Raw genomic sequence first — 72,089 nt, forward strand, 5'->3', positions numbered from 1 at the left:
GTTGTAGAACGGATGAGCCATCCACTTCTACAAGACTCTTTTCTTATGATGCATGAGATCTGAGACATGCAAGTGTCACGGTCCTCACATAAATGTAAATCTTATATTATTGAGAAAATATTTTCAACAGGTAGAGTTACAAAATCTTATATAGAAGAGAAACTCTCAACGAAAAATTAAAAAAAAATATCATGATCTTAGAAAATGAGTCATAAATTTTACATCGATTATATATTAGAATGATACTGAGCATATAAATTTACACCACCTAACTTATGAGACATTTTGATACCAACAGATCAAAATAAATAATACTTTACAGGAGTTGATGTGAATCATGACAATTGATATCAGAGCGAAAAGTACTAACGATATACCACTGAAACCTAAACCTGGTAATTCGTGTTAACGTGTCAAACACAATTAGATACGAAATACATTAAGACTAAATCCGAACACGACACGTTTAATATTCGTATTTTAAATTTAAAATACATACACGTATACGTTCAATACACGTGTAACACGATATGACACGATTAACACGTTTATTAAACGTGTCAATATACGACACGACACGATTAATAACATAATTAACACATTTAACACGATTAAATAAAAATATTTATAATTAAATATAATTTTATTATTTAAATTTAAAATCTATAATTATAAAAATAATTATAACAAAACAAAAATAATAATAATATCAAATAATCACCAAAAGTTAAAAATTACGATTGAGCATGTATAATTTTACCCTTTATAAAATTTAAAAAAAAAAACTTATTAAAATAATTATTTGAAATTATTTATATAAGGTTAAATTAATTTTTAACTATTAATTTTTAATAGGTTAATAAATGTGTCACATATATACATTTAAACATGATAACACAATTAAGTAAACTTATTTAAACGTGTTTTAAACGTCTTTGTTGTGTCTGACACGTTAAGACACGAAAATTTTCTTGTCTTAACGTGTCAGACACGATTAGATACGAAACAAGTTAAGATGAAATCTAAAACTTGTTTAATCTATATCTCCTCATGTCGTGTTAACGTATCATGTTCAAAATTACCAAATCTACTGAAACCCCACGATCCTCGTATTTTTAGTGACACTAAACATATAAAAATTCACACCACCGCAACCTGTTCATACCACCATCAATCTATGGATCCCAACAAAATGATAAAATACAACTTCAGTTACGTAAACCCCTTTTCTCTAGCATTATCCTTCAAAGGTCATTTTCTCACCACCTTACTTGTATGGATGCATACAGCTGGAGAGCAACAAGAGATGCAATCGCCACGTATATTCCTCAGTGAAGCAATCCATCATGAAACAAATAATTCATAATTGGTACTTCTTTACATCAGATAATAAGAGAGCTACTAGGACCATGAGATCATGGATGCATGATATTATTCTTAGATGCCCACCTTGGGTTTTCAGCTAACCTGCCAATGTCCTGATAAAGCACATTGCATGTGGTAAAATGCTTGGAAAAGGCGGTGAGTAACCAAGCATTGAACATGAATCTTAAACAAACAGCCATAAAGGAAAACATAGAAAAAAAACTTGAGAAATATTAACTGATCTTCTGCATGTTCTTTCATCCAAATTAAAGTATATATAGGAGCAAAACATGCTGAACTGAAGCATGACTTAACCTGCTCAAGTACACTAACTACAGGTACAGATAAGCTTTCTTTTCACTGCATACAGTGGACACATGCACTGCTCCAAGTACTATGAAATATAAATTAATACTAAATGTAGAAATTAAAAATAATATAAACAGAAAGGTTTTGTAAGCAATTTGCCAAAGGATCTTCAATGCAAGTCTCAACTCCAAGACTCCTCCTTGGAACAAGCTTTGAAGACTCCCAACCTTGATCTCAAATACTCAAACCTCTGCCTGGTAAGACCCTTTGTCATTATGTCTGATAGTTGGTGTTCAGAAGTGCAGTATTCAACATGGATTTCACCTGTTTTCTCAACTTCCCTGATGGCATGATACTTCACATTTATGTGCTTACTTTTGCAATGATAGTTGTTGATTTGTTGTCAACATGAATGGTAGTAGCTTTAGTTTGAACGAATTGCAGGCCCGGTAGAATTTTTCTAAGCCATATGAGTTGGTTAGTAGTTGCTGCAGCTACAACATACGCTGCCTTAGCTGATGATTGAGCCACTACCTCTTGTTTCTTGGTTAGAGTTATCAATACTTCCTGCCCAGTCAAATTCTAAGTAACTAACAATCTTGATAGTGTTCTGATGCTCATATATGAGACCATAATCCATTGTACGCTTCAAGTATCTTAACACTGTCTTTGCAGCTGTGAAATGAAGTTAGGAAGGACACTGCATAAAAATAGAAAGCAGCTGACAGTGAACATGATATTTGGTCTGGTAGCACAAAGATACAATAAGCTTCCAATTAAGCTTCTGTACATTGCTGGTTCTGCCATGTCTGCTTTATCATGCACTGAAAATTTTTCATTTGAGGTTCCTACTGGTTTGTAGTGGACCATTTTGAAAGAATTTCCAACACATATTAAACTCCAGACTCAAGCTGTCTGGCTTCCAATCCCTGATAGTAATTCATCTCCCCAAGATCAGACATATCAAATTCTTGCTTCATTGAAGTTTTAGAACCAACTAATTAATTTCATATTTCTCCCAACTGTTAAATATTCAGCACATATCAAACTCTAGCATGGACTATTGATAGGGAAATTAAACCAACTTTATGATATTCCTCTCTCAAGTGTTGAGCTACAGCATGCAATGCCATAATCCCCCAAGGACAAATCAAGCCTGACCAGTCTGTCACCAGTAATCTCCACATGAACACTTACCATCATTAAAATGATGAAATCTGTTTGAATCCCGTAGTATAATTAGCCTACCAACAATCTTTGATATATACTTGAAGGCCATGTGGCAGTCACCACAAACCCGAAGGTTTTTCATTATCATAATAGGTAATGCAGAATTGCGTGTGAGAACAAAAGCGACTGCAAGTTTTTCACTATGGTAGCTCAGGAGTTCCTCTTTACTCTCTGGTTCCAAGTCATACAATGCAAATCTTGACTGTGGCACATATCCAGCATCCCTCATCTTTCTGTTAAGTTCCTTGAGTTTTGCATAGATCATATCATTATCAGGGTGTGATTTATCACCTGCCACAAATACATGGACACCATCTTTCATTGTAACCCAACTACAACCAGCTTCTTTCTTTGCTACAGCCCTTCTCAGTGCCACCCTAGCCTCTGCTACACCTTCCCACTTTCCCCCAGAAGCATACATGTTAGCAAGAAGCACATAGTTCACACCATTTTGAGGTTCCAAGTCAAAGAGCATCTCAGCAGCCTTCCTACCCAACTCTGTCTTGTCACCATTTGCTCGGCAGCAAGCCCCTAAGACTGTCCTCCAAATAAGAACATTAGGCTTCATTGGCATGGTATTGATAAAATCTTCTATCTTATCAAGTTCACCAGCCCGCCCAAGGAGATCCACCATACATGAAAAGTGCTCCATCTTGGGAGCCAACCCATACATATTTGTCATAGAGTTAAAATGGGTAAATCCTTCATCAACCAATCCCACATGGCTACAAGCTGATAAGACCCCAACAAAGGTTACATGATCTGGTAATAGACCATCTAGCTTCATATGTGTAAAGAGCTTGAGAGCTTTTTCTCCATGCCCATGACGTGCATAGCCTGATATCATTGAATTCCAAGAGTAGACATTCCTTATTGGCATCATACTAAAAAATCTTGAAGCATAATCTATCCTTCCACATTTGGAGTACATATCAACAATTGCACTTCCAACTACAACATCAGAGTTTAAACAAGCTCTTACCGCACAAGCATGAACTTCCATGCCACGCTCCAATGTTGCAACTGAAGCACAGGCACTCAGAACAGTGGCAAAGGTGAAACCATCCAATTTCTGACCCCTCTGCATCATAAACCAGACTAAATTCACAGCTTTGTGCAAGCGCTCATTATGTATATAACCAGAAATCATGGAATTCCAACTAACTTCGTCTCTTCTCTCAGACATCCTGGAAAAAATCTTCTCACATTCATCCATCTCTCCACATTTTCCATAACAAGCCAAAAGTGCATTCTCAATGGAACTGTCATTTGCAAGATGGTATTTAATTATTAGAGTGTGTATTTGACGGCTCAATTCACTAAGTGAAAGAGACGATACTGCCGCAAGAATGTTAATAAAGGTTATTCTGTTAGGATCCCACCCAGTACGCATCATGTCCAAAAAGTATTTAACTGCTTCCAAAACCGAAGACTCCGAATCAGCTAATGCTCCAATCACAGAATTCCAAGAAACTTGATCATGGTCCAGCATCAAGGAGAAAATGTTCTTGCATTCAGAAAGACATCCAATAGTGGCATATAATGCTAGAAGAGCATTTGACACCGAAACATCCACATCAAGTCCCAATTTCATACCTTCACCATGTATTTGTAGTCCAAGCATGCTCCAGCCCAAGCTTGCACAGGAACTCAAAGCACTTATTACAGTGTAATTCGAAGGCATTAATCCAGTTCTTCTCATTGCACAGAAGCTTGTGACAGCATCTTCAAAACACTCATTCTGGTCAAGACCAGAAATCATGGAATTCCAAGAGACCAAATCTTTATTAAGCATAAGTCTAAAAACAGAAGTAGAAGCAACAATATCACCACATTTAGCATACATGTTAATAAGCCCATTTCCAATTGCAACCACCGCATCATTTAAGCCCCTACGAATCAAATATCCATGAACCTCTCTACCTTTTCTTCTCCCTTGTTCTAATGCAGAAAATTCAGCAAAAGAACTTAACAGAATAACGTAAGAATCAAAATTTATATCAACCAAGTTTGTCATCTCCATAAAAACTTCAGCTGCATCTTCACCAAATTTCTGCCTTACCAATCCAACCATCAAACCGTTCATAGAGACTGCATTTCTCTGACTCATCTGCCCAAAAATCTTCATAGCATAGTTAGATAAACCTAACCTTGCAAACCCACTTACTAAAGCACTACCCACATAAAGATCTGAAAGAAACCCAGATTTTGTAATCCTACTAAGCATTTGCTGGAGCAAACACAAACCAAAATCCATGGAAGAACAAGCAGCAGTTATCAAACTCCCAAATGTATATTCATTAGGCTCAAAACTGAACCCTATACCCTCTTTTTGCATCCTTGAGAACAGCTGATAGGTAGACACTGCATCCCCACTTTGTGAATAAACTGATATAATAGAGTTCCAAGATATTGAGTTTTTAACCTGTAACTCATCAAAAACGCGACGAGCATCAGCAATGCTCCCCAAACAACTCCCGTACATTGACATAAGCACATTACAAACAACAACATCAAACGAATATCGAGATTTTGCAATCAACCCGTGAATTTGCAAACCAAATTGAAGCCCGCAGGACCCAAGCTCCTGACAAGCTCGAAGAACGCTACCAAAGGCATAATGAGTTGGCCAAAAACTTGTACAAAGCATCTCTTTAAAAGCCTCACAGGCCTCATTGGGCATCCCATTTTGGTTATATCCTGAAATCAAGCAAGCCCACGTAACCGAATTCCTCTCAGGCATTTCATCGAACAATTTTCGTGCAGACGTTAAATCACCAGCTCTTACATATACATTGATGAGGGAGTTGGACAAAAACAAATCTCCATCAAACCCATGCTTGAAAACCTGCAAATGAAACTCTTTTGCATCGGTTAAGCTAAGAGAACCGCGGTACCGGGTAACCAAAGATTCGTATAGCTCGAAATTTGAGGCTGAAAAGGGCAGGGAGGAGGGCTGAGATTGAGATGATTTGTAGAGGTTAAGCAAGTGTTCCAATGGGATTGGAGAAGGAAGAGATGGGTTGATGTGGGAATTGAGGTTTTGGGGTTTGCCGAGAAGTTGGTTGCTGGGCTTTGGGGTAAAAAGTGAAGTAAAAGCAAGGGTTGAGTAGTAGGTAGCAGGCCTGCGCCTGTAACTGTGAGTGGATGGCAAGAGAGACCGGAGCATGGCGAAGTCGACAGTTGGCCTTTCTGCTTCTGCATCATGCTTTATGGCGCGCCTTTGTAAACATTCAAAATTATCGGCGTTTTTAATTATTTGTAACCATACATATATCCGGACGGTGCAAGCGGAGAACGGCGAGGAGAGGATTGGTTCGGCTCTTAACTTATATTAGTGAGAAATTCTTATATCAATTGTTCTTTAAGTACACTTTCAACTTTTAACTCAAAAATTATACTTAATAAATAAAAAAAAAAAACCTCTTATTTATAAATTCAAAATTTATTTGTTTTTTTTTTATATCATATGTGCAATGCTTATTTATTTACTTTCATGTGACAATTTTTTGTAATATTTTTTTATTTATTTTGTGATCATCTATAACATTAAATAAAAGTAACGTAGAAAGCTCCAAGAGAATGTCACGTGACACTTTTATGGAGCTTTTCAATCCATTTGCATTTTTTTCTTTTAAGAAAATTGTAAACTTTTCAATGTTACGGTTATATGCATGTTATGGTAACCAGATACATTAAATAGCTCAACAGGTCAGATGCATGAGTATAATTTGATTTAATCTCTTAATTTGATTATAAATATTTAAATTTAAATTAAATTAAAATTAAGATTTAATTTTAGATTATTCATTTAAATTAAATCCTTAACATTGTCTTTATTTTGTAAATTTTATTTAAATAAGTGATTATTAAGTTATAAATATATCTCCACTTCATTTATAAATACACACTCGAATAAGAGTTCTTACATTTTTAATATTTTTTGAGTTTTAAAACAGTCACATTGTAATTAATTTATAATAATCATTTATTTCTCAAACACATTGTCATAATTAACAAATCTTGTTATACTAATACTAATAACACATACTATAATAGGCATTAGATACCAAAAATAAGTAGTAAAAGTTTCTACTTATTTTCAACTTTAAAAAATGATCTCACAGCATCGTGAAGTTCTATTTCCAATATCACATAGCAATAGATAAAAAAAATGTGATTTTTTTTAAAAAAATTTCCTTTTCATTTCCTCTTCAATTCTAAATAATTTTAGAAAAAAAATGTATAAAAATGGGTTGAGAAGAGGGCAACTCCATAAATCAATTTCTTTTCATTTTTTCAAAAAAAATTAAAAATAAATGAAAATGAAAACAAAAGATATATAAGTTAAAGGGATGATTTTTTTTAGCCCTTAGATATAAAGTGTTTTCAAAAATAGCCTTCTTTTTAATTTTAACTATTTATAGTCAAGAGAAAAGATTTTAGACAAAATTATCCTTAAACAAAATAACCTAAAAGTTAATTATTCGAATTAAAGGATTTTGGATAATATTTTTTTGCTCAAATCCATTTTATCTCAATTTGAAGTTGAATAATTTTCTAATACATTTTCATTTTCATTTCAAATTCTTTTTTGATTTTAAACTTTATCTCTATCGTGGAGGTGTTTAATATCAAGAGTTTATATCTTAATGAAATACAAAAATAGAAAACAAGTTACACGTTATGTTTAAAAATGTTGTTATTATATATCATGTTTAAAAAAATATTGTTACAGTTGAAAAAAAGTTATTTCACACCAAGAGTTTATATTGTAGTAAAATACAAAAAAGCAAGTTACAAACCATGTTTAATAAATGTTGTTGTTACATATCATATTCAAAAAAAATATTATGCACTTCAATAGAATATGCTACATACTTCAACAGAATATATTACACATCAAAAGTTCAGCATCATATGTTACATGTTAAGATCAAAGTTTCAGCTCCAGATACATATAAAAGTCAAAGTTTTAGCACCAAATGCTACACGTCAAAACCAAAGTTTTAGCACCAGATGCTACACACCAAGACCAAAGCTTTAGCATAAGATATTTCATGCCAAAACTTCATTTTTCCTACATTTTCCTACTGATGTTACACACGCCAAGGCCTGAATTATTTTGTTACACGCCAAGGCATGTTATACTAAATTTGAATCATTGAAAAACTCAAAAACCAATAAACACAAAAAATTGTTGTTACTTACCATACCATGTTTTTTTGGTCTCGATGATGAGATGGCAAGAGTTAAACAGAGAGAATTTTGTGAATATAAATTAATAAACTAATAATATGTTGTTACATTTCATAACATATTATTTGGTTTGTAGATCGACGACGATATGGTGAATTGACGAGAAATTGACACAATAAAATTAAAAAGAGCTAGATGACGGGAGAAAAAAATGAAGAGCAAAACAGATTGAGATGAATGGCAAGAGAAGAATTAAAAATATTTAATTTATCTAAAATGATTTTAAAAATATTTTTGCTATCCCATAGCTACAATTAAGTAAAAACAGTTAACTTTCTATTGATAGTTATTTTTTAAATGAATTTATAAAAAGGTTATTTTTTACAATTTTTTCTAAATTAAAAGTGTTGAAGAAACGTGAGATTACATTAAGGCTTAATAATGTGAGAAAAGAGAAAAAGTTACTAAGCTGATGGCACTACAACCATATTTTCCCGCGTTTTATTTCTTTTAGTTTTGGATGAATGGAATGCTTTCATTGAACAAACACTAATCCTGCTACACGTGTTTACAGACGCAACATTTACAGTCGTTTATAGACAGACCACAAGAGGCCCTACAGCCGTTTACAAACAGAATACCGGAAACACAAAACACAGGAATACCATCAGTTCCTGAGAACAGAACAGCAAATGAAGAAACAGGGTCAAGATATAACATGGTTGCTCGCTGATCCTCCAACTGCCAAAATTACAACTCTTACTATGGGTTTTCTGGAACGTTGAACCACTGAAAACTCTGCCACTAGCTACAGTTCCAATGCCTTCAAGATGTTAGCTCTAGTTTCAGAACAACTTGATCGAATTCTGCTGCATTTGCAAAGAAATTTGAGGCAAGTGATTACCCACCAAGGTCTGATTGACATCTCAACCTGTTTGTCCTCCATAGCTAGAAGAGTTTCTTATCAACTCAATGGATCATCTAGAGGTATCCAATTCGAAGTCTTACCCCCAAAAGCAGCAACATTGGCGCTCCATTCCCAAGCAATTAGATATTTTCTCAGTTGAAGAGATTGTAATGCAAGATAGATATGCATGGTATCCATATGAAGGTAGGTCGTGACAATTTTAAACAGAATTTATCAGGTTTTTTCATTACCAAAGCCTTGACTTTGCCGTGAACTTTTCACCTGCTTTACAAACTTTTAATGAGAATGATCTTTGACAGCTTGAGCAGCATCCCGTATCATCCAGCCTCATAATGACTGCAACTTGACCCAGAGCTCTGAGGCACTGGTTTGGTTGAGACGACAAGCCACCTATGTATTTCATGTGGAAGCTGCAGTAGCATTGTTTCTCTGCCAATCAAATTTCCATGGCCTGGGTTTTCAATGGTGGCCAACATTGCAGGCCAATGGAAATTCTACAAGAATAATGAAGGATGATTTTTCTGCCTCTCTAAGATACTGTACAGTACCATTCATAATCTTTACAAGCTTCTGACTGATGTATAGGCCTAGACCTTCCCTCGAGACACCATGGCTATGGTGAAACATCTCCTGAATTAAATCTTCTGGGATACCTGGTGCTGGATGAGTGATCCTGCGATTTAAACACTCAAAGTCATCAGCCTTATTTTCATTCTTTATCTAATTGAGGAGATATAGAAACATGACATATAATTGCTCCATTGACTCCTGTAGCTTGTGAAAGCCAACAATAATGTTTGAATATTCACCTTGAGAAAAGTCGAAAATAATTTGAAACTGTTCTTTCTTCATATCCTAAGTATGATAAATGCATCCTGAATACGATTAATAGCAAGATGGAAAAGCAAGACCATTCAATGTAGGAACAAAGGCAAGCAAGAGAAGAAACCTCATCAGAGAACCCAAGTAATAAATTCAATATTTAGAGATCTAAAAAATAAGACAACAATTTTAACTGAAAAGAACTACTGGCAAAAACCTAATGCAAATTTTGGTGAAAATGATATAACAGTATATATCCCACCAAATTTTAGAAAATGCGCTCAGCAGTCAGCAGTTTTAGACTCACTCCACAAGTGGGTATTTGTCACCCATACATTATGCAGCAATGATGGAATGTAAGAATGGCCATTCTAATATCCAGTACACATTGAATAAATATACCAATGAAGACTACCAATGTCTCTTAGCCATCATAGATACAATGAGAATTGGTGTGCTCACCACCTAATAAACAGCATATGCTTCACAAATTTTGAAAGGAATATCTTAAGAAACCAACAAAAAAAAGGACAGAAATAGGATTAACATTTTCATTTACCAGTTAAATACAATTTTTACGCAATTTAGGAATATCCTCTGTCAATTTTGAGTCAGAGACACGCTTATGCTACGACCTGTACTAAATTTACTACTATTCTACTATTCTAGCCTCCAACCCAACCGCCCCCCCCCCCCCCCCCCCCCCCCCCCCCCGGGGCCCAATCAACTTTCTTTTCCTTTTTTTTTTCCTGCACAAAAAAGGGGGTCTCAGAAATGAGGTGGTTGAATCTTTTCTACCTTTTTAATAAAAAAGACTGGCCAGACTGCATCTACTGCGAATATAATAAAGCATACAGGAAATGGATTTTTACCAAAATTCAAGATGAACAATGTGTATCTTCTTTCCAATTCGTTCTTTCCGAGGAATTACCCTGAATGCAACTGATGATTCCTCAAATGCAGGAGTGAAGAGGAGTGCATTTGACAAAAAATTTGAAAGGACTTGCTGAAGCCTCAAATTGTCTCCATACAAGTGCATAGATGACACTTCAGCAGGTAAATCTTGGATGACCTCAACTTGGCGCTCCTGGCTCGATATCATTACTTGTTTTAGGACAGCTTCCAAGGCTTCACCCAGGTTAAACTCTGCAGAATTCATTTCCATGTAGCTGCAAATAGAAGTCACATGGTGTCAATGTTAGTTAAAAAAATAAAGAAAAAGGGGGTTAAAATCTTCTAGCCCTGAAAGATTAATTGTACATAAAAACTAAATTTATGTTCATTTGAAATCAACAAGATCAACAATGCTAATTAGGATACAGGTAACAGGCATATTTAAGCAATTGTACCATTCCTCAATACTTTCAATGTCTGTATCATCAACAATCTTCGTTAATTGTTCCTGACACATTACACTTGTCCTCAGGAGCTGCCTCTGCTCTCCACTTAAATCAGAAGCCCCCATCAGATCCTGCATTAACACGATCCCCTTCAAAGGCTTTCTGACCTCCTGACGGATGTATGCCAATTTATTGAGGCTACTGGCTGCTGCCTGTTCAGACATCCTCTGCACCTGCAAAGCATATTGAAGCTCAGGGCTAGCTACGTGCAAAAAGCATAAAGTACCAGTGATCCTTCCCTCAGCATCAGTCCTTCTGTTTGCAGAAAGTAATACTTCAATAAATTTACCCTGCCGCTCAAAGAACCCAAACAATAATTTATCTGCACTTTCGCCAGCAGTTATCCCATTGAATAATATCCTGAGTTTGGTTAAGGTGTCATGATCCTTCACCCGACATCCAAAATTGTCCACTGTAAAAACCTCTCCAAGAAGCATCCTATCAATGGCTTCTTCCCTCTTCATACCAGACAACTTTTGCATTGCATCATTCCACTCCAAGCATCGGCCAAGCTCATCAATCATAAAAATTGGGGGAATAAGTGCACATGGGCTCCTCACAATTCCAACATAATCACCTTGGATACTGGTATATTTGTTCATGACTATCTTCTGGCCAGTGAGATCTTGCCCAACAAAGCAAACTCCAACAACATTTTCCTTTAAATCTCGACTACAACATGCATTGACAACCAAGATGATAGGGCCATTATTTTCCTGACACCCAAAAGTCCTAAGCTTGATTTCAACACTACGTTCTTCTATACCTGCCATTTTGTCATCAACATGCAGAGCCAGTTTAAATTGACAAAACATCAAAATAGTGCAAAGCAAAGATGTGAGAAGAAAAGGAACTCAAAAAGCAAGTAAAATTATTTAGCACAATCTATATCTTACAAAGGCAATGATCAATTACATGGCTATGAGAAAATGAATAAGATTTATAAATATTAGTCCAGTTCTATGACAGGCTATCACTGAGGGATCAAATAGAATGACACATGCAAACCATATTTCATCAATTAGGTGACTGAACAATTTGCACTCTCTTCTTTTTCAAGGAAGATGCATGGTTTTCGGTTTATTTGCATCAGCCAGGGAAGAGGTCAGAAAGCAGTGCCAAACAATTCAACCTGCTAAGCAGCATGATAGCACTAAGTAGACAACCAATGCTGAACAATCCATAAAACTGTGATCCCAATAGTCGGTCAATATACCTACAATATGCCTCCTGTAAATAACACCTATGCACTCCAAATACAATTGTACTGCTGCCCAACAAACATCTAAAAAATGGATGCAAATGTAAGTGACACAGTTTAAGCATAGGTATATATGGAAGAAACAAAATATCCAGATGTTGAAATACGCTAGTCAGTTAACATGTATATATTTTCTACGTAAAAAGATTAAAAAATATTATCTAATTAGAAACAAGTTCAAAAGATAAATCTCATTATCACCTTCTAAGGCCAATGATAGCATGTTCTTGACAATATCAATTGAATCATCCTCCACAAGATCAGCAAATGGCCTGCCAATGGCTTGCTCAACAGTCAGGCCAGTTAGTTCCGCTGCTTTAGAGTTCCATCCATTTACATTACCAGAAGAATCAACAGCGAAGATCGGGACAGCAGCTGTCTCAATCAGGCGGACCATTTCATTAGTGACAATACGCAGTTCATCCACCCTCTGAATCCTGTCATCAACAGATGGTACATTCACAATCATTTTGGAATCATCAGCAACTTCATCTTGCAAGGATCCTCTCAATATCAGCTGTAAGGAATGAATTGCATCCATTTCTACATCCTCCCAAGGCAGGCTCCGCCACTTGACTACCTCCAGAAAAGCCTTGAATGAAGATCTTGGATGCATCTTTCTTCCATCATCCCTCTCACCAGGATCATGCTTTGCACCACCCCACTTAATTTCTTTAGCTGTATGGGACCGAAACCAAAACAAGAAATCTTTTGCAGTTATCCTAACTGCAGCCATCCCACAAGCTGCCTCCCCAAGAACTGAAGCACCTGGATAGCCAGCTTCCATTAGGCTATCACTACTTAAGCCTGTACTGCCACTATGGTACTCAAGAAGCCACTCAGCTATATCTCTAATCTGTGCCTCTGTAGGGGTAACTCCAAGCAACCATAATTTTTGTCTGTAGTAAAGTGCAGCACCGTCACACTTAACAAGATCCATGACATTCGGAGATTGAGTAACAATTCCTACTGGAGAATCTCTCAGCAGCATGTCGCAAAGCACAGTCTGAGTTCGCAGAATATGCTTCTCCCTCAATTGGGCAGCTAACTCCACTTCCTTGTTAATTTGCACTCCAAATACTTGAATTAGAAATTCACAAGCATATCTCAGCGGAAATGGAACAAACCTGGGGCTAGTGTGATGGCAAACCACTAAGCCCCATAATTTTCTTCCTTTCTCCTGTTCACTGTTCATCTCATCATCATCCTCATTGATAGTTACTGACATCACAAGAGACGCAATTGATCCCATATTTGCCATATACTGTGCATGACACCCATGAGGAGATCTTAACGTGGATCCACAAAGACTTAAAGGTTGAGCCAATCTCTTATCTTGAATCACCTTAACTGGTTGGGAAAAACAATCACATATCATTCTAACTTTGTTTCTCATGAAAAGGAATCTTGAGGCTTGTGGTATGTCAGTAGCTGGGTAATGCAGGCCTAGATAAGGTTCCAAGTTAGGACTACGGCTTTCGGCAACAACTTCTCCATGTTCATCTTCATGAAATTTATAAACCATAACCCTATCATAACCTGTCAACTCACTAACCTCCTTAACTAAAACATCACATAACAGAGATATGTTCCCACTTGGCAAGGACTGCAATCTTGAGATGGCTTTCGCTGCCAGCTTATAGGACTTCAATGCCCCAGCAGCTGTTACTGGCACATCAGCTGGGTTCACTGGTTCCAGATCTATAACTAACCCTGCATCAATCCTATGCAAAATAGCATAAAAGGGCTTACCTGACATTTTACAATGAACCAATATCGGATTCAGAAGATTAACTTCCCCAAAATTAGCAGCTTTCTGCAAGGCTGACGCACCTGGAGAGCGAAAAATTGTTCTAACATCAGTTCCAAAAGTCAGAGACTCTTGTTGCTCCATGCTTGGAACAGCATGAGGTGCCAAGTCCAACATTTCTGGAGCATTATCGCTATAAGCAAGAACCGTGAAGTTTTGCTCATCAACAGCAATCAAGCAACCAAAAGACTGAATTAGACTTCCTCTTTGCATCTTTTGAAGGTAAGCTGACACAGTAGAAGAGGGAACATTACTGGTTGAACTAGAAATGTTGACGTCAATAGACGTGGAGTAATCAAAAAGCCTATTGGATTCTTCAAAGTCCACATGTAGCTTGGCATCAATTGGGGTCTGTGCAACCATACGAGCACTTTGTTTTGATCTAGCAGAACTACTCCTAGAACAGTTAGTCTTGTTTGTCGACTTGGATGACATTTTCTCAAACACCCTTGTCCTCTGTCTTCTTCTTCTTCTTCTTCAACCCATGCAAACGTAAGATTTCAAAATCACAAAAGTTTAAAGCTTTGCATGGAATCTGTTAATCTTTCGCACTACCAGGACAAAACCTGAGACTTTACCAACATAATCCATAATCAGATTAAAAATCCCATATCAAATAAAGCTTATTTATTATCAGCCAGAATCCATTGGACCCAGGAATCATGACCAAAGTAAAAATGGCATTGAAACCATACAAAAGTTAACAGCTTTTTTTAGATAATTCAGATGATTCCATTCTCAACCCAAAAAAAAAAAGCCACCAATGGAATCAAAAAGCTCACCAGAAAATGGATTCCACTACCTTTAAACATATCTATATAGCAGATTCCCCGTAATTCGCCCTCCAAAATCCTGAATAAAACAAACAATCCGAAATCAATCTATTACTTAAAACTCTTTTGTACGGCTGAAAACTCCTTCAAATAAACTCTTGTTTGACAAAATCCAAATCTCAAAAAGAAAACCCAAATTTGACAAACTAATAAAATCAGGAAGCTATATGTGAATTGCAGAGGGATTGTGTGGTGGGGATTGGGTTGGGAAGTATTATTGCAGGTAAAGGGAGAGGTGTTACAAGGAAAGGCTGCTGCTTGACTTCTTAATGTAGTGGGTTCCTGAGATAAATTACAGAACAAATACAGTCCTATATACAGACCCCTCGACTCGATGGGCTCCAGGAGAGAGAGTGTGTGTGTGTGTGTGTGTGTGTGTGTGCGCGCGTGTTGGCTGCTTGTTTGAGAATCGGGATTCTCGATGGATACGTTGTGGTGGGATTCGGCTACTTGATAACGCGGGTTCCATATTTTTGGGTTTAGAGTTAGGATTAGTGTATTCATTCTTTGCGTTATGATCTTAATATATATTTACTATTTAAATTGTAAGCACCTACAAATTTATCTGATTGTCACCTGCTCATTTAGTTTATGCATAACAATGATAAATATTATTATCCATATAACTTAGATTATTGTCCACAATAAATAAACTTAGATTTATATCATTATTATTGTTATTATTCATTTAAAAATAATTATTATAAAAATTAAAGCTTTTGTTATTGAGTACTCAAAGATACTTGAAACCCGTAATATTTTTTATTAAATATAATTAACTCTTAATATGATAGAAATTTCTTAATATGCTAAATTTTCTAAAGAAAAATATCTTAAATCACTTGTTAGTAACAATCATAAAATAAAAGTAAAACTTAATTCTCACAAAAAAAAAAACAGTCTTAGTTGTTGTTTGAAATAAATAATGATCAAAATTTTTTTTTCATAATTTAAGGAAAGAAGAATTGAAAATATTTTTTAAAACTAAAAAATTTATGTACTTATCATTAAATTAGATATTGAAATACAGTAATGATTAAATTCTTTTTAATTAATGATAATTAAAGATTTGACCTACAAAGTTAAGTAAGATTGCCAAGCAAAGCACACTCCCCCTAAACTATTCCTCCCTTAGTTTTAGATGTTGTCATCCAAGAATCTATGGGATCCAAAAGTTTATAAGTAAATGAAATAACAAAAAAACACACACATATTTGGTTAACATGTGGCATTTTTTTATTATTTGTTAGTACCAAAAGCATTTCTAATATAAACAAAATGTACATGGAACCGCAGGACTGCATGCAAGGCAGTTTCCTAGTTATCATGAAAGTTACAAAACGCAGCATTTAATGAGCAATAAAGTAAGAGCATAGCACAAAAAAGCAATAACAAAGTTTGGGTGTTCACATGATATTGTTGTGGCGATTCCATTCTGAACCAAAAAGGGGATTCCTCTCAACCATATCTGCTTTGGATTCTTCTTCTCTCCACAAGTTTTTTGCATCCTCAAAATTAACTTTGGAACTTAGTTTAGCAGCGACCTTCACAAAGTTGTTAGTGCTCAAATTATTTCAACTTGTTACGAGAGAAAGAAGAATTGGAAGGAGAAAGAAATAGATAAATCCAGTGACGAATTTACGATTTTATATGAAAATTGATTAAAGGGTAATCATTTAAGATCTGATTAATGATTCAATTCAAAAAATAAAAATAAAAATTGAGAAGTGACGACAGTCACCGGCTTCAATCTACCTCTAACTGAATGGATGGAGTGAGCGTTTGAGAGATGTAATCAACAGTAAGAGAATGACAACTTAGGCTAGTATTAATTGGGCAAATTTGATGTTAAGGAAATCCGATGATATGTTTTATCACAATGAAGAAAATCACTAAATTTATCAAAATAAATCCACAAATTCATCAACATCAAATTTCATAAACTCATAATAATATTTATAAATAATTAATAAACTCATGTTGTAACTAAGAGTGAACATAATTCAAGTGGACGGTTTTTAAGTTGGGATCACACACCAATTGAATCACGAATCAATTCATATTTTCATAAAATCGATCATAGAACCAACTTTGTGATTCAATGTGATTGAGGATTGACTCTAGATTTGATAAATTTATTTAAAATTATATATAATTAAATAATAATATTTTATTTTCATAAATATGAATTACAATAAAAATGTGTACTAAACTTATAAATTCTACAAGATAATTCATACATTGCGTATCATAATTCATTTATTGTTAAATTTTATTACTTTTAAAGTTTTAACATTTTGTTTAATGTTGTAGGTAACTTTATTTATTTATATTATGAAAAATAACTTAAAAGAACAAATAAAGATAATTGTAAGAATAAGAGAAGAAAAAAAGTATTTAAGAGGAGAAAAGAGATCTTATTGAAGTGTGTGTTTACAAATGAATTGAGGGGGCTTATTTATAGGCAAATAACTCCTTTATCTTAATAGAATTTACAAGATGAAGATAATACTTAGAGATTAGATAGATTAAATCATAATCCAATATAATTTACATCAAATATAAATATAGATAGAATAAATAGATATTCACAAAAATATTCATAATAATTTATATATTATCTGTTTATTTTTTGTAGTTATTAACATTTGGGGTAAGTGACTCAGCTTGATGAAAGACAATTTTTTTTCAAGTTTTATATTAATTTGCTTTCTAGAAAAAATATCTTACAATTTGTAAATATTTAGTTGATTTTGTATATAATTTTTAAATGATCATTAATTTAGACCATAGGCATGTCAAGTTATAAAATCATCTCAAAATTAATTCAAATTCATTGAAACCAAAATCATTTCTCATCTCATAGTTTCAATCCAAATGTTGGAACAACGTCATAATAGGAATTACGATATCAACTCTATAATGGTTTTGAGAAAATATTTTCTTCCATAAAAGTTTAAATGACGACAACTTCATTTGTAAGATGTTTTATTTTTCTTTTATTTTTGTTATTCATGTTTTAAAATAAATCATCCAAGTATAAAATAATTTGATTAAATTGTGACACCAACTAGTTTAATATAATTCAAAATCTAAAAAGTCAGTTACAAACTTGAAAAAAATTAGATTTGAGCAATTATCACAAAAATGAAAATGACCCAAATTTAAAAAGAACGTAAATCAAAATACAAAAATACCCAAATTTCAATATCCAAATCTCAAATCGGTGATCTGATCCTGGATGGAATGATCATCCAAGTGGGAGTTGGAAACTGTGTTAGAAAAGGAACATGCAGTGGGGGCTACATCTCAAAGCGCACGTGGGAAGATGGTACGTGTCTCTATCACTACTCACCTACTAAGCATCGTCATATCTAAAGTTGTCAATATGAACAGACGAAGCCTAAACCCTCGTACATAGAGAAAATATGAGTTAGATCGGGTCAATTTATTTTTATACGAGCAATCAAAACTCCTGCTCAATCCATTTTTTACTAGCTGATGGGTCAAGTTGGGTTAATTCATTTTTTTTTAAATAGAAAAATTCATTTTTACAATTGTATTTAAAAAATTCTCTACCAATAAAATTATTTCATGATTTAATTTACAAATTGAATAATAAAAAATATTAAAAATAAATAAATTACATCAAATATAAATAAATAAATAAATTACATCAAATATAAATAAAGTTTCAATTTTTAACACAAACTATTATTCCATAAATATAAGTATATAATCAAATAAATAAAAACTTTAAGACTCATTTATCTCTCCCTCAATTCTCATCTTCAGGCAAAACATTTGAATCTTATTTAGATAATAATGATATCTCAAAGTTTGAATTATTATCAATTTATCATTTAATATTCATTGTTATAAAAGAAAAAAAGAGTGAGTTTCAATCTTAACAAAAATTATTAATTCAATAAGTAAAGATTAAAAATATTGAAATATATAAAAATAAGTAATACCAATGGAAACTAAATTATTAATTTTATATAGCTAAATAGATAAAATTATTAAATTAACATAAATTATTAAAATATTTTATTTTTCTTCTAATTCGCAGGGCTAGAAGAAATTCATTAATTTATTTGTTAATTAACATAAATTAACAAATAAATTACACCAAATATAAATAAATAAATAAATTACATCAAATATAAATAAAGTTTCAATCTTTAACACAAACTGTCATTTCATAAACATAAGTATATAATCAAATAAATAGAAACTTTAAGACTCATTTATGTCGTCCTCAATTCTCATCTGCAGGCAAAACATTTGAATCTTATTTGGACAGTAATGATATATCAAAATCTGAATCATTATCAATTTATGATTTAATATTCATTGTTATAAAAGAAAAAAAGAGTGAGTTTCAATCTTAACTAAAATTATTAATTCAATAAGTAAAGATTAAAAATATTGAAATATATAAAAATAAGTAATACTAGTGGTAACTAAATTATTAATTTTATATAGCTAAATATAAAAAATTATTAAAATATTTTATTTTTCATCTAACCCAAGGCTAGCCCTCTTCAACTTGAGACAACCCAGTGATCAGATGGATTGGCCTATTTAAGCCTCGATTTTAATATAGGCTTAAATTTTCATACCTAAATCACTCCACTTCCAATAAAAAATGACTGACTCAATTGGTCATATCCATTTTGACAAGTCTAATCGTATACTTTAGTCGTTAGTATCAAGGAAGCAAATGGATACGTGTCTCCCGTTTCAAGCAATTGTGTGTCCCCTCTAAGGATGAGAGTGGTGAGCCTTAGACTCTAAACTAGTTCACTTGTTTGGTTCCACACTCTTCATCATTGAAAAGTGAAAAAGTCAAAAGACTTATCCAGCCACTATACTCTTTAATTTTGTTCAATTTAATCTTTGTACTCAAAATCGAAGCAATTTAATCTCTTGACTTTGAGAATTATGTCAATTTAATCTCTCCCCTTAATAGCATCTAATTTTGCAGTTAAAGGATGACGTTAGTAATGACGTGTCACATTCTGATGAGGTGACATTGAGATGATGACATGGCATGTCATGTGGCACTGAGTGATGACGTGGCAATGCCATATGACACTATACGATGATGTGGCAGATCAAAAAAATTTTCAAAAAAAAAATTCTGTCACGTCATAGGGACTACATTGAACAAAAACATATAGTACATGAACTAAATTAAACAAAATTGAGATGTTGAGTGATTAAATTGAAAAAAATATTTGAAAAATACAAAATATTTAAGTAGATTATTGATAAGTTTATTAATAAGCTAAATATTTAAGTGTAAAAGATTTATGGTATTTAAAAAATATATATATATATATATAATATTTTCTTGATTATTTGATTATAGGATATGTAAATTAATTTATCTTTTTTATAAAATTAAGTTTGAATTCTCCTTCTATAAAAAAATTTTGAAAATATTTTATTTCTAAAGTCAAATTTAGATGAATAACTTGCATTACGTTAAAATAAAATAATGTAGAATGACTAAATATGTTGATTTAGTTACAACTTTCACAATTTACAAATACACATTTTTTTGAAATTATTTAACTCTTACCCAATTTACCTTTTATTTAAATTTACTCAAAATTTCTTATAAAATGATTTTATTTAAATTCAAATACCACAATCAAATTCTGCTAAATTTAAATTATTAATTTGGATTGATAAAAAATTTATTAATAAAATAAAATTATACAAATATTTACAATTAAATTTAACTTTATAAACTATAAATACAGTCTTTAACTTAGGAAATTTTAACTTAAAAATTATAACTTAAAATATTAAGCAAAATAAAAACATAAAAAATAAATAAAAAATTAGAAGGGGGAGCTCAGATTCTATGGTTGTAATAAGAGGTTTGTTATATCCAAATTAAGCAAGTCAGAATAAAGAATTATTTTTATAATCATCGCTAACTCCATATCTCTATTCTTCATTTTTTTTTAAAACAAAAAACTAAATCAACATATTTGCTAATTTGACTTTAGCTCAAGTTAAAAACAAAGTTAAATAAATTTCAAACTTTTATACTATTCTAAATAGAAGAAAAAAGAATTCATTTAGTCATTTTATATTATTTTATTTTAATGTAATACAAGTTATTCATGTAAATTTGACTTTAGGTATGAAATTTTTTCAAAATTTTTTTTATAGAAGGAGAATTCAAACTTAATTTTTTTAAAAAGATAAATTAATTTACATATTCTAAAATCAAATAATCAAGTAAGAAAAAAAAAATATATATATATATATATATATATATATTTTTAGCACCATAAATCTTTTACACTTATATATTTGACTTATTAATAAGCATATTAATAATCTAGTTAAATATTTATATTTTTTAAATTTTTTTAATTTAGTCCCTCGATATCTTAATTTTGTTCAATTTAGTCTCTTATTATATATTTTTGTTCAATTTAATCTTTATGATGTGGTAAATTTTTTTAAAAAAAATTTTTTGATCTCCCACGTGGCACTGACATGTCAACATGTTAGTGCCACGTTATCATATAGTGCCACGTGGCATTGCTATGTCAGCACTGTCATGTTATTATTTCAACACTACGTTATAAAATATGATACGTCAGCACTGATGTCACCCTTTAACGACAAAATTAGATACTGTTAGGGGGAGGGAGTATATTGATGCAATTCTCAAAATCAAGAGACTAAATTACTTCGATTTTGAGTACAGGGATTGAATTAAATAAAATTGACAAGTATAAGGACTGGATAGATCTTTTGACCAAAGTGAAAACTACACCTTTTGCCCAACTAATCTCAACAAAATAGGTGACAATTCATTCATGGTAAAATAAAAATTCGGTAAATATTAAGTTTAATTTTCAGCTTAAGACGAATGTGATCACAACTTTTTTTAAATGAATAACATCAAAATGTTTTGAAAAGGTATAATGTCTTAAAAAGATTTTGCATTATAAAATAAATCTTTATTTTTTTTACATTTAATCAAATTTATTTATTTTCATTTTGATGAGTCTTTATGATTAGCAATTGACAAATTGTCATTTGTCAAAACATCACTAGCAGGGGCAGAGTTAGTTAGCTTTTGTTGGGGAGCCAAAAATGAAGAGGAATAATATATAAAATATAAATAATTAAATATGATATATAAGATTAATAATCTTTTCTTATATAATTAGTATTGTTTAAAGATTAAATACTCAAAGATAATTTCTTTTTAATTAAATATAAAACATAAAGCATATTAAAAAATATCTTATATAATCAAGATTAATAAAAATGATATATTGGTGAAATTTTAAGCAACAATAATAATGCAACGCTACAAAGCATATTTGAGAATTATATAATAATTTTTTAATTTTTAAAAACTTAAATCATTAAGAACACATAAAAAGAAAAGAAAAACATGACAAGTAGAATATAGAATTATATAACAAAAAAGGAAAAAGAAGAATATAGTTGATGATTTATAAAAATTTGAAAAGAAAATTTATAAATATTTAAAACACATGATCAAATAGAATAGAATTGAAAAAAATAAATAATAATAATATAAATAGAAAAAGAAAGATAAAAAAAACTTTACTTTATTGTAATTTCACAATAAAAAGACAAAAGAAAAGAGAAAGAGAAAAAGAAAGAGATGGAAAGGAGTGTAAAGAAACCTAAAAGGAAAAAATTTAAGAGTTAGGGTAAAGTTAAATGGATTTACAAAGTCATTTTATTATTTTTTATTTGTATTAATAATTTAATAAAAACTTTTTTTAGGAGCCCATTAAAAATATATATAACATATTGTATTAATAATTTAATAAAAAATTATTTTAAGGGTTCATTGAAAAATATATGTAATTTATAAAAATTTTTACAATTTTTTAAGGGGTTGTGAAGGGACGCTCCGCCCTTTATCACTAGTTATTTTTAATATCATATGGTCGGTGAAAGTATCACATAACCACGTCAACATGTCTATCAACATGTCACGTTTTTATCCATTATGTCATGTTAAAATGTCACATCAATAATATATAATATAAAATAATAAATGACATTTCAACTAATAACCATTAGTCAACAGTTAATCATATGAGTTTATTTGATTGAAAATAAAGATATAAAAATTTATTTAAACTTTTTTTAAAAATATTTGTGAGTTTTTTTGGCATAATACTCAAATAAGTTTCTAAACTATTCAAGAATATTTAAATAAGTTCTTATTCTTTTATTGCATTCAATTAAACTCTTATACTTTTATTTTGGGTTAAATAAATCTTTATGACTAATGATTGATTAATTGCCCTTAATAAAATTGACACTTGTCATTTTATATCTACGTGACACTAACATAATATTAATATGGTATTAATAGATATTGTATATCTCTATAAGATAACATTTTTGAAGAAAGAGTAATTGCTTGTGACACTACTCGCAACATGTGGATGTGTGTAAAAAATATTTTAGTATCTAATTGATTGGGATAAATTTTGGATTGGGGGTATTTTTTGGATTCAAACTAATTTTTTTTAGGATATTTGCACCATGGTAACTCAAGAGCAGAGTTTTAGTTGGTTTGGAGCTTAGGAAGGAGAGAGTGTTACTTTGGTGAAAAAAATGGTTTATAGAATGACTTATAAATAAGCTTAATATATAGTTCCAACGCCGGCACCTAGAAAGAGGATCGTTCGTGTGGTTTTCATTTTCCTTTTCACTATTTATGTTTGTGCATTATTTTTATTAATCCAATTCACTTCTCTCAGATACTTCCGTATTGTTATTGATTCAACATTTCAATTGGTTTCATAGTACGATGCAATGAACGAATTAGAAGTAATTAATAAGGTGAACAATAAATTATTACAATTATTTGGGCGTTTTTCTTCCATTGTACAGTCCCTTAATAGATGGAACAAAAACTTACACATTGCTTGCTCTTCCTCTTTCTCCTTTTTCCTATCAAGTTTTAAATGTTCAAGAAAATAGGGAAAAATGGTTGCTCGCATTTTACTGTCTACATGAATCAATTTCTTTTCTATTATATTTCTTATCCTACAACACCAAATGTTCACCATAACCAATAAAAAGTCTGCAAGTTGTAGCCAAAATGACTCCACAAACAAATTTTAGTTTGCTTACTGGTTTCTAGGTACTGGTTACTGAATTGATGGCCATGGACAGTAGGAACAAAGAGCTTTCACTTGAGCAAGTTATTCTTTGGCAGTAAATTTAAATACAACGGGAAAAGGGACTATACTATCTTAATGCAGCTTTACATACTGACGCTCTAAGATATCATTCATGCAATAACATTAAGTTGCCAAAGAAAGAAGAGACTAGAAAGGAAGGAAAGAATGGGTAGCCATGAGCAGACTTTGATGCACCAATAAAATGTATCTGGCTCAGATGTCCAAACTGAAACACAATGTTCATCTCTCGACAAATAAGTAGATTCTGAAAGAATGACCAGGTGTGCTACTGGCAAAGTACCAACTCAGTTGATTTCCAATGACATAATAGTGAAAGAAGTCCACGGATGAAACAATAAGTGTTAAAAGAAGGTGAAATGAGAAGGAAAGGGCATGAAGCTCCATCCAATCCCAATAGATATTGTTGATATAGTTATAACATTTCGCTGTCCCATTTCAGTGCCTGACATTGTCAATCTCCCTAATTAGTCAACATCTATCTGTAAATAAATTCAGCATTATACCATATATAAACTTATTTTTGTTAAATTTTCACTTTGGCTTTACTTGGTAGGGTGGAAAAATGGGAAGAAGGAAAGGTGGATGGAAAAGTAAAAAGAAAATGATTTTCAGTAGTGCCTGGTAAGAGAGAAAAGTGAGGGGAAAGAAAATAGAAGAGATTATGATTTTCCATCCTTATTCACAAAAGAAAATCATTCCAAATTGAAAAGATGGGAGAAGAGCAAATGGGAAAAGTATGAGTCAAAGTGTAGCATATTTACAAGATTGTTCATCATTTTTTTAGATTTTACCTTTTCATCTCAACTTACAAAGGGTAAAAGGTAAAATAATATAATTTTTAACTTCTCTATCTTTCCTACCAAGCATTACAATGGATAGAAAAACATGTTTTCTATTTTTTCACTTTTGTCCTCCAGTTTTTCATGTTTTCATTATTTCTATCCACCGTACCAAGCAAAACCTTAATGTTTAAGTATTGAAATAGATTCAAGACTTTTACCTAACACAACATGCCCTCAGCTCCAAATAGGTTCACATAGAACAGAATAAAAGTGCTGAATAATCTGAATTCTAAAAGCACAAAATAAGCTCCAACAGATAGACCACCAATTGTTTCATACTGAACTCTGAACAAAAAGGTCCTAGAACACACAAATAATACTCTTGTTCCCCATACCAGGATCGAGCACAGAAATGTCAAAAGAGATTTACTTTAAGGATGCATGCATGCATAATACACTTATGGCCATGTGTGTATGCAAGCAGAGACATGATGCATGAAATCACCTTAGTGTCCATATTGGACTATATATACCTTGTAGAAAATGAAAACACAAGGGGTACGTACAAGGAATGAAATTCTTTTGTCTTCCTCGTTGACACAGCCTCAGAAATTTAAACCTCTTCCAGTTGACCAATTTTACAGAAACTTTCATTCTAACAGCTCATACCATATTCTTCCTTGCACAATTTTTGTTTTGCTGTAAAACTAAGCTAGGCACGCGACTTGCTATTACCATGTAACATACCATCTCTATTGATACTTTTAGATATAGAATGAACACATTCTAGAACTTGATGTATGCTTTTAAACCTACTTCTCAGTTAGCTGCAAGTTCAATTTACATCATCTATCTCGCCAGTTCCTCATAATGTTGGACCATAAATGAATGAATGGAATCAACACGAATGTATCAGGTTTTCTACAATCCTCTGATCAATTAAAGCATTTTCAGTCTCCAATAATTCCAATTGCTGTTTAAGTAGTCCACAGCAAGTAGGTTATCATTCTTCATTCACTAAACCAGTCATACTTTTGTCATCCACTCAAAAAATTGAAAAGCATTTCTCTTTGTTACAAGATGCAGAAAAGGTGCAGGCACACCCACTAAATCTGCTTCAGCATTAAAAGCAGAGGCAACCATCAACATATAGGACTATTATCAAGCAAGCATATTGATTCATATCATAGGCAATGCAAGAATTTTCAATTCCAAGGGAAACAGTCAATAAGGTGATTTTTGTGTGTATATGTGTGACAGAAGACGATATGCATATGCATCCGTACAAAGGCATCAATGAAATCACATAGACATTGGTGATTATTTCCATTTATTAATATGATAAAGAAAATTTTCCATGTCAACCAACGTACAAAGCAATTTGAGCTCAAAAGGAATCACTACTGTCAACATAAAAATATTGCCCTCAAAGGCCAAAAAGTTATCCACTTGCTCCCAAGATAAGTTTTTATGACATCTAGGAGGATCATACTGCTTCAGATTTGCAAAGGAAACAAGACAAATCTGGCTTTTTTGGAGCAAAATTTGGACAAAGAATAAGAAAAGTTGTCAATTTTACAAATTATAACAACTTCTCATGTATATAGTTATAAAAACTATTGAAGAAAAATAATTCAGATCTCACCAGTTACAACAGTGGGAAAACTGAGATGCCGAAGTCTCAACTCATCACAGCTGAAGAAGTGTTAAAGGAATGGTACATTTGAGAATAACTCAGACACAATTGACGGTCTCTGTCATCCCCCCAACCACCCCAACCCTTAAACCCAGCTTTATACCCTGGTTGATTGTGATAGACACGCACATCCCATTCTGATCCAATATTAGCAACTTTATCAATTTCATCTACTTGAATGTTCACTGATCCATTATCAATGCAAGCATTACTCTGACCTTGGCCCTGATGTAAACCGCACTTCCCAAAGTGAACTGCACTAGTCCTTGGACCTCGTAATGTGTACACTGGACTGCCAAATGAAGGATAAACTGTTGCCCACATCGTTATATCCCAGTTGTAATCGTCAAAGAAGCAAAACTCTTTAGCCTTCCTATGGATTTTCCTCCAGACAGTCCGGTTAAAGGCATAACCCACATTTCCCATTCTCTCTGCAACCAAACTATCCCATCCTTCTCCTCTTGAATTCACGTCACAAGGTGCCAGATTTGCAGCATAGCAATCTGGGCATTTGTTGGGCTTCATAGATACAAGAAGCTGTAAGTTGCGATATGCATTGGGATAAATAAAGTGATCCTCTTCTATGAAAAGAATATGTCCATCATGCCCTCTGGTCTCCTTCAATCCATCCCACACAGTGTTCATCATCCACCACCAATGATGCTTCAAAGAAACTATCTTCGGAGATCGGTGGTTTCCATACTGATCAGGATTCCCAATACAATGTTTCTTCTCTGCATCATCCTTTTCCATACAGTCATTTGATGACACACCAGGAAAACTGTCAGTGAACACATGTGGCGAATAAGGGGCAAATATCTGTTTCACTTGGCAAAATTTGATCCCTTCCACGATCTTATTCATTTCTTCAAAGTAACCATCATGACTAACGATCAATAAAGTTTCACTTATCCCCACAACCTTGGACAAGCTCTTAACAACTACTTGGAGATATTGCGGCCGATTATGCACGTATAAAACAATGGTTATATGACCTTTAGCTAACTTTGGATATAGATCTACATTCCTAGGGGGCAACCAGTTTCGTTTTTCCAATTGGATTGAAAATTCATTCTGCTGAGGAAGGTTGAGTTTCCCACTAGAGCTCTGAATATCATCACTTCCACTTAAATCTTCATCGAATCCATTAGAAGCTGGGTTAACATTGGTCCTAAGAGAAACTATTAAAAGTGAAACCCCTAATAAAGTAACTAAAACTACAGACAGCAAACGTTTAAAAGCCGCATCCTTCAAACGGGGTTTCTTATAATTAGCCATAGAGCAAACAACAGACAGCATCCAGCAACTTCCAAGTCAAAGTTGCTGTCTCCAAAGAAGTATCAGAAAAGCCCAAAAAAATAAACACTTTACATTCATAGACAATCGAACAGCAAAAAATAACAGCAACCCATTTTAGAAGAAGGTGAACAAGTGAAAGGGTAAGAGCCAAAAACCTCAAAAAACAATTCTTCAACACTGAGCCATCCCCTTGCCGAAACTGGAATCAATGGCTTTAGCCGTTAAAAAGAAACCGCAAAACCCATGAAAATGGAGATCAAAGTTTAGATTAGAGGGAAGTGAAGAGATCAAGAAAAGGAAGAGAAGAGATTAATAAAATAGGGAATAGGTGGTGGCAGCCAAAAATCAGAAAGCCCAACGGTGTATATTTCTCGGTTGACGGGTTTAAACTGGGAAAGGTAAAGGAAAGTACGTGTACAAGGAGGAAATTGACTTGGCTGAAGACGGAAAGATCAAAGAGAAACGCGTTAAAATGCAGGCTTAATAAATAGTAAAACAGTTACTGTACAAGTTTGGCCAGAAATGGGAAAATGAATTAATTAAACTTTTAAGTTAGGCAATTAATAGAATTAATTTCCATTTTTAAGTGGTGGAAGAATTACTGAGATTAGTCAAGCCACAAAATAAGTTAATTTTGATATGCCTTCTTCTTTAATGACTCATCCTATTTATTTGACCATTTTTGTTCCAAATATTTGTTCTCTCTAATATGGCATGTAGTTATGAAATCAATTCAGCGACCATGCCTACCAATTTAGAAAATATTTCACTCACACTTCTTTTTATTACAATCTTGTAATTATCCAATTATATCAAAAAAATTAGGCATGATGCTTAAATAAATCTAAACTATTTTAAAAAATTTAAAGAAGGCTTTTTTTTATTACATTCAATTAAGTCCTTATACTTTTATTTTGAGTCAAATAAGCTTTTGTGACTAATGATTGATTAATTATCATTAGTTAAAATGCTCATTGTCTATATTCATATGACACTACTATGACGTTGATGTGAAGATTGAAAAATATCACACAGTCATATTATCATGTCAAATTAGCATGTTATGTCATCATCAATTATGATATGTCGATATGCCACATTATCATTAATTAAAAGATGTTAGTATGTCACATCAGTGTCATGCGACATAAAATAACAAATGACATTTTAATTAAGTCAATAATTAATTATAAGTACTTATTTAACTCAAAATAAAAGTTTAAAGGCTTATTTTACTTAAAATAAAAATACAAAAAGCTTAATTAAACACAATAAAAATATAAAAAACTTATTTGAATTTTCTCAAATAGTTTAAAAGCCAAAAAATTATGTAGGAGTTCACCACTTATGAAATTGAGCTTTATATAGTATTTAAGTAAAAAGTTTATGAAAAATCATTTTTTAAAATAGCAATTTAAATAACCTAACAAGTAGCACTATCCATTAACTATAACCATTTTTTATATTCCAATTTTCTAGTAGATTATCATAGAATTTAAAATGTAGATAAGACAATATCTTAGTAAAAAGGATTTTGTAATTAATATCTTGTCTCTTTTTTAAAAGAAAAATATTGACATAATATTCAAATAAGTACTTAAACTATTCAATAAAATTTAAATAAGTTATTATTCTTTTATTGCATTCAATCAAATTTTTATATTTTTATTTTAGATCAAATAAGACCTTATGACAAATGATTGAGTAATTGTCATTATTCAAAATGCCATTTATTATTTTATATCCATATGACATTGATATGTTGTTGATTTAGAAAAAATATCACATGGTTATATTATCATGTCATGTCATATCATCATCAATTATGATATGTTAGCATATCAAGTTAGCACCACGCGATATAGAATGACAAATGATATTTTGATTAAGTCAATAATTAATTATAAAGGTTTATTTGATTCAAAATAAAAGTATAAGGACTTATTTGATTCAAAATAAAAATATAAAAACTTGATTGAATACAATAAAAGTATAAGAACTTATTTAAACTTTCTGAAATATTTTAGGAACTTTTTTAGAGATTATGCCAAAAATATTCGACTTCTTCTTATATTTGGTGAGAAAAATATTTTAAATGGCATTTTCACATAGATCATCATAGTATTTAAAATGTAGATACTTGGTTCCATCTTCTTGTCCTTATCAACAAGTTTTGAGCTTTCCATATTGTCCATAAAACACAAAGAATTTCTTCAATATTCTCTTTATCAGTTTGATCACATAAGAAACAAATTCATTGATTTTTTTTAAATAATTCAATTTTTTTAAAAATATTATGTCAAATCTAATATCAAAGAATTAAGCTTAGCAGATTAGTTTAAAGTTGAAGATAGCAAATATCCAAGACAAAACATCATCTTAATAAAAGTGATGGTTATACAAAATCTAATAGTAAGAGATAAGTTTGAAGTTTTTGACAGAATATATGTAGCATTAAAGAGTTGGGTGGATTAGCAGTCCCATCCTTGATGTCGCAAGACATGGACTTCCATTTTTGCTTGATTCATTAATCATCGGGATATATGTGAACCATCATGTTCTTTTGCTCAAAGAACTCCTAAATACAACCCTCAGTAATATTGACGTACAGTTATCAATCACAATGATCGTAAATATATGTCACGCACCAAGAACTCGACAGAGATAATGTATATTCTAAAAGTCAATTAATTGGTTGTATAAATATATAATATGTACGTATGATATTATGTTCCTCATTTATGAAGTGAGCAGTTAATTTTATAAATTGAAATATGAAAATACATACACTAACATGTGAATGCTTGTTACGTGAACAAGTTTACTAAACATCCAAAATAACATTTGAGAAGATTTAAGGAGTCTCTCACGAACCCCATGATGATGGTGCTACCTCTTATGAGAAAACCACTTATCTTATATTTGACAGTACCGGTACGTGAGAAATCTTTGAGACGTGTGTTGGGACAACTTGATGATACAAGCAAGAAAGGGACACGCCATTGTCATCTATTAGTAGAGAAAGAAATTCACCACTTATAAGTCCAACTTACTCTTAATTGGAGAAGAACATGATAGAGTTGGAGAGAGGATAAAAAAAAAAAAAAGGAGAAGAACAAATGAACATTGAGAGGGAGTTGGAGATAAAAAAAAAAGGAAATTTTATTTATTTTCTATGTATCTTTTTTAAAAAATTAATATTTAATTTTAAATTTAGTTTTAATGATGTGATATCATTTGATGGCTCAATAGTATATAAAATTTATAAATTATCAATATATCAAATATAAATGCTTTTTTTAATTCTACATGTTGAGGACATTTGGTGGTGAGGAGGTAGGCAAGCCCATGGTTCCACCATGCCTATAACAACCAACAAAGGCAGTTGGTGTTTTATGCATTTAGCTGCCGTACTAGCCGGTTATGCTTATCAATCAAGTTTCTGAAAGAACATGGCGACCAACCCATATTGATGTAGCTTTAAGTTTAATCAATTGACTCATGTATCTTCGTTTTTACTTTGGTTGGGAGGCGTGCATGGGGTGGGATGGGATCCCACATTCTTGTAGTTATGCTAAGTGAAGTGGACTAGGCCTACTCCATTGGGCCTATTAAGATTAAAGATTGGCACTTGTGCTTTTTTGGTTAATGAATTTATTATGTTATTCAATCCGTCTCATTTGTTTATTTATATTTCCTTTTTTAGGTTATCTCAAAAAATTATATTCTCTTTTTTGTAACACATAATTTTTTTTACTTTTTTATATTTTAAAATATTTATCATGATGTGTTTTTTTTTTAACATTAAAAATCATAGAATATATATCAATTGTATAAAAAAATTTAAAATTTCAATACTAAATACACCCAAATCAAAGTTTTTTTTTTAAAAATAATACACTTATGTCAAATTAACCTATGATTTGCTTACTTACCTTATATTCATTTCACTACTAGTATTCAACAGGGGATGTCTTTGACAAATTTGGCTTTAGCTTCCTTAATTATGACTTGACCAACAAATATTTGATGTTTTGTGAAAGATTGTTCAAACTTAAAATTCGATGCCACAAGCCAACCAAGATCAATAGTGAATTGAGCTCTTGTTCCATGGCCAACAATACTAGATGTTTTTTTTTTACTAAATATTTAATTTGGAGTCAAAAATTTTGAGTTTTTGTCAATTTAGGACTAATTGTTTCAATTGTAACTGTTGGTGTAAGCCTTGCAAGTCAATCGATTTTGTACTTGTAAAACACTATATTAATTAATCATATATCATATTAAATACATTATGGATATTTTATATAATGTATGAGATATTTCTTTATCTATGAGTTTATTTATAAAAAGTTATGAGAGACTTATGTAGATGAAGTTCTTGGAACGTAATGGTCTTGTAAGAAAATTATATGGGTTATAATTATGAGATTCTTATACATTAAAGCCTTGTTCCTAAATATGTTCCTGGTCATTATAGAATTAAGAATAAAGGCATTGACAATGCTTAAAGACTAGTATATGCTAAGTCTTTTTACTTTGGAAGTAAACAACTGATCTCATCTGTTAAAGATACTTGGAGATAGTATGTGGCTGCTTGTTAAGGAACAAATTCACTGAACATTACTCGTTATGAGAGTTTCATTTGGTATTTCACTCAAGTGTCTATGAAAATACTTTTATGTGTTAGTAGTGTAAGTAATCCTTAGACTTTTAATACCAGGTCATCTTGTATGTGAGTTATCATGCTTTGATTTCACCTCTACGAGTCTGGAGGCTACCAAATACTTAAATAGGGTACTTTTGGGTATGGCATGAAGCATGCGAAGATGAATGAGTAGTCTAAAAAGGATTCATCACCTCAAGTGATTTGAAAGAGACATATCTCACTTGCTCCTAGCTTATATTGACAAAGTCCTTGGCCAAGGCGATCTTGATAGGTCAATATGAAGCTTTAAGACTAATATGGGATGTCATAAGTAGACACTGTGCCGTGCTTAATGACATATCCAAGATATTTGATAAAAAGAATGAATTACACTAAGATACACTGAAAGGCTAGTCAAATCATATTGACTCTCTTGACATTTGGATAGTCATAATGTATTGTTAGATGTCGCTTATGATCTATAAATATAAGCAATTGGATTAATTTATATTTATTGTCAATATGTTGGGGGCCTAATGAGTTACACACAATAAGGTGACAATGTGAAATTAAAATGGGATTTGTACTCAATTGAAAATTTAGAATTTCCAATATAGACTTAATTAAATGGTTTAATTAAGTATAGAGGTTAAATTGTAATTAACCAAAAGTTGGATTAGTAATTTAACTTAACTATAAATACTTAAATGTGGATGTTGCACTATATGAGAAGAATTCAAGGTGAGAAAGACTTGACAAAAAATCGAAAAAGCTCCCATAGCCAAAGAAACGTTTTTTTCATATAAGTTCCAGGAATAGTTTTTCTTTGTCATCTTTTCTACCAAAACCGATTCTTTGAAAGGTGAGATTTATGAAATCTTAGCCACTAACATCGGTTCACGGCATACGTATAATTCCTATCTTGAAGAAGGCTTTTATTTGTCACCTGTGTGGATCACTGTTAGAGGCTGAACACATAGACAGCTTTGGTTTTCGACAACTAGGTTTTGGTGTGCAATCAAGAAAATGGGTCATGACTTGTGATTTATTGAAATCACTACTAAAGGTATGATTCTGATCATTTACTTGTATCTATGAATGTTAATTCGATAAAATGCCAAAAAAAAGTGATCTTATGGAGGTTTCGATTTTCTATGTTTATTTTCGTTACGCTATTCAATTTTAATTGTTAATTTTTGAATTTCCTTCTTTTCTTTGAGCATGGCCGAAATCTAGTAGTAATAATTAAGGGTTAAACGTTTTCTATTTCTTATAATTAAGGGTTAAGATGAGAGGTGTCAGATGCGTGTAGGACATGCGCATGACGTGGACGTTGACTTGTCGTGTAAGATACTAAAGGGTAGTTTTGTCAAAAAGTTTTTTTTGTCAAGTTAAAATGGTTCAAATAATAGCGTTGTGTGCAACAACTAAATTTTTCATCATGGCGTGTAACAACTAAATCTTTAGCATGACGTGTAACAATTTTATTTTTCAACATGCGTGTAACAACTAAATTTTCAACATACGTGTAACAATTATATTTAATAACTAAATTTTCAATATGACGTGCAATAACTAAATCTTCAACATAGCGTGTAAGAATTACATTTTTCAACATAACGTGTAACAATTAAATTTTCAATATGGTGTATAACAACTATATTGTCAACATGACATGTAATAATTATTTCTAACATGACGTATAACAACTAAATTTTAGAACATGGCGTGCAATACTATATTTTTTAACATGACGTTAATAACATTTTTTCCACAAAGAGTAACAATATCATTTCTCAACATGCCTAGTCATTTGATCACGTGATTTTTTGTTGCTTGTGATACACGCTTCATCTACCTATCAACTTACCCCTTAATTGTAAAGAATTAAAAAATATTTGATCCTTAATTATTACAATTAAAACGTTTGACTTTTAATTAAAAAAGTATCCAAACATTTAGTTCCAATTTGAGCATTTGGCTTATGTTTTTCAACCTTGTTTCCTCTGATATCTAATTGGACTGCACTTGAATGATACTACCTTGTATTAAGTCTGGTGATGGGAAAGCCACATAGGTACAAGAGTGAGACTGAGAGAGAAATGGGCCACTTTGGCATCATGGAAGTCATAGGTTGGTTAAGATAAGGTTACTGTCCCGGCTTTCCAAATATCAACCGCCACCACATCGATATCCAAAACCATCGACTTATATGTGATAGTCAAGGAATGGGCAAACAGAGCAGATAATTCTTCTGAAAATGGCAGCCAAAGTGGCTCTCTCTTCTTGTCTCAGAACCCAGATTCCTGTCTTCCCCAAGTCTTCATCATCACCATCAGCTTTCCCTTGTGCTCTCGGTTTACAAAAGACAAGGGTCCATCAATTCAAAGTACATGCAAACTTAGGTAAGATACATTTTCTTTGAATTTCATTCAACATATGTAAAATGCCTATATGTATATATATTGTTTGCTTGGTTGAATATTCTATCAAAATATGACAGAAATGATAACTAGGGAGAAGTGGTTTTGATTTGTTAGGGGAAGGAGAAGGAGAACTCAAGCCAAAAGGAAAGAAGAAATTTATAACAAGAGAAGAAGAACCAGAACAGTGAGCATTCTACTCTATCACTTTGCTACAGTATAATTTCAGCTGTTCTTTATTCATTGATTTGACATCCTGTTTGGCTTCATCATTATTTGCTATAGATAGCAATTCAAGTCCAATTTCCAAACGATTGACTACCAGAAGGGGTTTACTGAATGCAGATATTGGCAAACTGCAGGAGAAAGGGAAGGAGAGAATCCCATGATGACCCCTCTTCCTTACATTATCATATTTGGCATGTCAACACCCTTTGTAATCTTAGCCATTGCTTTTGCTAATGGCTGGATCAAGGTGCCTGTTCGATGAACTTTGCCTTTGCAATGCAGTGAGAATGAGAGACTGGGCCCTCCATGGTGGTGATTCACTCGATAGACATCTTCAATTCAGCCTTCTCAGCTTTCAAAATTTAAGCATATGTTGTGAACGCACTTGCTTTGAGTATTTATGATGTTAGTTTTTCAGGCAAAAATCATAATAAAAAGGTCTTTCTACAATCATTCGTCAGAATGAATGAAATGTACCAAACACGCAGGATGGAAATATCAATGCGATATCGCTTACCTACGCTGCAAAAACAAGTAATTTCCTCTGGATCTAAGTATATTCCTACTAGTGTTTTTGAATCAGTTTTAGGGAACTTACTGCTCACTCACTTTTGTCCGATAGAAAGTTGCTAGGGTATGCCTGAATGGGCATGGCACGTTGCTTGCGAGATCTTATGGGTTGACAGACAAATCCTTGCCACCAGGTGAAACTGGTGCAGGTTCTGCTCATATTTTTGAGGTTTTGGGTCTATTGGGTTCAAGTTGAAATCTACAGTGATTCGGATTGGGTTGGATGACTTTCTAAGTTGGGTAATTGGAATATTGTCAAATTCTGCCATTGCTAAAGATGGCAATTAAGTTTAAATTCAAATTAGGTTTAAGTCATCTTGAGTTTGCATTGTTCCAAATTTCATTATCCTATCAGATTCCATTTGTTAACTTTTTTAATACATTCAAGTGATATTGTGTCCTGTTCCAAGCAAATTGGAGCTGCTTTTGCCACATTTAGCTTCTGCAAATATGAGGTACCTGCTAGCAAACTAAATGAATCTTTTGTGTACATTCCAAAACCCAATACAAAATTGGAAACTCGGCATTGAAAGGTTCCAAGTAGAAGTGAACATCATGTGCAAAAGGCATAGCAACTGAAGAGCATGTTCATATGGCATATAACCTTACTTATCCTATGCTAAATCTTTTCTTATCCTACCATATCTTTTAACTTTTTCCTTTTAATCGTGTCAACAATATCAGTATTAAAATATATATTAAGATATAACGATTTGATTTACCTATGCAAGGACTTGTAGAGTACTACAGTCACATATTTTTGAAGAAATCGATGTGTTGAGCAAAGAGCCACAGACTGACCATCATCACCATCTTGCTCATAAAGATGATTCAGCATCGTATGAGAAGGCCTTGGCGAGGGCTTGCGACTTCTAATGATGAATCTTCGCTCATCTATTAAAGTTGTCCGGAGCTGTGGAGGCAGGTCGGGCGGAGGCTTGCTGAAATCACCATCATTTAGTGGTTGATTGTCATAGCTTGATATCGGGGAAGGAGGAGATTCAAACTCTGAGAGGCTTTCAGGAGCTTCTGGAACAAACTCCTGTTTACAACACACCATGAGTGAAACTGGGCGTGAAAGAACAGAGAACCAAGGGACAGTCTGATTTTCAATGTTGATATTCAAGCAAGAAATTAAGTTGTACATCAAAATATTGCTGCACCATATCTATTTAACAAATCAAAAATGCTATATTTTAAACATAGATATGATTGTAGTCAGTGATGCAAGAATAAACAGCAGAATGCTGGGTAAACAGAACTTAGATGAACAACTACAAAACTCATTTGCTTGTTTGATATTTTCCAGGTCTTGCTGCACGAATAGATATCATCAAACGTTTTAAATTGAAGTAGAGGCTTCTATTACATTGCGTTTGTCCACTCTCCATGATGAATTATGTAAATATGAGTTGATGCTGCAACAAAAACAAATAATACTTCCCTAAAGTATTTACAGCCATATAAGCCAGACTTTGATATGATGAATGGCTCTATGGAGAATATGTGAACAGTCAACTTCCTAGTTCTCAAAGCTGTTGAGATAGCGACAGAGATGCCATGAGCACTGTCAAATCATAATAATTTGGTATAAAGCCTTAGCAATTGCAAGCACCATATACAGGCTAATATCAGTGAGATTGTAAGTGCAGATTTATCCAACCCTTGAAAAATGGCAAACATTACAGCATGTATAAGCCCCAATAAATATTACAGACACAACTGCATTTTTCCTTCCTTTTATACTGCCTTCTCGGGAACCAGAGATCATTAATTCATCTTGTCCAATCAATTAAGGTCTCAAGCCATTGATACAGCAAAAGAGGAAGAGCAGCAGCTGGTAGCTAAACCAAGAAACAAAAAGCTGCATGGTTCAACGGTTTGGTATGTTACTAAAGGGCTGTGTCTTATATGTAGCTTGCGTTCAGTCTAACAGGAGATATAAGAAGCAAAAGGGAAAAGGCGGTCAAATGTGTCTCATAGCATTGCATGAATTCATTATTGTTGAGGAGCATAAAACTGGCAAATAGCTGCTACAAATTGATTTTTTTGTTTTTTCCCCACATACCAACAATATACACATATCTAGCTTTTGGTTATTTAACAAGCTACACATCCAGGACATGCCAATCCTTTGCCCGCACTAAGCTGCAAGTAAAATCTAATGCACAGGTGACATAAAAATCAGATGCTTAAATTTCCGCCGTGCTAGCTTATTTAGATACTATTATTGGTGTCTCTTACAATGGGGAATACAAGTCAACTGTAGGCATTCTTTCTCATCTATTAAACAGGTATCCTCCTTAAATACAGCTTGAATGCCAGATAATTTTTCACACATAATGCAGGTGATATGGAAACATCAACGTCCTTATGCTTCAAAGCTATGTTGATATCATGAGGAAAGCAATCATTTTTGCTGCTCTATGAATTTCAAATTTAAATCAGCATACTTTCCCAATATGCTAAATATTTCCAATATAAGTCGGTGACAACACAGAAACAGGTTAACTATATTGCTTCCAACATTCTTTCTTCCATACTTTACTTTTAGCAAAAAGGATTGGTCCAGGAAAGTGGCGAAAAAAGGAAGTAAATGAAAAGATCTGTTAGAGAGTAAAAATCATAATGCTTGACTCTTTGTATTGGTGTAACAGTCAACAGAGAAACTTTAATATACCTGCAAATCCAAAACGTTATAAGCACTTCCAGACTCATCAAATTCCCATGGTAAGTTTGGAGCATATCTAATCAGCTCATCAACAATGAAGTGGTAGTGGTAGACACCTGATGGGAGCATCTTCATGATAATGAAATCTTTACCCAAAGAGAGCAAGGGTTCTCTGAAAGGAAGAAATAAAAGTTCTACACTTTAGATTGTGAAAAGAAAACTGCTTAACCTAAAGAATGAAACTTTAGAGATAAACACCATAACAAATTTCAGTACCTGGTCTTCCAATTGTCCCATGATCCAGTAATAGCTACTTTCTTGCCACCAAAGCACCATGTTATCATCACTGCTCTCTTCTCCTCTGGGAGATCCTCATAATATGTTGAATTTTGTACTGGTTGATCATTTTGGAGTTGCATCATTTGACCAGGTCTTGGCAAGGGAGCATCAGAGATCTGGAGAAAGCAATGCAACGCAATTATATCTCCATGTGTGTGTGTCCTTACATGCACCAAAATATATAATAGACAATAGAAAGCTTTAATAAGCAAGCACTTTTCCATATGTTGAACAAATATTAAAAATTATTTTGATTCTCTTTAAGCATAATATACAGAAACACTAAATCCCAATAGAGATGCTCTATCTCCTTCAAACATTATATTGACAATAAAGCATGTATCCCGTCAACATTCACTACATTTCACATACAACTGTATACTCTCAGGGAACACTGTCTAAAGTTTAAAGTAACCCCAGCTAAAAAGGAAATATTACTGACATAAAAGATAGTGGAGATAAATTCCATTAGCTTGAACAGGTGAGCAGATTATTATAAAAAAAATGAAACAAGCCATGACAAAAGGGTTCACAAAGATTGTTACTTTTCAAGCATACAGCAAATCTAAAGAGGAATATATATTTCAGGAAGGGTAGAATTACACTATGCAAATGCTTTTAAAGATTGTTACTTTTCAAGCATACAGCAAATCTAAAGAGGCATATACATTTCAGTAAGGGTAGAATTACACTGTGCAAATGCTTTTAAAGGCAATGGACTGTTAGTTTTGCAACAATAGAATATTACTTTAAAGTTTAGCCCTTTACCACAGAAAAGTATACAGTAACAAACATCATTAGCAACACCTGAAAAGGCAAATGAAAGGATATCCTAGATAAGGAAATATAAAATATTCCATCTACTCCAAGGTACAATTAATATGATAAGGAACAAAGAAATATAGCCTATTCCTTTGAAGCGAATTAGAAAATAGAAATGCAAACCATAAAACAGGCTGTAAATATGAGACCCTACAAAAATAACAGATAATAGTAGTAAGACCCAAGGTTTCCTTACAATTCTAACTGGTAACCATGGAAAATTAATTTATCATGTCCTATTATGATTAAAACGGTAGGCTGGTGCTAAATCAATTTATTAATTTCTTTTTCATTTTAAAAAGGAGACCTACCAGATTAAGTGTTCAGCAAATGAAGAGCAATGTTGCTAATGGCTTGGTATCAGTCTATTTGCAACAGCAGCACAAATTCTCAAGGAGATATTAGGAGTAACATGGAAAAGGATGTAAAAAGAATACTTTTTGTGGTCAAAATATCAATTCATCCTATAATCTCATTCTTAGCCAGGTTCCACTGGCTCAGAGAATCCAATCACTGCCTTCAACTCCCCTAGTGTTCATGTGTTATCCTTGAGTGGCAGGTAACAGGTTCATCTAGTCTTTCCTACTGCCTTCTCAGCAACCATAGATGATAAATTTATCTTTTTTGTTAATGACTAAAGAGGCAGGCAGCCAACCAAATTGAAAGAGGGCAAACCTAAAAGAGAAAAGACAAAAGCTTGATATAACTGTTTTGGCAAGTAAGAGGATGCATGGCATACTACAGCAAGGTTCCAGTCTATCTGCAATAGCAGAATATAGTTTAGTTTCAGCAGAGTGAAAAGGGCAGTAAAAGTTGCAATGATTCTGTACTGAGCTACTAATTCATCCCAGATTCTCATTTTTCTTCTTGACTTAACAAATTCAGAGCTTTCAGCCACCACACTTGAATAATTCTAATATTAGAATTTTATGAGTTATCTATTTCTAGCTAGCATTGCATTTTCATGAATTATCCTTTGGTTGAAGTTCGAGTATGCCATCATTTGTTTTTTTTTTATGTTGTTTTGTTTGTTATGCCAAAGATAACACATATGTACTATGTGGTTGTTTGACATGGTCCAGCTCTTGGCACCTGGAGATCCTTCACATGCACTGATCTGAAATGTAAATCTAATGCGTGAGTTCATAAAAAAAAAGTTTTATATGGTTTGTGCTACCTATTTTATAATTTGTACAATTTAGCTGCAACTTAGATAACAAGTACTTGCTTCAAAAAAGGGTCAAATGTCTTAGAAGCTAGTCATGCACTACAAACATGGCAGTTCACTAGCAAACCTAAGTTATTCTCAGAATCCCTTTTCTAACTATGTTACATGTATGCACCCAAAAATATTCATACACGGTTCAGATGGTTCAAAAGCATCATGGTGCCTACGTTTTTAAGCAGTCTTAAAAGATAAGAAACTATTATGAGGAAAAGATTCACTTAGTAAGCAGAATATAACTTCAGAACATTTACAAACTTTTAATATGCCTATGATTTCAATTCAAGTTAGTACAAAAGTAGAATCAGGAAGTCGATTATGCTTCCAACATTCTTCATCCCGACATCACTTGCTTTCGGAGTTAAAGACTCAGTCCAAAAGGAAACAATGAAAGAGGAAAGAAGCAAAAAGATCAGTAGCAGCAATCCAATTACCCAATCTTGTGTAACAGGATAACAATTTAGAAAGAATCTTCAGAATACCTGAAAATCCAAAGCTTTCCCTGAATCAATGTATTCCCATGGCAAGTTATTCTCACAATGGAGATCCTCGTAGCGTGTAGTGTTTTGCACTAGCACATCATTTTGGGCTTGCATCATTTCAGCAGATCTTAGCCAGGGGAACATAGGGATCTGGAGATAAAAATGCAATTTAATTCAGAAGTTATTATTCTCATTTTTTTTTTGGATAAATGTCATCTCATGTATGCTTGTTTTTACACATTCAAAATTACAAATAAAACTGCAAGCCTCATGAGCAAGCACTTTAAATGTCGCTTTTGCGCATAGCTATGCAATGGCACTAAATCTCTACAGAGATGCTCCTTCTCCATTAAAGATCAACCTAATCCAAAAATCACATACCTATCTGTCAAAAAAAACTTTTTCATGAATTAAACATATACCGTCCCCAAAAGATAGAATATATTCTTTTAATAGGCAAAGAGACAACTTCAGCAGAAGCTATGATACAGGTAACATGTAAAGACATGTGAATGATGAAGAAAGTCAGAAACAATTTGGAAACTGAAATAGTCAGTGAGGAAATAATCAGCAAAGATCAATATTTTCCAACTTTACTAACAAACGCCAGAATACAATTGGTAAAGAAGATGAACATATTTTTATGCCACAGCTATTAAAAGCAGTACTGAGAACTAATTGCAAAATGTAAAATAACACTATAAATACAAAACAAATTTCACACAAACATATATATGAAGTTAAAATCAAATCTCTCCCCATCTTTCCTCCAAACCCACCACCACCCCCCCCCCCCCCCCCCCCCCCCCCCCCCCCCCCCCCCCCCCCCCCCCCCCCCGCCCCCCAAAAAAAAAAAAAAAAAAATGGAAAGAAAAAAAATTGAAAGAACTAACCTGTGGAGGGAATAGGAAAGGAAGCTGATAAGCCTCGTTAGGACTATAGGGAGGGGAGTGAAGCATGGGGTCTGAATTAGACTGCTCATTATCTACTTCATATCCATTCTTCTTTGCTCCTGAGTTTCCTTCTCCATCTTCTCTACCACCAGCATTTCCCATTACTTTCAAATAAAAGAAAAAGCCTGATCAGTTAATAATCTCAACTACAACTGATTATTAATTAAAAAGAACCATTACTTCCCATGAAACCAACTTGCAAGACCAAAACAAGAAAACAGAGCAGACCCAGAAGCCAAAAAGCAAAACTGATCAAGTAAACTTGATGTTTGGAGAGGGTAGTTAATTACTCACCCATGAGTGCAACTGGACTGCACAATCACAGTCAAGCAAACAGAGAAATGAGTCAAGGAAGGCACTATTATTTCTGCAACTTATTTTTATAGTTGGGTTTTGTTTATTTATTTATTTGATTGATTGATTGATGTTTTAATGGAAAGTGCAATTTGTCTGCTGCCTTTCTTTCTCTGTGCTGGTGAGTTGAAAAAGGGCGAACCAACTGAATAATGAAAAGTAAAATGTATTCTCCAATGAGTTTGGAAGATCCTGTGGTGGAACTAATGGACCAACTAATGATGTTTGTTCAAAAGCGGGTGCTGTTTTTGCCACCAAAATGCAACTGTTCCCTATCCACGCTGTGCCCTTCTCCACGGTTGATACCTTCAGTCAATGATCGCCTGCCACGTATTATAGCATGATCACTTTTCTTCCCTTTGAATGTTTTCTGATTTTTCTTTAGCAAACTTCTAATTTGTGAAGCATGTTTTGAATTAGCCGGTTGTCCAATTGATAAGCAATGCCCAACAATATGAGTCTCATTGATAAACACCTTTGATACTAATTCCCAATGCACGATGCTTGTAAGATATAATATATAGTACTTCTTATTTTGCTATGGAATATGATAAATTGTATTATGAATTATTATATTAAAAATTTTTAATTAAAAACTACATATGTATTTGAATTGAAATGTTAATTATCTTGTCACCTTTTCTTGACCGTAAATATTTTTTCAATGTTGTTAATTATCTATACTAAATAAAATAAAATCATTAAATTCATTTTAGGGTCCTTGCTTTGATAAATAATCACAAAGCAACTTAAACTCTTTTATGTTTCTTTCGAGCATACTGCTCTTGCGGGTTTGCATAAAGTCCTCAAAATATTATGCCAGTAAAAATAATTTAACCCCAAGCTCCCTAAAATCAGTCCAACCCTTGGAAGAAACTTTGTAAAATGGGAAGTATGTCATATAGGGTTGCCTTAGCAAAAACATGATTGCTCTACCCCAACAGTGCATAATTGTAGCATGAAAATAGAAAACCGCCATGTGAGAAGGTAAAGTAAAGCAGGAGAAGAAGCTTTCTTTTCTTGCTTTTTTTGAGAAAGTTAGGGAGGGGCTTGACAAGTTTAATTTGAACCCCTTGCCTACTCCACCATGCCCTTCTTACACGGACTAAACGTGTTCATCTTTCCATGTGATTTGCCCTTAATTTTACTAAGGAAGTCGGATAAAGTAAAGGAGAATATGCCCACAAATGTATGTAGGTGATAGGTATCTAGTCGAGCATGTTTGTACCAAATCAACTCTAATTGTACCATCTTGTGTGAGCATTTAGATATGAAGAGAGAGAGAGAGAGAGAGAGAGAGCTTTGTTGGCTTTTGGACCATGAGAACAAAGCATGTAGCAAGTGGGCATCTTCTTTTTCTTCCTCCAATCAATGATAAAAAGGTCAAAGTAAAAAAAAAAGATGCTTAATTACCCAATCCTAGCTAGGCTTGTAATTTTCTCCTCCCAAGTCATAACAAGAAATCTATTACAAGGGACGTTTGAGAATCTAAAGAGAGTGATTTTCTCTTCAAGAATCAATTGCAAAAAAGAAAAGGGTAAAAGGCAAAGTGAATGCAATGTAGATAAAAGAAAAGGCAAAGAAAAAGGGGGTTGTTTTATAGACATGGAATTCTTTATGAGTTAATTTTAAAAACATGCGAATTTAAGCTTTTTAAATAAGAAAATAATTATGAATTGTTTAAATTCATCTATCACACCCTAAGTTAATTGACTTGACATGCTAGCTACTAGGTTAAACCAATAGAGAGAATATCATTGTGAAGATGTGACAAATGAGGGAAATGAGAATCTACCATTACTAGGGTCGGTTTCATGGGTCGATTTATGAGATAGCAACATGTAACGAGTACATATTCTAGTTGGACAATAAGGTTGGTGAGAGAAATCATTCCTTTTCTTTTCATTTTCCTTTTGATTTGGACCGTATAAATCATTCTTTCATTTCACGTGCATTTGCCCAAACCTTCATTAAAGGAAATCAAATATATTAGGATTCGGGAATCATATACGACTTTCCTTGTTAGGAACCAATTCCGAAAGGGAGGACTGTGTCTCAAAAGGCTGTACAAATCATAGCCAAGCATGTGTTTCTGGAAACCATAGTCATTCAAGAACACTAATCTTGGATTGAAATTATATTCCTAGTCTTAACTTGGGCCTAATATTCTCTATTCTATTATTGTGACTCAAGTTTCAGGTTTTCGGTGCTTGAACATTTTGCCCAATAACAAGGGCATGCATGTAATCTAATGTTTAAAGAGTTGAATTTGAATTAACATGCCTTAATTATTGTTACTATATACATAGTACGGCTTCCACAAAATCTAATCACGTTATTTCGGGAAGGCAAAAAAAAAATGGTGAGTAGAAATGTTGTGGAAAGGTTCGTTTCATGATGAATCATTGCAAGGGAGAAAGAATAGGTGGATTAATTTTCCTTTTGGTAGGTTATCTTTGTAGGATACGACATGAACAAGCTGTGGTAATATGGTGTACATAGGGGGTGGCTAACTAGACTCTAGCTAAAGTGGTGACACAAATCTCGTGATTTCATAAAGAAAATCTACTTGTCTGCCATTTCTTTTAGTTGCAAATAAAATTGCTTTACGTTTCTGGATGACACTCTATCATGTGAATATTATGTTATTATTATCATGAAAATGAATTATATATCTCTTCTTAGTTAACTAATTTTATATAATTTATATTTGTGTGGATATATTATTAAGTTATTTAATTGTCATTTTTGTTCTAGTTCCACAGTAAAAGACTGTTGCCAACTACTGCCGATCCTCATTTGAAATGTACATCTTTTTTATTAAGATCATGCAAAGTTAGAATGGGTGAGAGGAGGTGGTTGGATAGTCCGTACTCGGTGTTCATCGACAATCTCAACAAGAGGATAACATGGGCATCGATTAAAGGAGCTTTTGAAGAATATGGGAGAGTGGATGACATCTTCATTCCGAGGAAGAATGCTCAGGATTAGGAAAGGGAGGCCAACTTTGTTTTCATTTGTTACAGGGAGAAACACGAAATGGAGAATGCCATCAAGTGGGGTAATCACGAATGGATTGATGGTTGACGAATTGTGGTATTAGAAGTATTCAGAATGAATAAGCTCAAGATTCCATGGAAGAACTTTGCACCAGGCTGATAACTATCGGATAAAAGAAGGAACAAGGAAGCTTGGGAGCAAAAAGACACTAAAATGCAGAGTATAAATAAAAGACAAGGAATGCCACCTAAACATTGCGTATTAGGTTCTGCTAAGAAGCAATAACTTAATAAATGTGCAATGCACCATTTTGTATATATGTAATCTTTGTTTTAAAAGTTAGTTAGGTTAATTATGATGTAATTAATTCCTTTCCTTCTTTGCTTTACACTTTAAGCTATTGTAGATATAGCTCATTTACAGAGCCTTGATAGAAAGTGAATTTCAAGATCATTCTCTTAGCTTTTTCAACGCCGCTTGTCCTTTCTCTTCCTTGTCAAATTCCTCTTTTGTCATGGTATCAAAGAGGGTTAATTCCTAGATCCAGTCGTTGCCTTTTTTGCTAATGGATTAGTGTAAACGACTTACTGATCAGATTTCATTTTTACAGTAAGTTGTTCATCATCTCTTTTGCTTATTAGCAATCAACTTATACTCATTAGCAAGCATTTAAATAGCTATGGCTGAGTCTACTAAAACTAGATCAGATACTAGCACAACTCACAAAGATTTCACTCATATCAGACCCCCTTTCACCATATTACTTACATCACATAGACCATCCTGGATTTGTGATTATTAACCCTAAATTAGCCACTAATAACTACATATCCTGGAGTAAGTCTTTTCTACTTGCACTTTCTATCCAGAACAAAACAGGATTTATCAATGGATCCATCACAAAACTTGCAATTACAGACCCTCTTTATCCATCCTGAACTCGTTGTAACAACCTGATAGTGTCATGGTTCATTGATTCCATTTCACAACCAATAGCCTCTACTGTCTTCTATATGGATTTAGCTACAAAAATATGGAACAATCTCAAGCAAAATTTTGCTTAGCCTGATGACACTAAGGTATGTAATTTGCAATATACCTTCAGGAATGTTAGTCAAGGAACAAGTGTAGTTGATACTTATTTCATTGAACTTAAGAGTATTTGGGAGGAATTAAGGAACTACCGTCCCTTGCCACATTGTGAATGTGGAAGCTGCAACCCTAGCTATTTCAAGAAGTACACAGATCATTTTCAAAATGATATGGTCTTCAGATTTCTCAACGGATGGAATGAGTCTTTTTCTACTGTAAGATCACAGATTATATTGATGGATCCTATTCTAAGCCTAGATAAAGTATATAGCTTAGTCCTAAGGGAGGAAACACAGAGAAATCTTCTTGTTCAATCACAGCCTATGCTAGAATCCTTTGCCATGCTTGCTGCAACAGACAACAAAAAGAAGTTAAGAAAGGACATAACTTGTAACCACTGTGGAAAGAAAGGACACATTAAAGATAAATGCTACAAGATTATTGGTTTTCCTAATGATTTTAAGTTCACAAAAGGTGGGAGGTCTAATCCTAGAAAGGGTAAGAATCTTGTCAATGATGTATCTACAGTTTCTGTTGCATCAGCAGAGAATGATTATCAAGTTGAACCAGAGGAAGAGCTGACAAGTACAGGATTTATGTGTTAACTGTCTATGATCAATCAATAGATTAACAAGCTAATGCAACTCTTAAATGAGAATGGTATAAGCAGTAATAAAGGTAAGGGCATTTCATCAAACACTCAGCAGGCAAACCATTCACTTGTGAATTCAGCCTTAGCAAGTATTATTTCAGGCCAACCTTGTTTCAATACATCGAACAACATGCCTAATAGTCTTAAAAATGTAAATGTTAGCATGATAAAGCAAAATTATTGGATAATGGATTCTTGTGCCTCTGATCATATATGTTGTACCTTGAACAACTTCATACAAATTAGAACTATAAGGAATTGCTTTATACAATTACCTAATGACAAGAAAGTTGTTGTGTTACATATAAGAATTGTGAAATTAACTTCAAAATTAATTTTACAGAATGTTCTCTATGTCCCAAGTTTCAAATTCAATCTCATTTCTATGAGACAGCTCACTAGGACTAAGAGAACCTATGTATTTTTCACTAATATGTACTATGTTGTACAAGACATCCTTTCATGGACAGTGATTAGGGTTGCTAGGGCTTTCTCAAGGCTATACTTCATGCAAGATAATTCAGATGAACAAGAAATGTCAAAGTTCTGTTTTGATAAGTTAGTTAAAGTTCTTTTGGTTTCAACAATCAATCATTGTAAACAAAGTTACAAATGTTTTGATCTATGGCATTTTAGACTAGGTCATGTTCCTTTGGAAAGGATTGGTGTTATACACAAACAATTTCCTAATATTTATTCTTCAAATGAACTGGTTTGTGAAATTTACAATTTGGCAAAACAGAAAAAGCTTCCATTTCCAATACATGTTCAGTCTACCACTTGTGCTTTTCAATTAATTTATGTTAACATTTGGGGTCCATATGAGACTCTTACTTTGTCTGGTCACAGGTATTTTCTCACAATTGTGGATGATTTCACACAATTTACCTGGATTTTCTCATGAGTAACAAGTCAGATGTTCTGACTATTGTTCATTCATTCAACAACTATGTTCAAAAACAATTTGAACTTCAAATTAAATGCATAAGGTCAGATAATGGTCTAGAGTTTAAGTTGTCTGATTTCTTTGTTAAAACTGGCATAATACATCATTTATCTTGTGTGGATATGCCTCAACAGAATGGAATAGTTGAAAGGAAACATCAACATATTATTACTGTTGCTAGAGCCCTAATGCACAATCTAATGTGCTCGTATACTTCTGAGGGGATGCAATACTCACTGCAGTTCATATCATTAATAGAGTGCCTACCAAAGTGCTTTAGAATAAATCACCTTTTGAGCTAATATTCCACAAATTACCTACATATTGACACCTAAGGGTATTTGGTTGTCTATGTTTTGTGTCAACACTACCTCAACACAGAAAAAAGTTAGAAAAAAGAGCTTCAAAATGTATCTTTCTAGGATATCCAAATTACATGAAAGGGTACAAAGTTTATGATCTTAATGCACAAAAGATTTTGATATCTAGGAATATTGTTTTTCATGAAGAAATATTTCCATTTTAGTCTATGCAAGTATGCAGGAAGATACATTTTCTCAAACACCTAATCTGCATAATAAATATCCTTATATTCTTTATTTATATCCTGAAAATTTTCAAAACCAAGACCAAGTACTTGCTGATATTCACTCACCTCCACCTATGCCAAGTCCACAAACACCTATTACATCAACCTTAGATGATTTGTCGCATGATTCACCTATGATAGTCAAAATGTCTAATGTAGCTAACTTAATATCTGATGTAGATGACAATGAAAGTGATGACAGAAATACAAATATGCCAACTAGGAAAAGTACTAGACTTAAACATATTCCTAAATACTTAGAAGTCTATGATGTTGACTTACCATCACATTCAAGCATTGTCACTGCATATCCTATATCTAAACACTTATCTGCTGATAAACTCTCACCAAAACAGAGAGCATTTATTATCTCATTGTCAAAACTTCATGAACTAAGCACTTACCTTTAAGCAGTTAATCATTCTCATTTGAGAGATGCAATGGTAGTTGAACTGAAAGCTTTGTAGGACAATGGCATATGGAGTATTATACCTTGGCCTGCAACATTCTCATGTGATAGGATGTAAGTGGGTCTATAAAGGAAAGCTAAATGAACATGGTGATGTTGAGAGGCATAAAGCTCGATTGGTAGCTAAGGGATACAATCAAATTGCAGGGTTTGAATATCAGGAAACTTTCAGTTTAGTGGCTAAGCAAACCACTGTTAGGGTGTTCTTTGCCTTAGTTGCAGCATACAACTGGTCATTATCACAACTTGATGTGAATAATACATTTTTAAATGGTGATTTACAAGAAGAAGTATACATGGAAATTCCATAGGGGTACAATGTCCACGGGGAGTATCCAAAAGGAACCAAATTAGCTTGTAGACTACACAAATCCTTACATGGTCTCAACTAGACATCTAGGCAATGCAATGCCCAATTCACCTCATTAATTCTTCAATATGGTTTTCGTCAATCTTCAGCAGATCACTCTCTTTTCACTATGAGAGGAAATGATGGAAATTTTACTACTTTAACACTCTATGTAGATGATATACTGATTGGAAGTACATCTACTCAAGTAGTAAGGGATGTAAAGCTATATCTGTGCTCACAGTTCAAATTAAAAGATCTTGGAACAATGAAATATTTTTTGGGACTAGAGATTAACAAATCAGCTAAGTAGCAATAACTTAATAAATGTGCAATGCACCGTTTTGTATATATGTAATCTTTGTTTTAAAAGTTAGTTAGGTTGGTTATGATGTAATTACTCCTTTTCTTATTTGCTTTACACTTTAAGTTACTGTATATATAGCTCATTTACAGAGCCTTGATAGAGAGTGAATTTCAAGATCATTTTCTCACCTTTGCTAGCGTCGCTTATCCTTTCTCTTCCTTATCATATTCCTTTTTTGTCATGTGGTAAGGAGGGTAGAACTAGTGAGGAAGGCAATAAACCGAGGGAGAAGTGATAAGATGTTGGGGTTAAAGAAATGTCAAATTAGGAAAAGATAAGAGTAGATAGTCTATCCTTCAAAGAAGTGGTTATTGGGGAGAATACTCATACGATATTGCGAAGTCAAAAGATCGAGAGCATAGAGGTTGTTAAAAATCAGATAATGAAGGTGGATAGCACCAAAATAGAGACTTTGAAAGGAAAGGTGATAGAAAAAAATAAAAATAATCAGGGCATGGTCTCTGTTAAAATCTCCATTCTAGATGAGGGGATGTATTAGGTGAAAACCAGCTCTTTTGGTAGACTTAGGAAAAGGACACCATGCATGGTCATTCAAAGAAATCTTGCAAATGAAGGGATTGAAGTTTAGGTAAGAATTATTGATGGTTTGAATGTTTTATTGACTGTTGATGAATATAAGTCCATGGAGGCTATTCTTGTGAATTATATGTTGGGGATTTGAATCATGCCGAGGTGGATCATATGTAGCGAAATATTATTAAAAATTTAATCCCTTGAGTCATGGATCACTTAATTGAAACTAATCTTAAAAAACCACAAGAGAAAGATTTTAACATACCTGAAAATTTGATGTTTGTTTTCTTTTGGTGGAATCTTCCTTGGGTTTTCATTTTTTTGGAGTTCTATACACCAACTAGGACTTATCGAACCATAACAGCACAATTGTCCTATCTCTAATGGTGATCCACGCAGTGATTTGCCGAAATCTCTTTACTAAGAGTGTGAATCCCTAAGCCAAAGTTTGTGCTAGAAAGTTCTCGACTTTGAGCTCCCTTGTGTTTCTCTTCTTTTGACTGTGATCTTATCTCAACACATGAGAAAATAAAACAGAACTCTTCTGTACGTTCAAGAGGTGACTAAAGGATTTTTTTATAGAGTGAATTGACCTACTTTATTTCCAACAAGGATTAAAAAATGTCTTGGGATAATTGGGCCTTTATTTAATACTCCATCAAATCATATTTGATTTAGCCCAATAGTTAATTGGATTAAGCCTCTATAAAATCAATTAGATCACATCCAATTGAATTTAAATTAATTTCGACAATTCACCTTATGTGTGTGACCCATTAGGTACCCAACATGTTGACAATAAATATAAATTAATTCAACTAAGAATTTATATTTATATTTATAGATAATAAGCTGCATCTAGCAATACATCATGACCATCCAAATGTCAAGAGAGTTAATATGGTTTGACTAACCTTTCAATGTACAGTATCTCAATGTAATTCAATCCTTTCATCATATATTTCAGATAGATAGAAAGCCTGGCTTTGTGTCTACTTTCTAACTTATTCATATTATTTTTGCAGTTTCTATATTGACTTTTCAAGATTGCCTTAGCCAAGGACTTTTAATCAATATAAGCTAGGACCAAATGAGATTTGCCTCATTCAAATCACTTGGGGTGATGAATCCTCTCTGGATTACTTATTCATCTTTGCGTGCTTTATGCTATACCTAAAAATACCTTGTTTAAGCATTTGATTGCCTCTAGACCTGAAGAGGTGAAATCAAAGAATAACAATTCATATACAAGATGACCTGGTATCACAAGTCTAAGGATTATTTTCACTATTGGCACATGAGAAGATTTCCATAGACACTTGAACTCTCATAGCGGATCATGTTTAGTAAACTTGTTCCTTAACAAGCACTTACCTACTTGTTAGTCCCAAAAAGAGTGCTAAAGGGGGGGTGAATAACACTTTAAAAATATTTTGAAGGTAAATCCAAAAATTTGAAAATTGTTTGAAAGATTTAAGATGGATGGTTAAGAACTTGTGAAGGCTAGTGAACACCAAGTAAAAAAAGGTTAAGAGAAGTGGATAAAACATAATATTTATAGTAGTTCGGTCCACCGGACCTACATTCACTACCTTGATTTTCTCAATTAAGGATTTTCAACCCAACTTCATTAAAACTAGTGGAATTAACAGTTTTCATCAAGCTTTTACAAGGTGAGCTTCTAACTTAAGCTCAAAACCCTTTTACATCAAATCTTAAGCTTTTCCTAGCTTAAACTACCCTTTAGAGTGTCCGCACACTCTAAGTAAATAAGAAGTAAAAGATAAAAAGAGGTACAAATGATCATCTAACAGATCTAAGTTGTACAAGCTTCAATATGAACACTTTCACAAAGATAGGAGTGGAATATAAGTTTAAAGAGAAGGTTTTTAGTTTTCTAAGCTCAAAATCACTCTTGGTAGCTTATCTATCTCATTTTTTACTGTTAGATAGTGTTTAAATACTTGAAAGACTGATTCTAGCCGTTAAAGATAGTTTTTAGTCGTTACTAGCCTATATTTTATCTTCTAGCAGCTCTTTTTAAATAGGCAGACAGTGTTCTGTTAGTTGGTTACAGGCAGCTCTAACTAATTACAGTTTCTCTGCCTTGCACTGTCTTACTAGTGTGTTCTTTGCTCTAACCGATTATAGAAGACTCTAATTGATTAAGAGATCTCTATTTTTAGGCTTTTTTTCTTTAGCAAACTTCTTCTAACTGGTTATGACGGGTTCTAACCAATTACAAACTTTCTATTTTCATATTTCTCTACACAATAGTGTTCCTTTAATTGGTTAGCTTTTCCCTTAACTGATTGAAGCTTTACTTCCTTCAACCATAATCGATTAAAATCAGCTTGAATCAATTAGAATATTTTCAAATTTTGAACTTTTCCATTTTGGCTTCCTTCAACGGTCAACTACATTTTTAAACTTGATTTTGGCGCTTGAAAGTAATGGGTTTGTGTGCTCTAACTGATTATACAAACTTCTTAACCGATTAGCATGTCTTTCAATTTAGCTTCTAGCACCTCCTGAATCAGTTAAGCCTAGTGCTAACTGATTAAAGGTCCTCTATCTCACTTTAAGTCAACACCTAGTTTTGCCTTAACTGATTAAGGCTCCATGTTAATTAGTTATCAACATGATATTTTCACTAAGTCTTTTCTTCTTTGCTTCTTTAACTGAATAACCAATCTTGTAATTAAGCAAGCTTCTTGACTTGCTTCCGAACAACAAATATTAAGTATTTTAAACTTTGTCCTACACACTTAAATAATGTACTTAGACATCAATAAATGAGAATGTTTTGTTATCATAAAAAACACATGAAGTCAACATTTTCCTAATAATTCTATTACATAGAGTTATTTTGACACATTTTGGGTACTTAAGTAGTTAAATCTTTGAGATTTTAGGTTTGGATCGTAGCATTTTAGGTGTTTTTCTTGTTTAAGTTTGATTACATGTTGAGTAGTTAATTTAAGTTATTTTAGTTAAATTTTATATTATTTTGTTTTAAATTACTTTAAGAGTAGTTATTGCTAATTTTTCTTATTGCTTTTGTAGGAAATTTGATGAAAAAGGCTCATTTGATGAAAATCGGAGCAAGTATGGTGATGGCTTCATTCGTATATGTTTTGGTATTTCAACCATATCTTTCTCTACAAAACTCCAAATAAGGTGATTCTTAGACCACTAGAATTCTAAGAAGAAGGGATATGATATTTATGTTTACCAATTTGCCTAGTTCTGATCGAATTATGGTCAAAATATTAGTCTAATTTAGATCACTGTAGCAGTATGTATGGAGTGAACATGATGTGGTATTTGGAGCATATCCTTCAATCTAAAAGTCCAATTGACGTGATTCTTGATCAATTAAAAAGATAAGTGACAGGCTAAAATTTTTATGTTTACCACTTTGCCTAGTTCAGACCATATCAGGGTGAAACTCATGTTTGAAATTGATAGACTGCCACAACATTGGGAAAACAAGGCTCTACAAATTGTTGCTATAGAGTAGAGTTAATTGATGAAGACAAAGGTGAACCTATTTCTCCACCTACAAGTGAATGAGTACTAATCTTTGAGTTTAAGCCACCACCTCCTCTCGTGAGACCCAAGCAGTCACTAAAGGAACATCTTCCACCACCATCTAATTGCCTTTATGAGATTGGACAACAAGTAATGATGCTTTCTCGATCACACTTCAAGCTTTTCCCATGAAAACGCAAAGAAAGATGGCAAGGTCCTTTCAAAGAGTAAAGGCTTATCCTTGTGAAATAATTGAGATTGATAATGAGGATACGACCACATTCATGGTTAATGGGCTAAGCCTTAGGCCATATTTTGAGGATGAAGAACTGTAAAAAGAGGTGCTACAGTCAAGCTAGTGACTATAAACGAGCGCTTCTTGAGAGGCAACACAAGCTTTCGTAACTCTTTTATTTTATTTATTTATGTTTCTACATTAATCTTTTTTTTTTGGCAGCCAAAAAAATGTATCTCCCACAAGTATTGATGATAATGAAGATGAAGACGAAGATTTGAGCGTTTTCAAATTCATCCAACCACCAAGGTAGTATTCTTTACCTTTCTTTTATTTTTTCTAACATTGAGGACAATGTTTAGTTTAAGTTTGGGGGGGGGGGTGAATTAATTTTTTTTTGTGGTGAATATTATGTGAAAGTTTTAGATTTAATTTTAATTATTTGTATGCTTTTAGGATTAGTTATCATTTACCTTGTTTATGATTTTTCCTTATCCTAGGATGATATTTTGGTCATCTTGTGATTCTTAGCTTTTGGGAAACATATGGTTATGATTTAATTTTATGTGATATTCTTATGTTAACTTTATTTTAGAATGTGACTTCTAATAATTAGGGCATTATATTCCTTGACTTAAAATTTTTATGTGATTTAGAGAGAGTTTATGTTGATGAAAAGTATAGTGAAGTCAAGAATTTTAGAATTTATTTGATTTTCTCTCGAGATGAAATCTTAGATAACACTTAGGATAGGAAGTGATTGAGGCCATCTTTGGATTGTTTGAGCCTTTTTGAGCTTACCTTGTTATATTTATCCTTAGTCACCCTTTTTGAGTGTAATTTACCTTTTATTTGCAAATACACAATTGTGTTAGCCTTAACCTGTCTATTTAAATCCAACAATTTAAATCTTTCACCCTTTAAGTGTTTTAATCTTTTTAAGGAATGGTTTGAGCTTAAAGATAAATTGAGGGAGAAAGGTGAAAAAAAAAGGCGATGATTGTTAAAAAAATTACCTCTTGTTTGTAATTGTCAAAAATAAGTTTGAGGGTGTAAAAAAGAAAAGAAAAGAAATAAAGTGTGTTGTACAAAGGAAAGCTTACTTCAAGTTTAGGGGTACTATACAAAAAAATTGGAACTCTTTATATGTCGTAGATTGATTACGTGCTTGGGGTGAATTTGAGCCTAAATGAATCCTTTATCATACCTTGACCCTAACCTTACATTATAAGCTTAATAAAGACCTATTGATCTTTGACTAAGTGTTATTCTACATTAGTGTAGAGATAGTTGAAAAACAAACTTATAGGATCCCAGTACTAACCTATGTTTAGATTTGGCATAAACTAATCTGAATTGCATGATATTCTTTGTAAAAGATTATACACACACACACACATATACACAAGAAGTCCATTTGAAAAATAAGTTTTCACTTGAATTGATGCATGACTTTAAAGATTAGCTGTATTTTACCTTAAGCTAGAATCGGGATAATTTTTGAAGGAAAATTTGGGAATCATGATTTGGTAATTCTATCTCTTGTTCAAGTATATTTATAATCAATTTTCTTTTCTTTATTTTCTTTTGCTCGAGGACTAGCAAAATCTTAAGTTTGGGGGTATGATAACTCTATTATATAGAGTTATTTTGACACATTTTAGGGGCTTAAGTAATTAGATCTTTGAGATTTTAGGTTCGGATCGTAGCATTTTAGGTGTTTTTCTTGTTTAAGTTTGATTTCATGTTGAGTAGTTAATTCAAGTTATTTTAGTTAAATTTTATGTTATTTTGTTTTAAATTACTTTAAGAGTAGTTATTGCTAATTTCTCTTATTGCTTTTGTAGGAAATTTAATGAAAAATGATCATTTGATGAAAATCAGTGCAAGTATAGTGATGGCTTTATTCTTATATGTTTCGGTATTTTGACTATATCTCTCTTTACAAAACTCCAGATGAAGTAATTCTTAGACCACTAGAATTCTAAGAAGAAGGGATACAATGTTTATGTTTATCAATTTGCCCAGTTCTGATCGGATCATGGTCAAAATATTTGTCTAAGTGGGAGCACTGTAGCAGTATGCATGGACTGAATATGATGCTGTATTTGGAGCATATCTTTCAATCCGGAATTCAATTGACGTGATTCTTGATCCATTGGAAAGATAGGAGACAAGACTGAAAATTTTATGTTTACTACTTTTCCCAATTCGGATCATATTAGGGTGAAACTTACATTTAAATTTGATAGACCACCACAGCATTGGGAGAATAAGGCTGCAACGTTGATGAAAGGAAGCACACATACGATTTTCCAGAGAGCTTAGCGCTGCAACACTGGAGAAGTAGCACCGCAGCGTTGGGTAATTTTCAGAAAATAAAAAAAGTTGACTAGATTTTGAAAATTGAGTTATTTGGAGCCTATTTAAGGGACCTTTTTCAGAGATTTTAAGGAGGAGGCAATAAGCAACTATTTTGGAGATTTGGAGCCAAAAACAAAGCAAGAAAGCAAGAAAATTGGATGGAGAATCAATATCACAAAACTTCAACTGTTAGTTTTCTCACTTTACTTTTGTGTTTTTCTTATTTTCTTTGACTTGGATTAATGGTTAATTTTCTTTGGATGAAGTTTTTATTTGATATTATGAACTAAATTATTTTTCTAGGATTGCAATTGAACTCACATGTAATCTAAATTTTTAATCTCTTTCTTGTTTATCTTTAATGAGATTTGAATTGTTTATTCTAATTTGTTCTTAATGCTTTTAATTGCTTGATCACTAAGTAAATTGATTTAGGAACCCAAATAAACTTAGGAAGGGGAGTTTAGCATAGACTAAATTTGGGATAGCATATGATCATATTAATTGATTTGCATATAGGATAAAGATATACCTATAGGCCTTATGTAGCCAGATTAGAGCCTGAACTTAATGCGTCTATTTTAATTTCAATTCACATATGAATATAGTGTTTCGGTTATAAGTAGATATTTTTATAAGATGAGTTAGGAGACCTTTATAAATAATTGGGGACTCTAAGTTAGCAATTCAACCTATTGAAATAAGTTGAGAAAAAGAGGTAAGATTTAGATAAAGTGTGAGGGATATTGTAATCTTAGGCTTGTTTGATTTGATCTTGACTCAAGTTATTATTACTTTGTTTTTTCTTTTTAGTTTAAATTTTGATTAATTACTTTTAATTAATTAATCTAGTTATTTGATATTGATTGTTTGAATAAGATTAAATTGTTCTAATTTTAGTATTTAGTAAAATTTTAGATCAATTCTCTGTGGGATCGATACTCTGCTTACTTATATACTATTTTTTCGATATGTATACTTGCGTAAGTAGAAATTTAACTAACATCTCCATTTTTTTGATGATGATAAAATACTCTTAAATTAAAAGTGTAATGTCTATGTATTCTTTATATGTATTTGCAGTTGAGGGGTTACTCCCATTTAGTCTATGCTCCCCCTTAATATGTGCATACACAAAAAAATTTCAAGATTTCTTAACCAAAATATAAACATTAATCTCATATGTGCAGAGATTTATGAACAATCATCAACAATATAACATGACCAATCCAACAATTGTTCAAAAACAAACACATAACAGCAAAATGACAACAGATAAACACATTACATTACGTCTTATTTTTTCTCCTATCTTCTCTCCTTTTTTGTTAATATGACCATAACAAAAAAATGTATTAAATTTTAGTACAACCACAATCTTAGTTCTTTCTCCTCTTTTTTGCCATTATCAATTATGAAACTAATAAGTTTCCAATTGTTAAAACACTAATTTCCAATTTCATGTGCTTCATGCTATACCCAAAAATAGCTTGTTTAAGCATCTGGTCGCCTTTAAACCCGAAGAGGTGAAATCAAAGAATAACAATTCATATACAAGATGACCTAGTATCACAAGTCTAAGGATTATTTCCACTATTGGCACATGAGAGTATTTTCATAGACACTTGAGTGAAATACGAAATGGAACTCTCACAGCGAATCATGTTCAATAAACTTGTTCCTTAACAAGCACCTACCTACTTGTTGGTCCTAAAAGGAATGCTAAAGGGGGGAGGGATGAATAGCACTTTAAAAATATTTTGAAGGTAAATCCAGAAATTTGAAAATTGTTTGAAAGATTTAAGATGGATGGTTGAGAACTTGTGAAGGTTAGTGAACACTAAGTAAAGAAGTGTTAAGAGAAGTGGACAAAACACAATATTTATAATAGTTCAATCCACCTGACCTATATCCGCTACTTTGATCTTCTCAATCAAGGATTTTCAACCCAACTTCACTAAAACTAGTGAAATTAACAACTTCCACCAAGCTTTTACAAGGTAAGCTTCTAACTCAAGCTTAAAACCCTTTTACATCAAATCCTAAGCTTTTCCTAGCTTAGACTACCCTTTAGAGTGTCTTGCACACTCTAAGTAAATAAGAAATAGAAGATAAAATGGGGTACAATGATCACCTAATAGATCTAAGTTGTACAAGCTTCAACATGAACACTTTCATAAATATAGTAGTGCAATACAAGTGTAAAGAGAAGGTTTTTGGTTTTCTAAGCTTAAAATCACTCTTGGTAGTTTTTTTATCTCATTTTTGACAGTTGGAGAGGCTTTAAATACTTGAGAGACTGATTCTAGCCGTTAAAGATAGTTTTTACCCATTATTTTATCTTCTAACGGTTCTTTTCAAATAAGCAGATAGTGTTCTGTTAACTGGTTACAGGTAGCTCTAACCGATTGCAGCTTTTCTGCCTTGCACTGTCTTACTATTGTGTTTTCTGCTCTAACCGATTACAAAAGACTCTAATCGATTAAGATATCTCTGTTTGTAGGCTTTGTTTCTTCAACATACTTCCTCTAACTGGTTACGGCAGGCTCTAATCAATTTTAACTTTTTGTTTTCTTTTTGCTCTACACAACAATGTTCCTTTCATTGGTTGGCTTTTCCTTTAACGATAGAAGCTTTACTTTCTTCAACCATAATAGATGAAAATCAGTTTTAATCAACTAGAATATCTTTGAATTTTGAACTCCTCCATTTTGGCTTCCTTCAATAGTCAACTACATTTTTAAACTTGAATTTGGTGCTTGAAAGTACTAGGTATGTGTGCTCTAACTAATTATACAGACTTCTTAACCGATTAACATGTCTTTTAATTCAACTTTCAGCACCTCCTTAATTAGTTAAGCTTGGTGCTAATTGATTAAGGGTCTTCTGTCTTGCTTTAAGTCAACACCCAGTTTTGCCTTAACTAATTAAGGCTCTATGTTAATTAGTTATCAACATGCTGTCTTCACTAAGTCTTTTCTTTTTTGCTTTTTTAATTGAATAACCAAACTTGTAATTAAGCAAGTTGCTTGACTTGCTTCCAAACAACAAATATTAAGGGTTTTAAACTTTGTCCTGCATACTTAAATAATGTACTTAGACATCAATAAATAGGAATGTTTTGTTATCATAAAAAACACATAGAGTCAATAGTACTATCTCCACTTATCTCATATACTTCAACGTATGAGATCAATTGCTTACTTCCAAAGTAAGGAGGCTGAGCATGTACCAACCTTTGAGCATTGTCAATGTCCTTATTCTTGACAATACAATGACTAGGAACATATTTAAGAACAAGGCTTTGATGCATAAAAATCTCATAATTATAACCTTTATCATTTCTTTGCAAGGCCATTATATTCCGAGGACTTTATCTACATAAGTCTCTCATAACTCTTTATAAATAAGCTCATGGATAAAAAAATACCTTATACATTATATAAAATATCCATAATGTATTAACATGAAATATGACTAATTAATGTAGTGTTTTAGAAGCACAAAATTGATTGTCTTGCAGGGCTTACACTAACAATCTCCCATTAGCACTAAAGCCAATGGCCTATATATCTAATACCAAAGCCCTCCAAGTGGTGATCATATTTCTACTGGGACAAAACTTTAGTGAAAAGGTCAACCAAGTTGTCTTTTGTGGTTACTTTTTCTATATTAATTCCTTTTTCAATAATCTCCTTGGTCAAGTGATAATGCCATAATACATGTTTGGATCGTTGATGAGACCTCGGTTCCTTTGCGTGCACAATGGCTTCATTGTTGTCACAGTACAAAGTTACAAGATCAACAATGTTAGAAACCACACCAAGTTCAATTACGAACTTCTTGATCCAAACTCCTTTATTTGCTACCTTAGACACGAAGATGTATTCAACCTCGGTTGTAGAATCTTCAGTTGTTGCTTGTTTGGAACTTTTTCAGCTAATAGCACCACTATTTAAGTTAAATATAACCTACTTTGCGATTTGCTATCATCCTTATTGGATTGGAATGCAACATCTTCATATCCGTTAACTTAGAGTTCAACCCTTCTATAGACCAAGAAAACATCTTTAGTTCTTTGTAAGTACTTAAGGATATTTTTCACAGCAATCCAATGTTTATCACTTGGATTTGATTGGTATTTGCTCGTGACACTCAGAGCATACGCCACATCTGGTCTAGTACATAGCATGGCATACATGATGGATCCTATAGCCAATGCATACGGTATCTTATCCATCCTTATCCTCTCATCATGTGTATTTGGACATATATCCTTTAAGAGTTGATTGCCATGTGACATAGGCAAGTGTCCCTTCTTGGACTTGGTCATGTTAAACCTCTTTAACACCTTGTCTATATAAATGGATTGAGACAATTCTAGCAACCTTTTTGATCTATCTTTATAAATCTTTATTCCCAGAATATAGACTGCTTCTCCTAAATCCTTCATGGAGAATTGTTTGGATAGCCATATTTTAATAGTCTACAACATCGATATATCATTTCTTATTAATAGTATGTCATCAACATAAAGTACTAAGAATACAATGCTTGTCCATTTACGTTCTTGTAAACACATGAATTATCAAGATTCTTGGCGAAATCATATTCTTTAATAGTTTTATCAAATCTGATGTTCTAACTCCTAGACGCTTATTTCAGCCTATATATGGACTTTTGGAGTTTGCATACTTTATGCTGATTCTTTTTGGATGTAAAACTTTTAGGTTATGTCATATACATTTCCTCTTGCAAATTCCCATTAAGGAATGTGGTCTTTACATCCATCTGTTATATCTCATAATCATGATATACAACAATAACAAGCAAAATCCTAATGAATTTAAATATGGTTACAGGTGACAAGGTTTCCTCATAATCGATTCCTTTAACTTGGTTGTAACCTTTACCAACCAACCTAACCTTGTACATTTGTACATTACCATCAATGTCAGTCTTTCTCTTAAAGACCCATTTGCATTCTATTGATTTTACCCTTTCAGGTGCATCAACCAAAGTCCATACTTGGTTGACATGCATGGCATCCATCTTGGATTTCATGGCCTCTAGCCACTTATCAGAATCAATATCAGATATTATTGCCTCATAAGTAATAGGCCCTTTGTCAATTGGCAGAACATCTTTTTGTAACTTAAATTTATATCTTCTGGAGGTTGTCTTTGTCTCGTAGATCTACAGAACATTTGTGTTTTTTGAGCATTGGTTTGAGCATCCAATGCTTTAACAATCAGCTTAGGTTCCAAAGGGATATTAGTTTGTGGTTTTTAAACCTCTTCAAGAATTATTTTACTCCCACTAGTCCCTTCAAGTAAAAACTCTTTCTCCAAGAAAATGGCATGTTTCGAGACAAACACCTTCTGCTCGGTGGGATTGTAAAAATAATATCCTATAGTTTGTTTGGGATACCCTACAAACTTGCATTTGTCTGATCTAGCTCCAAGCTTATCAGACGATGCAAACTTCACTTAGACAGTACATCCCCAAATCTTTGTATAAGACAAGTTTGGCCTTTTGCCATACCACATCTCATACGGTGTCTTATCAACCAATTTGGTTGGAACCTTGTTAAGAAGGTAAGCAGCAGTCTCTAGGGCATATCCAAAAAAGGATATCAGAAGGTCTGACTTACTCATCATGGAATGAACCATGTCTAACAGGGTTTGGTTTCTCCTTTCAGACACTTTATTATGTTATAGAGTTCCAAGTGGAGTCCATTGTGAATCCCCTGTTCTGTTAGATAATCTAGAAACTCCTGACTAAGATATTCTCCTCTTCGATCCGATCTAAGAGTGAGAATACTTTTCCCAGTTTTGTTTCTCAACTTCAGCTCTAAACTCTTTGAACTTTTCAAAAGCTTCAAGCTTGTACTTCATTAGGTACACAACCAAATCTAGAATGGACATCTATAAATGTAATGAAATATGAATAACTTCATTTGGTTGGTGTGTTTAAGGGTCCACATACATCCGAATGTATTAGCCCTAGGAGCACACTTGCTCTTTCAGCCTTTCTAGTAAAAGGAGTCTTAGTCACTTACTAAGGAAACAACACTCACAAGTTCTATATGATTTATAATCAAATGGATTTAAATAACCTTGTTTATATAACTTGACTATCCTTGTCTAATTGATATGACCAAGTCTACAATGCTAGATGTAGGTTTGATTTGAATTATCTTTTTTAACTTTCTTGACATCAATATTGAGCAGTGGGCTATCAAGATCCATAACATAAAGTCCTCTATGACATGTTGCGGATCCATAAAATATATCATTTAGAATGATAGTGCAATAATTACCTTTCATTTTAAATTCAAAATCATCATTCTTAACTAAGTATGAAACTAAAATGATGGTTCTAGTTAATGTCGGTACACAATAGCACTCTTTTAGCTCCAGCACTAAACCTGATGGTAAAATGAGATCACAAGTCCTAATGGCAATTGTTGCAATTTTGCACCATCGCCCATTCTTAGGACTACCTCATTTTTACCAAGCCTTTTACTATCCCTTAAAACTTTTATGTCAGTACATAAATGCAATCCACATCCTAAATCTATTATCGAAGGTTTAAGATTAGCAGTGAAAAAGTTAAGCTCAATCATATTTAAAATTATCTCTTTACTTGTCAAGATTGCACCCTTCCATTTATTGAGAACTTTTCTCAAAATGATATACTAGTTCAAACATTTTAGGCTAATGGTATCAAGTATGCCAAATAAAGTAGCAATTGTTATTATACTCATTCTAACAATCTATAAATATAGAAAATGAATTTGTATTAGTTTGTCATGTTATTAACTAATCTAAGATGAGGTATTAAATCTTACATTGATTCTCCACCTAATTTTTTGTAATAGTAGCCTTCACTATTATACGAAAATCTCTACTAGGCATTTATAGTGAGCAGGGACCTTTTTCAAATTATTGCAACCTTGAGTAACTCAACAAATCGCAATAAGCCTAATTGGGTAGATAACGTAGCTTATCAATTTCATCTCCACATTACTCCTAGATCAGTTAGGTGACAACTCATTGTCTAAATGCATCATATGCGTTTTGCCTAACCTTGCCTCTAAGACCATGTTGTCAAGTGTGACACATCAGAACCACACAGTTTTAGTTGAGTAAGACCCACCTATAACTCGAACATGCTCGTGTAAAAGTTTGACCTTAAATGACTCAACAAGTTTCTAATTAAAATGGTAGCCTGGTTATCTTGTTATATGATGGAAGACAACTTAATCATGCAAAGCACGTGACTCAATATTTTAATGAGAGATTTTTGTTGTTGCTTTTATCTTGTTATTTAGGTCTTATCAAATTTGGCATGCTTAGCATTTATAATATAAAATAAATTTATCACATGCATACTACTAGGATAATTATGGGCTTTAATCTAATTTAATTTTTTGAGCCATCGAAGGAAATTAATTGGTCAAATCCTAAGGGATTACATACAAATATTACCATATCTTGTAGTCTTGTAATGTTCATGTCTCCTTGGCACCTTCGTCCTTCATTCTTGGAATTACAAAATTTTATTCCTAATCTAATCCTATGAATTCTAATTACATATATGTAAAGAAACCTCAAGTTATATTTGAAGGGAGTAAGATGAGAAGAGAATTTAAATTTGACCCTTATGCTCAATAAGAGTCCTAATCATATTAGAAATTTAATATTCACAAGGAATCCTAATCCAATTAGGCTTTTTAATCTTATTAAAAAAATTAATCCTTGTTGTCCTCAATTTTACAACCCTAGTCCAACCAAAATTAAATCTTTATGGCCAAGAGTCCTATTTCTTTGCCAATTTAATTTTAGAATATAATTTAGGATAATCCTAAACTCTTTAGGATATATTTCACTACAATTAGGAGTCTAAATCCAAGCTATAACTGAATTAGTACCACTCCTAATTATACAGAGAAGAAATCACACAAGCTAGTGTAATTTTATTAGGTCTACATCATCTATGTTGTCCTAAATTCTTTAGAGCTCCATCTTCCATTGTTTGTTGCGATTTTAGCACCAATTCAAAAATATCCCATGCCCCAAACATCATGCCAAAAAGCTCTCAAAACCTCAGCAAATTTGGAGTACAAATAGCCATGATTTTGCAAAAGTTCTTGTCACACAAGAATACAATTCTAGCAAACTGTTTATGCAGAAACATCATCAGATCACCACCCAAACGAGGTGGTTAGACTCCTTCTCTAAGTCCCTCAAAAAAATTTCCAAAACAGATCACGTTATGCTGCCAAATTTGTCATATTTGAATTTTTCTTAAAATAAATCTATAAAATCTTTAAAAACTTATTAAATCTAGATTTTAAATCCATAATTTAAGATTGTAAATGCCTTTTGAAACATAAATCAGATTTGAAAAAATCCATTTAGAATTATTCTAAATAATTTTTCAAACTTTGCATCAAATTGACATATAAACAAAAACAGTTTTTGTAATCTTCAACAACTAAACATAAAACTAGATTAAATCAATTAAAAGAGGCTCTGATATCATTGTTGGGTATTCGAATCATGCAGAGATGGATCATATGCAGCGAAATACTAGTAAAATTTTAATTTCCTAAGCCATAGATCATTATTGAAACTAATCTAGAAACATCACAGGAGAAAGATTTTACCATACCTGAAAATTTGATGTCTGCTTTTTTTGGTGGAATCCTCCTTGGGTTTTCATTTTTTTGAGTTTTGTACACCAACTAGGACCTATCAAACCATAGCAACACAATTGTCCTGCCTTTAATGGTGATCCGCATAGTGATTTGCCCAAATCTCTTCACTAAGAATGTGTGAATCCCTCAGTCAAAGTTTGTGCTAGCAAACTCTTAATTTTGGGCTCCTTTGTGTTTCTCTACTTTTGGCTGTGATCTTATTTCAACACATGAGAAAATAAAATGGAACTCTTCTGTACATTCAAAAGGCGGCTAAAGGATTCTTTGGTAGAGTGACTTGACCTATTTTATTTCCAACAAGGATTAGAAAATGTCTTGGGCTAATTGGGCATTTATTTAATACTCCATCAAATCATATTTGATTTAACCCAATAGTTAATTGGATTAAACCTCTATAAAATCAATTAGATTACATCCAATTGAACTCAAATTAATTTTTGGATAATTTTAGTGAAAACAGAACATAAGTATCGATACCCTATGAATAGGTATCAATACTTTTAGTATGGCACACCTTGAAAAACCACTCTGTTTAAGAAGTATAGATACCTGTTTTTCGAGTATTGATACTTCAATTAAAATTTGTAAATTTTCTACAATTTTCCACTTGAAATCTGTCCCAAATAATTTTCTTTAAAAGTAAGGCATTTAAACACATTTCATAGTCCTCAAAACTCATATTTGACTTTACCAAACTTAAAAAACTCAAATCCACAATTCAAAAGCATTGCATCAATACAAAACTCATAAAATTTATGAAGTTTATACTTTAAATATACAACACCTAGTGGAGTCAACTTAAGAAGCACAAAGAATCATACTAGTGGACTACCAAACTACAAGATAGTAGTCTATTGCAGTCAGCCATTGACTTTTATCAAGTCATGTGCTATCCTCCACCAGACTCATGGCTTGCACCACTTTCCCCTTTTTGCTAGTTAGGGCTTCTCTATTGCATGCAAGGTCTAGTGAATTCTGTTGCTAGCACAAGTTCTTACGTAAGAGCTCCACCTCAAAATGTATTTAGTAATGACCATCTATATCCTTTCCATTACTCAAAATCACTTGGCATGTGGTTGCAGCCTTTATGTCATCCAAGTATACATACTCAAATTCACATGATTCACCATTTATACCAAAAAGCATTTTCATAGACTAACATTCATAAAACATTTGAACAAAACATTTATATCTTTCACTTGGAAACATAAATCTATAACACGTGTTGTAACGTGCAGGTCTGAAAAATCATCTGCTAGACGTGAAAAACTAAGGAGTCGTCACCAATCTTTTTTATCTAAGTGCGATTAGCCATCTATTGACTTTGTTCTAATCAACGAGGTCCTAAATTAATTTTATGTCCGTCAAAAGAATGATAAACTTGTCTACGTGCTTTAGAATAAGCTTTAGGTCTACAGTCACGCACAGGAAAGGATTTGCACCCCTGTGACGCCTATTTCATGAATGGTATCATTTAATCATATGTTATCCAAAACCAGTGACTTAATTCTTATGTTTCCTTAATTATGGTTTATTTATTTTATTAACAAATCAAAATATTTTATTTAGTTTTATAGTTGTGGTTTACACATGATGCAATTATAAAATGCATGGCATAAAATCTAGATAATGCCAAACGAAAACCTTTTATTGAGGATATCTCCCGAATTCGCCCATCATACTAGTGGGTTCTGGGGATACTCTCTCACTTAGTGAAATACTCGGGAAACTCATCTTCGTAAATTTATCAAGTAAATCCAATCATCGGGGTAGTCGTTTGCAAGTAAAAACAATATTTTCATGAATGCAGTCCTACTACGATCGAAAGTTTTTTATTAAAGGCATTCGTTGAGCTCTCTTTTCGTATTGGTGGAACACGGAGGTATCTTTTTACCTGAAAATTTTTTCAAAGAAATTCACCTTCGTAAGCTCCTTTTGAAAAGTCCCATCACCAGGGCCTTGGCTCGTGCACACAATACATCTACATGCCATGACATTTAATGATGCAGTGATGATATGTAATATGCCTGTAAATTTCAATATTTGTTTATTAACCTTCGTACAACTCTTTTGTTATTTCTTTGAAATTTTTTTTTATTATTTTTTCTTGTATCCATATATATCATGGATAAACATATTATATTTATTATTTTTATCTAACTATATTTTTTATTTAGTTTTATTATCTATTTTTTATGTTAAAGTATTTTCTTTTTATTATTTTTTCTTGTATGCATATATATCATGGAGAAATGGTTTGAGAACATTTACAAGGACCAGTTCGCTCTAAACAGTAATCATCAACTCTTTCGAGATCATGTGCACACCTTATTGTCAAAACGCTTTTCCCTTCATGACTTTTCTATCTTGAAAACATGTTATAAAAAGCTTTATTAAATCAATTGTGTCACATCATTTTGCAAAACTAAGCATAAAGCTTCAAAAATTTTAATTCAACAAAAACATTAAAGCTTCAATTACAATTTTTGAAGTTTATATTCCTTAACAAAATCCTACTCATGCCATGCATATGAATACAAAATAAAAGCTTCAAATCATCCATTTTTTCTACAAGCAATTTATTTAAGACCTAAGGCTTTTCTTCAAGTTCTTAACAAGAACTCAATCTATGGCAAAGCTAATTTCCAACGTTCCATAAGCTCAAGAGTCAAAGTGCCATCCTTGATGAAAATTAAAATTTTCTCTCTCAATTGCCTACACTTCTCCGTTGAGTGTTCAATTGCTCCCACTTGATAGTCACATTTAGCATTAGGGTCATAGTTCCTTACCAATGGATTTGAAACTGTCTTCATTGGCACAGGACTAAGGTATTGATTCTCAATTAACAGAGGCAACAGGTGATGGATCGGCATTGGCAATTGGCAAGCATTGGATCTTGGAAATGATCGAGGCATAAGTGGAGGTGTGGGTGCTCTTGGATGAAAAGTTGGTTGTGGAACTAGTCGATATGGATATAAGTTATGAGAAATATGATTCAGAGTGGGGTAAGAAGGTTGGTATGCGAGATAACAATGGTATGGATTGACGCCCTATGGCTGCCCTTCACATGTAATAACTTATGCCTCCCTTTTCCTTTTCTTTGAGGCGTTACGGTTTTCCATGCTACTGACACTGTTCTCTCCAATTTTACCTTTCTTAATTGCATTCTTAATCATCTCTCCTGAAATCACTATATCGGTAAAGTTCTTGGTAGCATTGATTAGCTTATCATAATATGATGGCTACAGAGTACTAATAAATAACATTGTTGTTTCTTTTTCAATGAGAGGTGGTTAAACTTGTGCAGCAACATCTCTCCATCTTTGAGCATATTCATTAAAACTCTCAGTGTCTCTATTTTCCATGTTCTACAAAGAGAGTCTATTTAGGGCCATGTTTGTATTGAACTAGGAATGCTCTCGCAAGATCTTTCCAAGAATTAATATGATTCCTAACCAATTGAACATACCATTTAGCTGTAGACTTTGTTAGACTATCTTGGAAACAATGAATCAAGAGTTTATCATTATATGCATGTGTGGCCATCTTTTGACAATACAGAGTGATATGGGCCTTTGGGCATTTAGTTCCATCATACTTCTCAAAATCGGGTACTTTTAACTTGGGTGGGATAATCACATCAGGTACCAAACATAAGTTGGTTGTATCCAAAGATTCAAAGATATCCATCCCTTCAATGGTTTTAAGGTGCTCATCTAAAAAGTCAAGCTTTTGTTGCATTCTCAATTCTTTCCTTAGCTCATACGAGTCTACTTTCAATTTTCCTTGCTTTCCAAGGTTATATAAGTCAAGAATAGGAATTGAGTCAGAGAGATTTGCCTTCAAAATTGACATAGTTTGCCCTTGCCCTGGCAATTGGCTTCGTCCTTGCGAACTTGAAAATCATTCGAAAGACCTTTCCCCTTTACTGCTAATCATGATCTCCATTAACTTTTCCAACTGTTCCCTTATCTCTTCCTGACATTTCTCAATCTTGTCCATCTGTTTTGACTGCTCTTCTTCCATAATTCTAACTTGAGTCCACATATCACACAAACAGTAAATGGACTTCCTTGAGCTTCTATCTTTCACAAAATGGAAACAAATTAGATTGAATGATAAATTCTACTGTCTTGAAGATCTTTCTAAATATACTCCTTCTTCATAAAAAAACTTTGGAAAAAGATCTTTTAGCTTATGGAATCAACAACATTATTGTCTCTCTTTTCATTAAATGTTACTGAGTCAAATGATGCTATTTACAAAAAGATGGATGAATGATGGATGCATGTGTCAAAATCAATGGATGTTTAAATGCATGACTATATGATTTATGAGTCAATGGATGATGAATGATTTGGGACACTTTTTATGCATGATGAGATTACAACAATATCTAAGTTGTGTAACACATTTATTTTTTTAAACCAACTCTTTTTCCATTCATTTTTCTTTTTTGAGAAATCCTGGTCATTATGAAACAAAATTCAGAATATGCTTAAACAAAATCTGAAAAATCAATCATTTTTACATTCGATCCAATTTGTGATAATTTTCTTGCATCATTCGAAGAACACATTAATTACTCGGTAATTGTTCATAAAAACAAATCCGTTTTTACAAACTTCAAAAGAAGTTAAGAACAACCACATCTAAACATTAAATGTTCTAAAGTCTTAAAAACTTTTATTCAAAAGGAAAAAGTCCCAATAAAGTCCACTCTTTTGCCACCTAAACACCTATTTGGACATCCTATCACCATGCCTGACCATCTTCGCTGGATTAAACCACTTTGCATATATAAATGTTTGCACCTTATGCTTGAAAATGGTACAATCTTCAATGAAATGTCCCATGACTCCACCGTGATAATCGCATCTTGCATTTAGGTTGTACCATTTTGGATATGGAGGTTTCAAGGGTTCCATAAGCAGAGCAACAACGAGGTGATCCTGAACTAATTGGTGAAAAAGTTCTTCATAAATAATGGAATGGGATCCAGCTGCTTGTGTATTTTTTTTTTGGATTGTTTTTGGATGACACCTTGGCTAGGAGTAGGGGTGGTTGACAATGGTGTGAACAAATGGCCTCGAAGAGCTTGTTGAAAATATGGTCGAAAGGTGCTTGGGCAAGGGTGCAAACTTGGATGCAAACTAGTGTTCATAGGTTAGAAAGTTGGTTGAAAAGTGGTAGGTTGGAGGTATGTGCTTGGTGGCAAACCATTGTTTGAAAGTTGTGTGGGGCTTAGAGATCCTATATTGGATATAGAGCACTTCAATTCAAACATTTGTGTATTCAGCTTGTCCATCCTTTTCATAACTTTTCCCAAACCCTGATCTTTACTTGGGTCACTAAGTAAGGTGTTAGACTTATCAAGCACAAATTGATTTTCATTCAATGGTTGCTTGAGGCTTGGCTCAATTTGAAACGACGAAAATTCTTGAGAGTGAATTCCATTGGCTTCGTTGAGATGCTCAACCATTTCCATCAATTTAGCAATTTATCCTTTCATCTCTCGAAAATCGTGCCCAAACTCTTATTGATTGTGCTCTAGTACACTTATCCTTGCTTCCAATTGATGTCACATATCCTTCAACCCCCTTAATTATATCAAATAAATTAGAATTTTTTTTTTAAAATTTCACTAAAAATTTTCTAGATGTTTTCCAATAAAAGTGGATTTGTGGATTTGTTCTATTTTCTTCAAACCTAATAACATCATGTGGTTTTTTATTGTGGGAATAAATATGGTGAGAAATAAAAAAGAGATGAATATATGCATATGGATGCAAATATGTCATGTGCATGAATGCAAGAAATGCAATGATGCTTTGATGAATGGATGAGGCACTATATAATGAAATGCCTTTAAAATGCAAGAAAGTTTAAACATTGTACATGCAGTGCGAGTACAATAAAAACCATATTGTTAAAAATCATGTAAAGTGAGAAGTGAAAAATTTATTCAAAACTAAAATCCTTTTTTTTTCTGAAAGGAATGAAAGAAACGAAATATCCATTTTATTTCTCTTTTCATTTCTATCGAAATGGAAGACCCTTATCTCCTTTTTATTTCTTTGCTATTTTCAATGAGAAAAAAGAATTGAAAGAAATATATGATTTTTTATTATTTATTTTTTATTTTCATAATTTTTCAAAGGACAAGAAATAAAAGAAAAGACTTTATTTGTTTATCAAAATAGAGAGAGTGGGAAGTGTTCTTTCACGTGTTCCTAATCAAAGGTACATCCTTTACAGTAGGTTTTACCTAGGAGGGGCTACATGTAGTATCTTACATGCTGAGTTTGGATTTGAATAAAGCTAAAAGTGTCCAAATTGTTCCTC

General features: G+C 32.9%; 5 protein-coding genes and 1 non-coding gene across 9 annotated transcripts; 1 reads left to right on the forward strand and 5 right to left on the reverse strand.

The window, feature by feature from the left end:
* Window positions 1-1,576: 1,576 nt before the first annotated feature.
* Window positions 1,577-6,220, reverse strand: MEF7 (Tetratricopeptide repeat (TPR)-like superfamily protein). Its single transcript, XM_018118394.2, has one exon. The coding sequence runs from the start codon at window positions 6,071-6,073 to the stop codon at window positions 2,843-2,845; it is 3,231 nt and encodes a 1,076-aa protein (XP_017973883.2). The 5' UTR covers window positions 6,074-6,220; the 3' UTR covers window positions 1,577-2,842.
* Window positions 6,221-8,576: 2,356 nt separating this feature from the next.
* Window positions 8,577-15,580, reverse strand: PHYC (phytochrome C). Of its 4 annotated transcripts, none has more exons than XM_088804694.1 (5): window positions 15,127-15,580; window positions 12,716-14,890; window positions 11,203-12,019; window positions 10,726-11,022; window positions 8,577-9,704 (listed from the first exon to the last, which is right to left on the reverse strand). In XM_088804694.1, the coding sequence occupies exons 2-5, from the start codon at window positions 14,757-14,759 to the stop codon at window positions 9,491-9,493; spliced, it is 3,372 nt and encodes a 1,123-aa protein (XP_088660820.1). In that variant the 5' UTR covers window positions 14,760-14,890; window positions 15,127-15,580; the 3' UTR covers window positions 8,577-9,490. The 4 variants fall into 4 exon arrangements, with proteins under 4 accessions (XP_088660820.1, XP_007049356.3, XP_007049354.3 ...); XM_007049294.3 differs by having other exon boundaries at window positions 12,716-14,896; XM_007049292.3 differs by having other exon boundaries at window positions 12,716-14,896; window positions 15,107-15,580.
* Window positions 15,581-21,021: 5,441 nt separating this feature from the next.
* Window positions 21,022-21,114, reverse strand: LOC148764549 (small nucleolar RNA snoR8a). The gene has a single exon (XR_016024349.1). It is a non-coding gene; the product is annotated as a small nucleolar RNA snoR8a (small nucleolar RNA).
* A 5,357-nt stretch (window positions 21,115-26,471) lies between these two features.
* LOC18612481 (beta-1,2-N-acetylglucosaminyltransferase II) lies at window positions 26,472-28,610 on the reverse strand. The gene has a single exon (XM_018126790.2). The coding sequence runs from the start codon at window positions 28,171-28,173 to the stop codon at window positions 26,860-26,862; it is 1,314 nt and encodes a 437-aa protein (XP_017982279.2). The 5' UTR covers window positions 28,174-28,610; the 3' UTR covers window positions 26,472-26,859.
* Window positions 28,611-34,999: 6,389 nt separating this feature from the next.
* On the forward strand, window positions 35,000-35,922 carry LOC18612482 (uncharacterized). Its single transcript, XM_018114123.2, has 3 exons — window positions 35,000-35,226; window positions 35,362-35,431; window positions 35,590-35,922. The coding sequence occupies exons 1-3, from the start codon at window positions 35,082-35,084 to the stop codon at window positions 35,732-35,734; spliced, it is 360 nt and encodes a 119-aa protein (XP_017969612.2). The 5' UTR covers window positions 35,000-35,081; the 3' UTR covers window positions 35,735-35,922.
* Window positions 35,923-36,513: 591 nt separating this feature from the next.
* Window positions 36,514-43,107, reverse strand: LOC18612483 (SNF1-related protein kinase regulatory subunit beta-2-like). Its single transcript, XM_018114122.2, has 6 exons — window positions 42,829-43,107; window positions 42,475-42,638; window positions 41,582-41,731; window positions 38,990-39,168; window positions 38,723-38,885; window positions 36,514-37,084 (listed from the first exon to the last, which is right to left on the reverse strand). Exons 1-6 carry the CDS (start codon window positions 42,830-42,832, stop codon window positions 36,761-36,763), a joined length of 984 nt encoding a protein of 327 aa, XP_017969611.2. The 5' UTR covers window positions 42,833-43,107; the 3' UTR covers window positions 36,514-36,760.
* Window positions 43,108-72,089: the final 28,982 nt, after the last annotated feature.

The sequence above is a fragment of the Theobroma cacao genome, chromosome 1, assembly GCF_053813885.1.
Source record: "Theobroma cacao isolate CCN51 chromosome 1, ASM5381388v1, whole genome shotgun sequence".
NCBI lineage: Eukaryota > Viridiplantae > Streptophyta > Magnoliopsida > Malvales > Malvaceae > Theobroma > Theobroma cacao.

Excerpts from the sequence above, each read along its gene's own strand:
- MEF7 (XM_018118394.2), bottom strand. The coding sequence starts at position 6,073 with ATGCTCCGGTCTCTCTTGCCATCCACTCACAGTTACAGGCGCAGGCCT.
- LOC18612481 (XM_018126790.2), bottom strand. The coding sequence starts at position 28,173 with ATGCTGTCTGTTGTTTGCTCTATGGCTAATTATAAGAAACCCCGTTTG.
- LOC18612483 (XM_018114122.2), bottom strand. Across the intron at positions 38,886-38,989 it reads TGGGACAATTGGAAGACCAG|AGAACCCTTGCTCTCTTTGG; the intron begins GTACTGAAATTT and ends TCTTCCTTTCAG. Across the intron at positions 37,085-38,722 it reads ATAACGTTTTGGATTTGCAG|GAGTTTGTTCCAGAAGCTCC; the intron begins GTATATTAAAGT and ends TGTTGTAAACAG.
- LOC18612482 (XM_018114123.2), top strand. The coding sequence starts at position 35,082 with ATGGCAGCCAAAGTGGCTCTCTCTTCTTGTCTCAGAACCCAGATTCCT. Across the intron at positions 35,227-35,361 it reads CAAAGTACATGCAAACTTAG|GGGAAGGAGAAGGAGAACTC; the intron begins GTAAGATACATT and ends TTGATTTGTTAG. Across the intron at positions 35,432-35,589 it reads AGAGAAGAAGAACCAGAACA|ATATTGGCAAACTGCAGGAG; the intron begins GTGAGCATTCTA and ends TACTGAATGCAG.
- PHYC (XM_088804694.1), bottom strand. The coding sequence starts at position 14,759 with ATGTCATCCAAGTCGACAAACAAGACTAACTGTTCTAGGAGTAGTTCT. Across the intron at positions 12,020-12,715 it reads GCTATCATTGGCCTTAGAAG|GTATAGAAGAACGTAGTGTT; the intron begins GTGATAATGAGA and ends ACAAAATGGCAG. Across the intron at positions 9,705-10,725 it reads ATTGTTCATCTTGAATTTTG|GATCACTCATCCAGCACCAG; the intron begins GTAAAAATCCAT and ends TTTAAATCGCAG.